The sequence below is a fragment of the Maniola hyperantus genome, chromosome 3, assembly GCF_902806685.2.
Source record: "Maniola hyperantus chromosome 3, iAphHyp1.2, whole genome shotgun sequence".
NCBI classification, from domain to species: domain Eukaryota; kingdom Metazoa; phylum Arthropoda; class Insecta; order Lepidoptera; family Nymphalidae; genus Maniola; species Maniola hyperantus.
Genome location: NC_048538.1, coordinates 1,451,344 through 1,523,432, shown reverse-complemented (window position 1 = coordinate 1,523,432; position 72,089 = coordinate 1,451,344). Strand labels below are relative to the sequence as shown.

The 72,089-nt window shown below is 38.6% G+C and overlaps 2 protein-coding genes across 2 annotated transcripts; one reads left to right on the top strand and one right to left on the bottom strand.

Moving 5' to 3' along the window:
* Positions 1-17,843: 17,843 nt before the first annotated feature.
* Positions 17,844-19,390, bottom strand: LOC138404752 (uncharacterized). The gene is made up of 2 exons (XM_069509674.1): positions 19,120-19,390; positions 17,844-19,004 (listed from the first exon to the last, which is right to left on the bottom strand). The coding sequence occupies exons 1-2, from the start codon at positions 19,373-19,375 to the stop codon at positions 18,784-18,786; spliced, it is 477 nt and encodes a 158-aa protein (XP_069365775.1). The 5' UTR covers positions 19,376-19,390; the 3' UTR covers positions 17,844-18,783.
* Positions 19,391-43,663: 24,273 nt separating this feature from the next.
* On the top strand, positions 43,664-44,771 carry LOC117996244 (uncharacterized). The gene has a single exon (XM_034984285.2). The coding sequence runs from the start codon at positions 43,709-43,711 to the stop codon at positions 44,474-44,476; it is 768 nt and encodes a 255-aa protein (XP_034840176.1). The 5' UTR covers positions 43,664-43,708; the 3' UTR covers positions 44,477-44,771.
* Positions 44,772-72,089: the final 27,318 nt, after the last annotated feature.

Sequence of the window (72,089 nt, the reverse complement as noted above, 5' to 3'; positions counted from 1 at the left end):
TGACGTATGGACCGGAAACGTGGATGCTGACAGTTGGCCTTGTCCACAAACTAAAAGTAATTCAGCGTGCTATGGAACTATGGGTATCACTCTCAGGGATAAAATCCGGAGCGAGGATATTCGCAGAAGAACAAAAGCGACCGACATAGCTCAAAGGATTAGCAAGCTGAAGTGGCAATGGGCAGGTCATGTCTGTCGCAGAACCGACGGCCGATGCGGCAGACGTATTCTGGAGTGGAGACCACGTACCGGTAAGCGCAGTGTGAGACGACCTCCAGCCCGCTGGACCGATGACCTGAAGAAGGTGGTGGGGAGCGGGTGGACGAGGAAGGCGGAGGACCGTGTTTATTGGCTGATGGATTGGATTGGTTAGTTGGGTTCTTTTAAACGATGCTCCAATCATTACCCATATTATAAATGCGAAAGTATGTTTGTTTGTTGGTTTGTCCTTCAATCACGTCACATCGGAGAAACTAATCGACGTAATCTTTTGTATGGGTACCTACCTATAGTTAAAGACCTGAAGAGTAACACAGGTTACATTAATTCCCAGAAAATCAAAGAGAGAGATTTTTAAAGCATCTAAATCCACGCGGACGAAGTCATGGGCATTAGCTAGTTATAGTTAAAATAATCATAAGATACACTCAGATTTTCCGTATTACAGTTCCGTATGTCGCGTAAAAATATGTTCTCTGGCCTCGAACGTATGCGGACTTGTCCATAAAAATCACTTTGATTGCAGGATCGTACGATAACACATGACGTGATATTTTTTCATGGCACTTGAAAATTATTACCTATTTAACATATTTTTGTATATATATATGTATTATACCTACTAGCTTATGCTCACGACTTCATCCGCGTGAACTACACAGATTTCAAACCCCTATTTCACCCTCTTAGAGGTTGAATTTTCAAAAATTCTTTCTTAACGGATGCCTACTTCATAATAGCTATCTCCATGCCAAATTTTAGCCAGATCCGTCCAGTAGTTTCAGCTGTGCGTTGATAGATCAGTCAGTCACCTTTTCCTTTTATATATTTAGATTTTGTAAAGCATTTCTCAGTTTGTTTCCCTGGTTGTATATCGGATAAAGGCATCCGCAGTCGCAATTAGACGTGACTTGGCGACTATAATCGTTAATGTTTAGCACCGGCCACATATTCTGTACCTTTGTGCAAATGCACCCTCCTTCAGCGTATGTGCGAGACCAATCCCAGAGCTTCGTTTTAATAACAGTTACGTTTGATGGAAGTACGCCTTTTTGTATCTTTTTTAGGGTTCCGTACCTCAAAAGGAAAAAGGAACCCTTATGGGATCACTTTATTGTCTGTCTGTACGTCTGAAAACGTACGTACGGAAAACCTATCGGATACTTCCCGTTGAATTAAAACCTGGAATCATGAAATTTGTTTGGTAGCAATGTCTTATAGCACAAGTAAAGTAAATATCCGAAAGCGGTGAATTTGTGGTTATATAACAAACAAAAATCTAAATATATAAAAGGAATTCGTGACTGACTGATCTATCAACGCACAGCTCAAACTACTGGACGGATCGGGCTGAAATTTGACATGCAGATAGCTATTATAACGTAGGCATCCGCTAAGAAAGGTTTTTGAAAATTTAACCCCTAGGGGGATGAAATACGAGTTTGAAATTTGTGTAGTCCACTAGGACGAAGTCGCGAGCATAAGCTAGTAATAAATATTAGGGTACACACCAAATAATTAGTTTACTCAAGAAATCACATCAAGATGGCGCTGCTTGTCATTAACTTGCAGTGTTGTACAGCTGTTGGAGCGATAATTTTTTAAGTATACTGGTTTGAAATTTCTTGTACGATGTTACGGAATCGTTCACGTGGGACTCCGACTCGCGCTTGGTCGGTATTTTTTTGGATTTGTAGCGAGTTTTCTATTTTGCACGTAACAGCGATGGATTCAAAGTTTTACGAGGACGTTCGTAGATTTAACTTTTACTGTTTTACAGCTGTTGTTTTAGTTTATATCTAGTTTCTGCTATGGTTTTAACCGTTTTTGCCTACAATATCGAGTAAGTACTTAAGTCTATTCCTCTCTTATTCACTGTTTATTATATATATATATATATATATATATATAAATTAGTACACCCCTTCCGCTTTCTTTCATTTTTATAAAATCCTCTACCCTAAGGTTGCCTGGAAGAGGTCGCTATTTTAGCGATAAGGCCACTTATTGTACATGCTATCTTTGTTATATTTCTAGTGTTTTGGTTTTGGTGTACAATAAAGCATATTTTACTTTTACTTACTTTAATTACTTTTACAATATACCTATTATTTTCAAAGATTTCGCACACAAACTTCAAATGTAAATACCAGATGTAGAGGTTTACTTTTGTAATGTTAATGTTATACTAGGTGATGCCCGCGACTTCCTCCGAGTGAAATTAGGCTTTTTAAAAATCCCGTGGGAACTCTTTGATTTTCCGGGATAAAAAGGCTATGTCACTCTCCAGGTTTTTATCTATATCCATGCAAAAAATCACGTCAATCCGTTGCACCGTTGCGACGTGATTGAAGGACAAACCAACAAACCAATAAAACAACAAACCAACAAAAAACACACTTTCGCATTTATAATATGGGTACTGATGTCCACCACAGGTTCGGAAAGAAGATTCCACTGAGAAAATTCTAATGTAGATGCAAAACTAATTAAAACAAATGATCTCGTTCCCGTGCTATATAAATATGATAAGGCGTACATTGATATAGTCATTAGCCGAGGCACATATCGACGCGCTGATTTCTCCAGGGCGTCTCTACGCTTTGATGAAGCCCGACGCCCGCCACTTTTATTAAGACGAAGCTACGGAACAAGCGTTCTACATATTTGTGTATATGAAGCGAAGCTTCTAAGCAAACGTTTGCATAATGCAGGAAATAATATTTAATGGCAAAAAGTAAAACAAACAAAATCAAACAAATGAATGAATGAATGAGTGATTTATGTACAAGATGTGTACAGTTTGGCATCGGGTCGGGTGTCCCACATAGCTGTCACCTATCATTTGTGTTTTGTGGTGCAATAAAGAAAATACATACCTGCATACATAGCACAGCAGGCTGCGAAGCTGAAGTGGCAATGGGCAGGGCACATATTTCTAAAAGTCAATATACGTTGGGGTCCCAAGGTGCTCGAATGGCGACCTCGCGCCGGAAAGCGCAGCGTTGGAAAATCCCCACTCGGTAGAAAAACGCAGAGAGACACTGGATTCAGGTGGTGCATAATTGTTTCTATCTGGACTATATCTAGTTATTTTTGGACAACAGAACCTTTATAAATTTACCCAAATAACAATTATTAGGTATATTTGATTCGACTTTGTTTCGTAAATAAAAGAATAAAGCGATTTGCACGCCCTTTTAGGAGCCACAATCTCAACCTTTTCAATGTGCCTATTCAAACGAAGGTTTGCACTTAGCTTCATTCTGCACAAAAATATATTTAAAAAGATCACGAAAATCCAAAATATCTTCTTTTTAAAATAATGTCGACTCTGGGAATAACATCGAGAGGTAAAAGATCAGCAGCTGACAGCTGTACATCTGGATCAACAGACATACCTACATGATCATTTTGTTGAATTATAACCGTAGAGTGTTTCAATTTTATTGGTGTTGCGTAGTTTTGGTGCGTATTACGTGCTTCGGTGATCGCTTTCTTTGCGTGTGTAGTAGCGGAAGGGCGGATGGTGCATAGAGCATGCTGCAAGGTGCACTATACAGATTTATCTGGTTTAGCTGCTGAGTACTAAGTCACCCATTCAATTTTTTAGCGTTCTACGGGTTTATTGGATTACCTATGACAAAACTAGCTTTTGCCCACGACTTCGTCTTTGAATTTGTAGTCTATATATATATATATATATATATATATATATATATATATATATATATATATGTTTTTTTTTTTTTTTTAAATATTAGCCATATTAAATGACTAATTTTAATTCCCCTTTCCTCTCCAATTAAGCGTCAGGCTTGTGCTAGGAGTAGGTACGACAATAGTGCAACGGGCGGGATTTGAACCGTCGACCTTTCGGTTTTCAGTTCTCTTCTATACCGGTTGAGCTATTGAGGCTCTAAATATCTCTATCTATGTGAATTCTTATAGATAAAGTAGCTCTCTAATGGTGAAAAATTTATTGGAATCAACCGATGGAATGAAACCGATTTTTCGTCTTTTTAATTTCTTATATATAATATTCAAAGTCCTAACTGACTGACTGACTGACATATATCAATGCACAGCCTACACCGCTAGTCCTAGAGACATGAAATTTTGAGGGTATGTTCTTTGTAAAGAGTAGGTATTCATCAAAAAAGGATTTTTCGAAATTCTACACCTAAGTGGGTTAAATTGGGGATGGAACTTTGCATGAAATTTCTTAATTTTTAGAAGTGACATCGATGAAATTTGGTATTTAAGCTTTCTATTACAAATAAAAAATACATATTTCACGATTTTTGAAAATTCTACTACCAAGGGGGTTAAATAGGGGATAAAAGTTTGTATCAAGTCCGTCTGTTAAGAATTAAAGCTAGTGGACGATCAGGGTTTGTGAAATGCAGTCACTTACCGGATCCGGAAACGCGTTCCGATGATGGGGGCCCCCAAGATGCGCTGGTAAGGATTCAGGGTTGATGCTCTGGTCCAAGTTTTTTGAATTTCGCGTCTATAATACGATTTTGTCGGCGATAGCCGTTAGAGGCTCGGTTTTTGCGTGTCACGCTTGGACGATCTAAGTGTCACGCGTTCTCGCGGAGCGTTCGCGGTATGTGTCAACTTCGACTGACAGCTGTAGTGTTGCCGTTTTTGTAAGCGGCCACGTAGGTAAACCCCGACCGATTGTAATAAAAATAAGTCTACGAATTTGGAAAAGACGCTGGTTTGTGCTATGATTATAAATACATCAAAAGTACGGAACACCGTCATTTTTCAAGTTATTTGCCTACGACGCGGCATTGACTCCGAGTGGCCTATTTGCGAAACGTTCGTGGACCTCTAGCATCAGTTAGATGTTTTATTTGCAACATATCGTGAAATTTTACAAAATAAAGGTTTTTAAAAAAAACGCGTTTTTTTGGTGGTTTAATATCAGTCTTCGTTTTTGCCAGCGTTCTGGTTACACCCTGCATGTACTAAGTAGTAGCAAACCTAAATATTACAATAACCGTAGGCCGTTCCAGCAATAACGCGTATCTATCACCCGTTTATCCGCAATCACAATAAATAACGGATAATGTTCGGGTAAATATTCATATATTAACAGGTAAGCGTCAACTTGGCTTGAATTATAACATCTACCCGGCGTTTAGGCCAACCGACGCTATTATCATTAATTTAAAATATTATTTACAGGCATAAGCCTTATTTGGAGAGGACAAGGGAATCTTGGATAGGACGATAACAGGCCCACTATCCATCCTTAATAATTTACGATTATAACCCAACCAAAATAAGTATTTTAACCAACCAAAGTAAATAGGTACATAGGTATAAGGTGAATAGGTAAAGTAAGTATTTTATTTTTTATTTTTATTTAATAGGAAGCCAACGGTATACAAAGAAAACTAATTATGACGACTTATATAAACTTAGGACTATCAATGTATACTCACTTACAGGTTAACTCAACATGCTTAACTAGAACTTCTAAATAGTATAGCTTAAAGTAAGACATTCTTTGCGTACCTAAAATCTATAACAATTAAATTAATTACCTACTTAATAAGTTAAAAGTACAATAATTCTTACAACTAACAATAAAAACTACAATTAAGACCAACAATAGTACCCTACAATTTCAAAATGAATCTTTAAATATTCCACAGTAGGATTACTATAGAATATTTAAAGATGTATGTATTTTTTTTCACAATTTATTATACCAATCTGTACTTAGCCAGCGTGGTGGACTATAGTCAAACCCTTCTCATTCTGAGAGGAGGCTGGTGCTCAGTAGTGAGCCGGTGATGGGTTGTTGATGATTATGCCTTACCTATACAAAATACGAAACGACCTATACGAAACGATGGCAATCGGGGTATGAGTCAGGGGTTTCCCGTACACCCGCACGTCACCCGAATGCCATCTCAATTACTATAAGTATTCCTTTGAAGTATTTTCCCACAGAGAAACTTACGGAAAGTCAGTTGGTTGTAAACAAAATCCTCAATCATATGAGACGATAAACAAAATTCACCCACCTGGCAGACCAATAAATAGCGGACAAGAAAAGCAAAACGTATGCGCACCATCGGCGGTAAAGCCCCGTACAAATCTGGGCAGCGGATAGCCGCCTGATCGACAAATCCAGCAGATTACGCGCTGATACAGGGGCCATGTTTATGAGACAACCGGACTGCGCCGGACGCCGGACTATACTACCCTGATCTAGGGCTGACACAAGAGTTTTAAAGAAACAATATCGGCGTAGCCAGGCAATACCCAGAGAACTAATAATAGTTCTCTGTGTAGTGGACAGTTGACTGATCGACAAGTCCAGCAGATTACGCGCTGATACAGGGGCCATGTTTATGAGACAACCGGACTGCGCCGGACGCCGGACTACTACCCTGATCTAGGGCTGACACAAGAGTTTTAAAGAAACAATATCGGCGTAGCCAGGCAATACTCAGAGAACTAATAATAGTAATTCTCTGTGTAGCGGACAGTTGACTGATCGACAAATCCAGCAGATTACGCGCTGATACAGGGGCCATGTTTATGAGACAACCGGACTGCGCCGGACGCCGGAATACTACTCTGATCTAGGGCTGACACAAGAGTTTTAAAGAAACAATATCGGCGTAGTCAGGCAATACCCAGAGAACTAATAATAGTTCTCTGTGTAGTGGACAGTTGACTGATCGACAAGTCCAGCAGATTACGCGCTGATACAGGGGCCATGTTTAGGAGACAACCGGACTGCGCCGGACGCCGGACTACTACCCTGATCTAGGGCTGACACAAGAGTTTTAAAGAAACAATATCGTCGTAGCCAGGCAATACCCAGAGAACTAATAATAGTTCTCTGTGTAGCAGACAGTTGACTGATCGACAAATCCAGCGCAGATTACGCGCTGATACAGGGGCCATGTTTATGACACAACCGGACTGCGCCGGACGCCGGACTACTACCCTGATCTAGGGCTGACACAAGAGTTTTAAAGAAACAATATCGGCGTAGCCAGGCAATACCCAGAGAACTAATAATAGTTCTCTGTGTAGCGGACAGTTGACTGATCGACAAGTCCAGCAGATTACGCGCTGATACAGGGGCCATGTTTATGAGACAACCGGACTGCGCCGGACGCCGGACTACTACCCTGATCTAGGGCTGACACAAGAGTTTTAAAGAAACAATATCGGCGTAGCCAGGCAATACCCAGAGAACTAATAATAGTTCTCTGTGTAGCGGACAGTTGACTGATCGACAAGTCCAGCAGATTACGCGCTGATACAGGGGCCATGTTTATGAGACAACCGGACTGCGCCGGACGCCGGACTACTACCCTGATCTAGGGCTGACACAAGAGTTTTAAAGAAACAATATCGGCGTAGCCAGGCAATACCCAGAGAACTAATAATAGTTCTCTGTGTAGCGGACAGTTGACTGATCGACAAGTCCAGCAGATTACGCGCTGATACAGGGGCCATGTTTATGAGACAACCGGACTGCGCCGGACGCCGGACTACTACCCTGCTCTAGGGCTGCTAGACAAGACACTATACTGTAGCCGCGGAAAGAAGTTATGAAATTGGACAGCCCTCTCTGGAGGTGCTGGAGTGGTGCGCACATAGGCGCAAAGAGACTTCCTCGGGCGTTATAAATAGGATTAGTTTTAATAGTAGTAGAATTAGTTGTTAAGTTAAGTTTAAGCTAGTAATAAGTAGGTACTAACATAGGTTAAGGAATTGTTTCTGTACTAACACACAATTATGGGTGTACTTATGCCTGAAATAAAAGTTTATTTATTTATTTATTTTTATATCGCTCTCTCTGTTACGTAATACCATACAATTGATAGAGACAAAAATCTTAGTTGGCGTTAGCCATTTTAATTCGCTTTCGATTCTTGGTTGGTGACAGGAACTATGTTTATGAGACAACTAACCTGCGCGGACACCGGAGCTCTGCTCCTGCTCTAGGGCTGCCATCAGTGGTGCTAAGATTGACTTTAGGCGTCATATTATAGAAACACCGAATGCCGGACTCCTATCCATCCACCAACCTATCCATCCTTTTCCCAGACTTAGATTATAAAAAATGGCAATATTAGTTGAGATTAGCATGTTGTAATTACAGCAAAACAATTGCTAAAAGCAATATTAACTGATTTTTATTGCTATACTTATTAGCACTTTACATCTATTATCTGAATGTGTTCTAGAGTTCCATCATTCTCATGTCGATCCTCGAATAATAATCACTATACCTACCCAATACACATATTATGCATTATCTTACAATTATTATTAAATTAACATTTTCTTAAGCTCATAATGTATATTTTGTCATGTACAGAAACATAAGGAAGAATATATTATATGAAATCTTGAGAAAGAAACAAATTCTCAAACCGTACGCTTTGCCAGAGACGTCAATAAAGTTAAATTAAAATAAAATTTCCGCAGACTTTCTTTCCCAGCACAGCGAAATCCCGAAACTAGACAATATTAGTGTAACAAATACGAATCTAAATCTCGACCAACTGAGAACAGCACTAGATAACCGTACGGATAACAAAATGGTAAACAGAATGCGCAAAGTTTAAAAACGGAACAAACCGAATCGAACACGGTAATAAAATAAAATAAAAATGCAAATCGCATATAGTTGGCAGCCCTGGGCGATACGGAGATAGAGGGAAGGTAGCGGAATAATATTTCGGCTTACAAAACGAGTCCAAGTTTTAATAGTGTACCGTCATGTTTATGTTATGGGCCGAATCGAAGAGCAGGACGGCCGCTCTGATATAGGGGCCGGGCGTTAAAAGGTTTCAGTTTCTTTGTACGAGTACATTTCTGCTGGGACGTAGTATATGAGTCTATTTGAAGCTTCAGTAACTTATGGTATAAAGTGCGGCATTCAATTCGAAAGAATAACGGGTTCAAACTCAAACCCCATGGACTGGTTTTTAGGGTTCCGTACCTCAAAAGGAAAAACGGAACCCTTATAGGATAACTTTGTTGTCTGTCTGTCAGTCGGTCTGTCAAGAAAGCTATCTGGGACTTTCCGTTGACTTAGAATCATTCATGAAATTTTGCAGGTAGGTAGGGTCTTATAGCAGACATAAGGGTAAAAAATCTGAAAACCGTGAATTTAGAAAAAAATTAAGTGTGGTCATGAACTAATAATTAGTGTTTTCAATGTTCGAAGTAAGATAACTATATTAAGTGGCATATCATATGAAAGGACGTTACCTGTGGATTCTAAAACAGATTTTTAATTTTTTTTATGAATCATAGTTTTTGATTTATCGTGCAAAATTTCGAAACAATGCGACTGTACTACATAACCCTCGGTGCACGAGCCTGACTCGCACTTGGCCGGTTTTTTTTTATAAGAATGTAGTTTCTTTAGTCCTAAAATCTAGACCTTCGAACCGGACAGCATTAGTTCATTTCCTAGTGGTCTGAAACCTTAAGACCCCAATGTCAATCGGACGATAGTCAAGACTTTACAACCAATACCTGTTTTACTTAAGAAAATCCGGCATTCATCTTACTCGTAGCAGTTAGTATTTAGTTGCCAGTGTTCTGGCAGTGTTATGTAACGCAGTCCGCTCAGTCAGTCACAGGTCACACAAGAGACATCTGGAGTAAGCGATACTCGTAAATCGAGCGTCTTAATTTACGTGTGAGGCCATTGTCGAGCTTGGCGGCTTTATTGATGGCGCGTTGTCACCTTGAGATATAGCCGCGTTGTAGTAGCACCAATTAATGACAATTAATTCTTAAGGGGACTCAGTTCGGTGCTTTCTCCATACAAACGTAGGAGGGAAAATACAACAATATTCGATATTGTACGCACAAAACTAAGAATTATATTGATTTATCTCGTCATTATCTAGGTTCAATGATATCTAAAACATTGAAAAAAATATTGATTTAAAAGTTACGAGCCTCAAAAGATTCCTATTTTAACACTAAATTTATGACAACTTTGGGCGTAAATAAATAAGATTAGAGATATGAAAATTGTAAAACAATTTATCATTAGACGTAGTTTATTTATTCATTAGTTGAAATAACTTTACTTTGCAAACATAAATTCAGTAGTTTTTTCTCAAAAATACTTTTCCTAAACCTTTTTCGCGCGCTTGATTTCAGTGATAATCATCGTGCCTCTCAACTTTCTCATACAATGTCAAGTGAAAAGCAAACACGTTACCCACGTGCGCTGCCAATTTCGGTCGAGCGTCCTGCGTCACCTTAAGAACCTATAAAGTAAATTAGGTGCCCTCCTAATTGACTTCATGGGTCCTCACAGTCTTATCGGTTGGAACAGAGGTTGCATAATATGAAAAAAACGAGTGCGAAAACGAAAAGTGCGAGTCAAGACTCGCACACCAAGCGTTCCGTACTACAGTTGTATTTTTTCGACATTTTGCACGATAAATCAAAAGCTATTATGCATAAAAATAAATCAAAATCGGTTTGAGAATGCACAGGTAAAGTCTTTTCATATGGCATCCCACTTGGTACAGTTATCTTACTTTAAAAAATGAGCATACCTACTAATATTTTATCATGAACACATTTTAATATTTTTTTTGTAATGTAACCACAAATTCACGGTTTTCAGATTTACAGGTTTTCTTGATAGACACGACGGACAGACGGACAGACAGACACACTTTCGCATTTATAATAATATTAAATATGGATTAGCTTATCCTAGACTTTTTCCATGTGGATACAGATATTTTAAAAATTGCGTTGCAATTTATCAAAATCCTTTCAAGGTGGTCACTTTATTTTTTGCAACCTTTCTTATCCAGTCTAACTTATCAATTAGGTACCTACCCTATTATACTTACTTAAATTCGTAGGCGATAGACACGAAGACGGAAGGAACTAAATTAATACCTAATCCGTATTACCTACATTTGCAGCGGAGCGATTCAAATCATCAATTCACGTAAACAGGATACAGGCAATCCAGCTGAAGCGTATGCCCTTAAATCAATAGGTCTTTGTGCAGGTATCCTGAGTGCCATCGAGCCTGTTTGATTTAATATAATGGCCATATGCGCACATTAGACGATCAATTGGTCATCAATTGTTGGGTTAATTTGCAGTAAATACACACTAATCCGCCGTGTCGGGGGTAGATTCAGTGGTTTGTAGGGGCACGTCACTAATTTGCTGTGAAAATTGTTCATTACTGAGCAGAGTTGTTGAAATTATTGCTTTTTGGGTTTCATATCCAAAGGGTGTCAACTAGACTCTGTTACTAAGCTTCCACTGTCAGTTCGCCTGTCTGTTCATCTGACTGACAGCGGGCTGTATCTCATGAACCGTAATAGATAGAAAGTTGAAAGTTTCAGTGTATATTTCTAATCTAATGCAGAACGCTCGTAAAACGACGTTTTTTTCGTGGCAAGCAATTGGCGAGGCTTAGCGGTAAAGTAAAGTCGAGTTTAGAAACAGTTCTTGTCTTTAGGCCAATAATGTCTGAATGGTCGCATGTAGCCCTCAAACCTCATTGACAGACAACACGGGCGACATCTTGCGAATGCAGTAATGCTCGTAAATCGAACGTCTTAATTTACGCGGCAGGCTATTGGCGAGGCTTAGCGGCCTTTATTGATAGCCTACTTTTTATTTAAGATACTTTGGAGTAAAGCCTAGAAACAGTTCCTCTAAGTCTTTAGGCCAATAATGTCTGACTGGTCGCATGTAGCCCTCAATCCTCAGTGACAGACAACACGGGCGACATCTTGCGACTGCAGGAACGCTCGTGAATCGAGCGTCTTAATTTACGCGGCAGGCTATTGGCGAGGCTTAGCGACTTTATTGATAGCCTACTGTCTTCATGAGATACTTATGTTAGTACAGTAGGGCGGACTTTAGGATCTTTTCCTTAAGGGGACTCAGTTCGGTGCTTTCTCCATACAAACGTAGGAGGGAAAATACAACAATATTCGATATTGTACGCACAAAACTAAGAATTATATTGATTTATCTCGTCATTATCTAGGTTCAATGATATCTAAAACATTGAAAAAAATATTGATTTAAAAGTTACGAGCCTCAAAAGATTCCTATTTTAGCACTAAATTTATGACAACTTTGGGCGTAAATAAATAAGATTAGAGATATGAAAATTGTAAAACAATTTATCATTAGACGTAGTTTATTTATTCATTAGTTGAAATAACTTTACTTTGCAAACATAAATTCAGTAGTTTTTTCTCAAAAATACTTTTCCTAAACCTTTTTCGCGCGCTTGATTTCAGTGATAATCATCGTGCCTCTCAACTTTCTCATACAATGTCAAGTGAAAAGCAAACACGTTACCCACGTGCGCTGCCAATTTCGGTCGAGCGTCCTGCGTCACCTTAAAGTATTAGTTCATAGGCCAATAATGTCTCACTGGTCGCATGTAGCCCTCAATCCTCAGTGACAGACAACACGGGCGACATCTTGCGACTGCAGTAACGCTCGTAAATCGAGCGTCTTAATTTACGCGGCAGGCTATTGGCGAGGCTTAGCGGCCTTATTGATAGCCTGCTGTCGCCTTGAGATATGGCCGCGCGGTGTGTAGCTTCAATTACTGGCTATCAATTAGTGCGGGACCAAAAATTGGGTGGCAGAAGTTGGAAACCTACACGTATAGTACGCGACAGATCGAGAATGCAATCGAGTATGAGGCGGGTGATTGCCCCACACACCCACATGTCACCCCTGCTCGTCCGTACCGGGCTAGCGCGGGGGCTGTGCTGGTGTGCGGGGTGTTCCCTCCCCGATTTACTAAAAGTAGAAGCTAGAAGCATGAAATACACAATAAATGCCACAGATTAACATCCAGGCTAATATTCATACCCGCCGCAATAGCACAGATAATACCAATAGTAAACCTTGCTGAGATCTCACCTGACTAGGGTTACCACAAAATATATAATTATCAATTTATTTAGGACTGTTTGCTATGAGGAGCACAACTACAACGCATTTGGCATGAACAACGTTAATCAATGTTGGTACCTATAAGTCCCGCAAATTGCTATTGCGCTGGAACCATGCGTCAGTAACATCGAAATGACGTCATTTTGACGTCAGCCGGAATAAAAATATACCATCAGTTCGAAACTTCAGTCGACTTGCAGTAGTGCTGACGTCACTAAAATGGCGGCCACGCGCTTTAGCGATTTGCGGGACTTATACCTAATGTGATGGGTGAATGATAGGTGTGAACATACAGGTAACCAGAGCGCTGGCAAAAAGAAGACAGATGATAGAACTGATGATTACTGATATGATACCACAACAATCGCAAAAAAATATGTAAAAACCCTACAATATTATAAAAGTTTACGATACATTGCAAATAAAACATCTGACTGACGCCGGAGGTCGAACGAACGTTGCGTAAGTAGGCTACTCAGAACCAATGCCGAGTCGTCTGCGGGGCATTGACTAAAGTTTTGCACGCTATACATTACGGGTTTAAAAAACTACAATAATTGTTATTGGTATTAAATTTTGTTTAGATAGTAGATATTATAACAATAACGCTAAGTGTTTGCTAGCGTTCTGGTTACACCCTGTATAAATAAAGATACATAAACAAGCAGTTGAAACTACTAAAAATATAAATTTGTAAAGTTATGAACATTGCATGTACACTTAAACTTATGTTAAGAAATAAAATAACTAACAATAAAATTGTAAAAATTAAGCTGGTTCTCCATAGAAAGTATAAGAAAACAAATTAAAAATTAGTAAATGATAGGTAGGTATTTCTTAAAATTGATCCAAAAAGTAGGTAGTTTAAAGTAGCAACCCTAGGCCTTACGTATGACTGCCTCTAACCGGTTCTAACTGGTTAGAGCCGCCCCGTGCAGCCGGAGACTGGCGTAATCCGGTGCAATCCAGTTCACAAACTTTGTTCTGTCGTGTTTGCATTGCGGTGCACGCGCTGTGCCACTGATCGGATCATCTGACAGCCTTTTGTGCGTGTTTAGAAACTAATTAGGGTTGAGCGATGCATGTGCTACTTGATTCACAGGTGATTAATTTTCGTACCACTACATTGATGACCACTCTTAAATCGTGTAAAATAAACTCAAAACTCAAAACTTTAAGGCTTTGATTTTATAAGGTGATTACTAGCAGTTGCCTGCGCCTTCGCCTTCATATTATAATTTCCCATGGAATCAAGAAATTTTCCCGCTATAAAAGGTCTCACTCGCTCATTTAGAGTTCTTTTGATGAATTTTCGATTTTTTTTTCTTAATTGATACTACGCCATTGAAAGAACCTACATACCTTCCAGCTTACTATAGATCCAAGAGTTTTTCCAAGTTGAGTTCCAAGAGAGAGAGAGTGAGAGTCAGTGAGTAATCAGGACTTTACTTTTGTATATTTATATAGATCCAGATAAGCTGTGATAGCCTAGTGGTTAGGACGTCCGCCTTCTAATCGGAGATCGGGGGTTCGATCCCGGGCACGCACCTCTAACTTTTCAGAGTTATGTGCGTTTTAATTAATTAAATATAAATACTGAAGTGGTAAAACAGACTAAAACCATTGTTCAATTTAAGAATAGGCTAAAGAAATATGTTGCGAACAATATTGTTTAACTAGAACTTGTAATTTGCATAAAATTGAAATAGTTACCTAATAAGTTAGATAAAAAATATTATAATTAGGTATAGACATAGTTAATATAATATTAGTAGTTACTAAAATGTATATATAATTAATCTTAATGTAAGTGAACAGTATGTTCTTTTTGAGAATAAATTCTTTAAACCGAAACCGAAATATCACTTGCTTTAGCGGTGAAGGAAAACATCGTGAGGAAACCTTCATGCCTGAGAGTTCTCTATAATGTTCTCAAAGGTGTGTGATTCTACCAATCCGCACATGGCCAGCGTGGTAGACCATGCCCAAAACCCTTCTCACTCTGAGGGGAGACCATGATGATGGTAGGTCCAGAAACATTTGTAGTGATATTAGTTGTAGACATAAGTAATTCCGTAAAAAGATGTACGAGTTAGGACCAGTGGCGGATTTGTAGTCTTGGCCGCCCTAGGCCCCAGGCCATCTAGTAAATAGGTACCAGCTGCCCCTTTCTTAGCACTCATGATAATAGACTACATACTTAACGATTTTTTTTATTTCCAACTTTTATCATCTTTAACATCAGTGAATTTTTTTCATGATTGGCCGCCCATTATACCTGGCCGCCCAAGGCCCGGGCCTACTGGGCCTTAGGGCAAATCCGCCACTGGTTAGGACATTCGGCGGCAACGAGGCGACAAACTAAACCCGCTGGAGCTAGAAATAAAAGAGGCCGACAATTACCGGGTACCCTTTTAGCGGAATGTCAGCGCGCCTCCATAGAATCGCAAATGTCCCAAATGTGCCCGTAAAGATCCCTCCACGGTTAATGCAGCGTGATACGTGTTAGCTTCTTTTTGGATCACTGCACATGTGCACGCGGCCTTATTTACTTTGTAACCTGAGGTTTGGGCTTATGTTACCTATTTAGAATCACTACCATCAATACCCATATTATAAATTCAAAAGTGTGTTTGTCCTTCGATCACGTCATAACGGAGCAACGGATCCACTTGATTTTTTGCATGGGTATAGTTAAAGAGCTGGAGAGTGACATAGGGTACATTTTCCCGGAAAAATACCCATATTATAAATGCGAATGTGTGTTAGTTTGTTGGTTTATTGGTTTGTTGGTTTGTCCTTCAATAACGTCACAACGCGACGGGGCAACGAATCGACTTGATTTTTTGCATGGGTATAGTTAATTTAATATAATATAATATAAATTTAGGTACAGAAGTAAAATTCAATTTTGAAAAAACACAATTTACTAACACAAAACCAAATACTTTTACAATTATCAAACTTTTAATGATTGGAACAAAATTTAACACGAAAGACACAAAAAGTAAAAGTCAGTAATAAAGAAAAACATAATTCAAACCAGACCACGATGAATACAGCACAAAAATCAGTAGCGAAATGAGCCCAGTGCTCGGGCGCGCTCAGCTTTTATAGCTAAGCTCATTAAGAGAGGTGGCGTGACCTAAGACGGCCTCTCCTGACTGTGCGGCGTCCTCGCCCGCCATCATAGCCAGAAAAGGTCGTGAGATCTTCTCTGCGGAGACTTGCAGCTGGTGCCGCAACGCTGTCGGCGTGCGGTGCGTGAGGGAAGACCGGTGAGGAGCTCGCCGAAAGGAGCGATGACTCTGCCTCTACCGCTGGAGGTGCCGGGGCAGACTCAGGTGCGGAAGGAGGACCAGCACCTGGGCCAACTACGTCATAGTCATCACCTGAAATTAGCTTCGATATAGCACAACTCCATAGCTATAAATGGTAACACAATGGGTAAGCAATTCGAAATGCGACTTAGTATTCGCTAGACAAATAGATAAATCATTTAGTTTTATGGGGTGTCCCTATCACCCAGAGGAGGTGACACCTATCAACCTATGAGACGTCTCAAACCTAGCGCGCGCTTCTTCTCGTCATCTTCAGACCGCCAGACTCGGGGAACGGTCTCACACCGCCAGACTCGGGCAACGGTCTATGAAGCAGGAACTTGAGGTGACCATCATCAGACCACCAGACTCGGGCAACGGTCTATGGAGCAGGAACTTGAGATGACCATCATCAGACCACCAGACTCGGGCAACGGTCTCAGACCACCAGACTCGGGCAATGGTCTATGGAGCAGGAACTTGAGATGACCATCATCAGACCACCGGGCTCGGGCAACAGTCTATGAAAGTGCATCTCAACCAGCCACCGTTGAACTTCCCTTGAGGAGTAAAGCATTACCGTGATTTGTTTAGTCATAGCACAAAAATAGATGTCGTGGATCAGTCCGTAAGTAGATAAGTACGTAAGGGAGCAAGCAAGGCCTTTTTAGTTAGGAGGGTGAGAGTTTTGGGGCTATGATTAACAAAATCACGACTTTCATCTTCACCACCACAAAGTAGTCAACAAGCTGAACTTACATTCGAAGAAGGCACCACACGCATCCGGGCACCACTCTCCTTGCCAGGGCACCATGCCCTCCGCAGCCACCTGAGCGGTCTTGCCATACGACCCACTCAGCAGCTCTAGCTCGTAGCAGCCGTTTCAGGACCTTCTATGGACCTCACATGCCAGAGTCAAACTTCCCCGTTGACTGGGAATACTTGATCACCAACACCGTGCCTCCAGCCTTCAACACGCGAGGTGGACGACGATTCTGGTTAGCATAGGCATCCTGCCGGGACTGATTTCACCTCAGCAGCTTACTTGCCCTGGAGCGTCACGTTTCACGCCATGCCACTCGATCAAGCCGTGCAGTTTCAGCAACCATTGTGTGCTGGTGAGGAACTCTGGAGACCTGCTTGTTTGATATACAAACCAGGCAGTGAGGCTTGACTACGAACTCACGTAGCCCAAGAAACTAGAGGTACTTCAGGGTCAGGTCCAGAGTCTTTTCGACAAAGACTTGCAGCAGACTAAGACGGTATCACAAAAAACACGCTTCCGCTCCTACTGGTGAGTAGCGGTAATAGAGCGTAACACTTTAGTACACATACCGATGATAGTCTAGCTGTCCCACTTACAGATACTCGACGAGCGTGTCCTGATCTGCGACCTGCACCATCTAAACCCAGTTGCTCGGCTTGGTTATGCCGTTGACTTAAAGGGTTGCAGCTAAGATAGTCGCCATAACACATCATCGTGCGCTTTTAGTACTCAAAGGTGAAGATGAAGTCATGGAAATAAATCCACTTACGGGTAACGCGCAGAAGCAGCAGCGCTCGGTGGCTGTGAAAGCGTTGTAGTTGGTCACACCCTTAAACTGAAGACAAACCAAATGGTGGCGGAAGTTGCTTCCAGCACGTAGGAGTACTACCTACTCACTGCACCCTGGGTAAACCTTGCTAAAACAGGCGACCACACGCTTCTTGCCGTCGTTGTGGGTCCACCTCAGCGCCGGGCCATAGCCGATGCTGCTGAAGTCAGTGTGCACCTCTGTTGGCAAATCTGTCAAGACTGCTACCTTGGACTCAGTGGTGAGTCGCCGAGTGATGTCCTGAGATACCTTTTCCTGCTCTGGCCTCAATGAAAAGGAACCTCTTTTTCCGACAGACGTGCAAGGCAGGCTGTCTGGATAGCATACTCCTCAACGTAGCGCCTAAAGTACCCAGCTAGATCTTAGATTGCCAGATTTGTTTGATGTACTCAAGGGGTAAGGACTTTACCTACGTTATGGCCTTGTCTTAAAGACTCGGCCTCGCCTGACCCTAACAAATGAATCTGATCAAAATGGCAAAATCGGAAACAATCGGTAACGGGAATTATCAGATTTTCTAAAAGAGTTGAATCTACCCACGTTACATTATTTACGAACGCACTACAGTGCGTCACTGACTCGCATATTATACGAAACACAAGTCCAAGACGGTATGCGTAGGTAACGTGATTTACTACAACACATACCTATCGAAATCATGGACACTAACTTTAAAAAAGAACATTCTCACCAATCAGCTCGTACAAGGGCTCGGCAGCGTTTATGCAAGCCCCACGGCACGCGCGGCATCGTGCCACAATACCAGTGAGCCGCCATGTTTGCGAGAGGCACCATAGCCCGCAGCGGCGCACGCAGCGCAGTACCACCAGCGCGCCGTCACGCTCGTGCAGAGTGCAGAGAGGCGCGGCAGCGGCGCGGCACGACGCAGCAACTCCAGTGCGCCGTCTCGCTCGCCCAGACCGCAGAAAGGCGCGGCAGGGCGCAGCAAAGCCAGTGCGCCGTCTCGCTCGCCAAGACCGCAGAAAGGCGCGGCAGCGGCGCGGCACGGCGCAGCAAAGCCAGCGCACCGTCAGGCTCGTGCAGAGCGCAGAAAGGCGCGGCAGCGGCGCGGCACGGCGCAGCAACGCCAGCGCGCTGTCTCGCTCGCCAAGGGCGCAGAAAGGCGCGGCAGCGGCGCGGCACGACGCAGCAACTCCAGTGCGCCGTCTCGCTCGTGCAGAGCGCAGAAAGGCGCGGCAGCGGCGCGGCACGGCGCAGCAACGCCAGCGCAGCGTCACGCTCGTGCAGAGCGCAGAAAGGCATGGCAGCGGCGCGGCACGGCGCAGCAACGCCAGCGCATCGTCACGCTCGTGCAGAGCGCAGAAAGGCATGGCAGCGGCGCGGCATGGCGCAGCAAAGCCAGCGCACCGTCAGGCTCGTGCAGAGCGCAGAAAGGCGCGGCAGCGGCGCGGCACGGCGCAGCAACGCCAGCGCACCGTCACGCTCGCCAAGAGCGCAGAAATGCGCGGCAGCGGTGCGGCACGGCGCAGCAACGCCAGCGCGCTGTCTCGCTCGCCAAGGGCGCAGAAAGGCGCGGCAGCGGCGCGGCACGACGCAGCAACTCCAGTGCGTCGTCACGCTCGTGCAGAGCGCAGAAAGGCATGGCAGCGGCGCGGCACAGCGCAGCAACGCCAGCGCAGCGTCACGCTCGTGCAGAGCGCAGAAAGGCACGGCAGCGGCGCGGCACGGCGCAGCAACGCCAGCGCAGCGTCACGCTCGTGCAGAGCGCAGAAAGGCACGGCAGCGGCGCGGCACGGCGCAGCAATGCCAGCGCAGCGTCACGCTCGTGCAGAGTGCAAAAAGGCATGGCAGCGACGCGGCACGGCGCAGCAACGCCAGCGCACCGTCACGCTCGTGCAAAGTTCCAAAGCCCGCAGCCAAGCGTGCAGCATTGCGTCGGAACATTCGAGAAAAGAAAGATAAATGTGAGCACTATGTTCGAATCATGTTCGAATATAACTATTTCCCAGTTGGTTTATTACATCTGTCCTTATTACGACAGGTCTACCTATTCATACAACGATCTAACACCACATGAAGATTGATTTCTAATCTTATGTCGGGAAGCTCAATTTTTTTTTTTCTCATGGCAAAAATAATTGTTGAGCAAAAACTCATCTACCTACATTACGGTTACTCTTTTTATAAAAATAACACTGAACTGCATCAAAACCGATGTTTAGGTACACTTTGTGATCCTAATTTTCACACAGAAAACAGCGTGATTGGAAAGTACTATGACTAAGACTACGCTTTCTAGTCTTAAACTGCAAATTTAAATTGCGGGTATCTTGGTGAGATACTTCATGAAGTGACTAATGGACCGACATAGATGTTCTTAATCTCAATATCGACCTCTCGTGGGCACAGCGGAATAAATTCCGTTTTAAAATTGATCTAAGACTGATCATAACAAAAACCTTTTGTACAAGTTCCACTTTACGAAACTACCTCCCGGCTATGCCATCGGTTGAGGTTACGACATGATCAAGTTTTTTACACCATGCATCAACATAATTAAAAATCGAGACCAAAAATAAAGACATGGTTGGATCTCACCTGGTTAATTCCACTACGTTCCACTAATTGTACGACACCGACTTAGCACGCCTTTGTTCATTATTCAATTTACGTGAATTACTTTTATACTTAAATCGATTAGCAGATTTAGACGATGGCATTATTAATTCACAAAAACACGTAGGGTAGACGTGAAAACTTTTAGACAAAAAATCAATTTGGACAAGAACACTTGAACTAGATTCGTTCACGTGACCAATACGTGCTTAGCCATAAAGCCAAAGGTATAGGTACCTACTTGATTCTAAAGATTTAATTGCAGTAACTTCATCTTGTTCGGAACAAGGTGCAGAAACGGGAGTGTTGCATTCTGTTTGAACGGTCACAGTGTTACCGAGACGATTAATATTACACTCGCGTTTAGTTACTACAGAGGTTAAACTATTTTCGACAAGTCTCGACACGTTTTTCTCGATCGCGGAGTATTGATTCATTATTGAGTGCAACGTTTGGATAAAAACACGACTAAGTGCGTGATCTCGCGACCTACATCTAGGCCCTGCTGTTTCACATCCACGTGGTCTGCTTCGAGAACTTCGAGTTTGATCACGGCACATCACGGCTACGATCGCGGTTACGATACCCGCGATCCGACATTGTACAAGAAAAACAACAAAAATTTAAAGGTTAGAATTTTGTTCCAATTTAAGCAAACTGATTGTCAGTGACTAGATTTTAACTATAGTGGGCTATTGAATAGGAATCCCACTTCTGAATTTAGGTACAGAAGTAAAATTCAATTTTGAAAAAACACAATTTACTAACACAAAACCAAATACTTTTACAATTATCAAACTTTTAATGATTGGAACAAAATTTAACACGAAAGACACAAAAAGTAAAAGTCAGTAATAAAGAAAAACATAATTCAAACCAGACCACGATGAATACAGCACAAAAATCAGTAGCGAAATGAGCCCAGTGCTCGGGCGCGCTCAGCTTTTATAGCTAAGCTCATTAAGAGAGGTGGCGTGACCTAAGAATAATATTTTACTTTTTTCCCGGAAAAATCAAAGGGTTCCCACGGGATTTTTGAAAACCTAAATCCACGTGAACGAAGTCGCGAGCATTAGCTAATAGTTTATATGGGATAGTTTACATTTTTTTAAAAAATTATCCTCTCTTTAAAGTACCCTTGAATACTTAAAATGCCCACTTTTTAGGTTTCTGTACACGAAAGGTGCCGATGGGACCCTGTTACCTACTAAGTCTCCGCCATCTGTCCGTCTGACTGTCAGTGTCAGCGGACTGTATCTCATGAACCCTAATATAAGTATGTACCTAGTTGAAATTTTCTCGGAGTGAGTATTTCTATTACCGCTATAACAATTGATTAAAAAAAAATAGAAATGGCTGCCATTTAATAAAAAAAAGTACATAATCTGGTAAGTACGGAATCCTTCGTGTGCCAGCCCGACTCGCACTGGACCGTTTTTTTTCCTATATACCTATACATAAACTCAAATTCGTATAAAATTAATATAAATAACAATAAAATTAAACCCAACTAAGCATATTATACATATTATTAGGAAATTAAATAAATACACTCGAGGTAACCTAAGTCTAGAACTTTATGTAAATCGCGCTAAGCTAGCTGGAACCGATTCACAGCCGGCGTAAACCAGTTTAAGGCGGTTTGAGCCGGAGGGAAGTTTGTTTTGTTACTCGCTGAGGGTGGGTTCACGTACTGAGTGTAATTGAAGAGATTCCCGCTCAAGTTCTGACTGCACTTTATTGATACGAAAGTATTAAAATAATTAAAGAAATACTAATATAAATAGTTTCATGTAAATGTATATTTCACGCTTTTTGAAAATTCTACTGCCAGGGGAGTGAAATAAGGGATGAAAGTTTGTTCGAAATTCCGTCATTTTTCAAGTTATTTCCATGATAATTGATATTTGGATTTTCAGTTACAAAAAAAAAATACGTAGGTGGATTTTTGAAAATTCTACCCCCCACGCCGATTTTCAAAATTCCACCCAAGCGAAGCCGGGGCAGGTCAGCTAGTCTAAATATATAATAAGAAAAGCTGACTGACTGACTGACTGATCTATCAACGCACAACTCAAACTACTAGACGGATTGCGTTGAAATTTGGCATGCAGATAGCTATTATAACGTAAACATCCGCTAAGAAAGGATTTTGAAAATTTAATCTCTTATTATAAAAGAAAGCAGTAAACTGAATAAATTGACCCGTTAAAATAAAACCTCTTAAAAATAAACAGTTTTCCTCGCCAAAATTTTCCCTTTTCCTCCACAATGCCATCGTTGTGATTGGTGGAAACCCCAAAAACGGCGAGTGTTGTATTTTTTGTGAGGTGGACGTCGTAATCCGCCGTCACTGCCGCTCTGGGCTGACGTCGTGTCAAGGATTATTCGTCTGATAAGCGGTGACGCGGCAGAATGGTACAAATGTACCTTTAAATTACAATTTTCATCCGAATGCCGGACGCCAAAAAGGAAACGTGTAGGTCTGTAGGTACTGTCTGTGTCATACGAAAAGTTCTATCCTTTATTTGTTTTAATATTTAATTTTTACCATGAGTTTATTAAAAATTAGCAATGCCCGCGACTTCGTCCGCGTGGATTTAGGTTTTTTAAAAATTCCGTGGGAACTCTTTAATTTTCTGGGATAAAAAGTAGCCTATGTCCTTCCCCGGGATGTAAGCTAACTCTGTACCACATTTCATCTAAATCGGTTGAACTGTTGGGCCATGAAAAGCTTGCAGACAGACAGACAGACACACTTTCGCATTTATAATATTAGCTCAGAATAGACTCTATACAAATAAAAAAACTTTTGTATAATTTAGTCTAATCTTGTAGTCTAAAAAAGTAATAGGTACTAAAATTAGGCTATTATCTATATAAAGAAAAAGGTAAAGCTGACTGACTGACTGACCTTTTCTTCTTTTTATTCTATACAAGTTCTACTATACGGATCGGAAGTATTTGATCGGATTATCTGACAGCCTTTTGTGCGTATATTTCAAAAACTAATTTAGTTTGAGCGATATAATATGTGTTATTAATTTCACAGGTGATTAATTTTCGTAGAACACTGAAACAACTTTCAAGTTTTGATTTTATAAGGTAACTAGCTTATACTCGCGACTTCGTCCGCGTGAACTACACAAATTTCAAACCTCTATTTCACCCCCTTAGGGATTGAATTTTCAAAAATCCTTTTTAGCAGATGCCTACGTCATTATAGCTATCTGCATGTCAAATTTCAGTCCAATCCGTACGTTTGAGCTGTGCGTTGATAGATAAGTCAGTGAGTCAGTCAGTCAGTCAGTCAGTCAGTCAGTCAGTAATTTTTTCCTTTTATATATTTAGATTCTTAGCCACTTAGTGAGTACAGTACGCGGCCAAATGTGATGAACATCGATCGTTAGAAGGAGATAGCATATTTGTAGAGCACTGTCTCGGTCGTTGAAACCGACAAAACGTCATGTGGGTATGAGGGACAGAGACAACGCTCTAAAAACCTGAACTGTCATTCTAAAGGCCGATGTTCATCACTTTCGGTCGCGTACTGTACATTCAAATAGCCAGTCACCTTTCCCAAAACAAATTTGATTTGCAGAAACGGCCTCAAATTAATCTAACGCCTAACACACTAACAACGGAGTAGGATGACCATTCTTCATTAGTACAAAGGAACTCTGCTTTTGTCTCGCGACCATTCATTTGTGATTGTTCACTATACGAGGGACCCATCCTTATTCCGGTTAGTTTCGAGTTACTAATGTTTTTAGATCGCCAACTAGCGATACTATGTCTATAATTCCTTTTTGTATTGATACTAATGGATATAGGTAGTTATTAAAACTTGAGAATTCGCTTTATCCAAAATCGACTCAAAATCACTATATGACTATGGTTATTATGGATCTGACATAGTCATATTATAGTGATTAAAAGATCCCAAAAAATTCAGAATAAAAAAACAAAACAAAACATATGGCATGGCAGTCAGTGGGGAGAGCTGACAGAAGTGAAAACATAAAACTATGAAATAATAGCATTTTTTTGGATTTTCAAATTATTATAAGTAGTAACCAAAATTAAAATTTCATGATTTGTCAATTAAAACCATTACCTACCATTAGTTTACTTTTATTTTTTTGATCTATCGGCACTCCGAGCACTATTATTTTAACATGTCGGTGACGCATCCTTGAAGTTTTTACCCATCTCAAAATCGCCCAACGCGCCTAAAGAAGTTTTCACTTCAAAAATAAGCGATTTAATGGACTAGATAAATAAAGTTAATAATATAATAAGATATAAAATATGTACTAAATAATAATAATAAGGTGATATTCTGTTAGTAATGACAAAGGTACAGAAAAATGGAACGATTTATATTAATTTATCAATAAAAAACTGAACGTTTTCTGAAAATAACTCTATATCTATATATGTAGTAAATACCTACCTACACACCGCCAAAAGTAATAATATTTCAATATTGTTTTGAAATTTTCATACAACTTTTGTATGAAAATGTCAAAACAGTATTGAAACATTATTTACTACTATAAGCGATAGTAGTAGGGCTCCTGGTTATTTAATCGAATAGGCATATTGTTAAAAACAGGAATTTTATGCAATAGGTAACTCAAACATCCCGAACTTCCATTATAACCCCAAAGTCAGTACAAATAAATCACTTTAAACACCACTCGCAGGCAAGTAGAAACAAATGGACCCACATCAGAGTAAGCCGCCTGTCGCCGTGATCCCTGTCAACAAATCCACAATACAGCCTGACTCCACGTCACCCGCGCAACAATCCAATGATTAATGTACTAATGGTTCGCAATACACTATTGGATTCGATTTGTGTAAGTGGCTTGCATTAACTTCTTAATGTATAAAACTTAAAAAATATCCTACCACGTCCGTTATAGACTTTGAAACCATCCAACCCAAACCGGTTTAATTAGAAAGGCAACAATGCGAAGTGTTTTTAAAAGCGTAGTAGCGCAGCCGGGTATCCGCTAATCACAGTTACTGCTGAGTTGGTTGTGGGCTCTTCTCAGACCTGGGCGCGGTTGGAACCCTCGTAGCTTTAGTTTTAAGTTCGCGTAATAATTATCACCACTACATCTTACAAATACAACAACACTATCAAAAAGAGTAATTTATTTGAATTATTTGAATTTTGAATTTTACAAATAAATCACTTTAAACACCACTCGCAGGCAAGTACAGACAAATGGACCCACATCAGAGTAAGCCGCCTGTCGCCGTGATCCCTGTCAACAAATCCACAATACAGCAGACTCCACGTCACCCGCGCAACAATCCAATGATTAATGTACTAATGGTTCGCAATACACTATTGGATTCGATTTGTGTAAGTGGTTTGCATTATCTACTTTAATACATAAAACGCAAAAAAAATATTTCTACCTACATCCGTTGTAGACTTACCATCCAACTTAAAAATCGGTTTCATTAGAAAGGCAATAATGCGAAGTGTTTTTAAAAGCGTAGTAGCACACGCCGGGTATCCGCTAGTTACAAATAAATCACTTTAAACACCACTCGCAGGCAAGTAGAAACAAATGGACCCACATCAGAGTAAGCCGCCTGTCGCCGTGATCCCTGTCAACAAATCCACAATACAGCCTGACTCCACGTCACCCGCGCAACAATCCAATGATTAATGTACTAAATGGTTCACACTACACTATTGGATTCGATTAGTGGCTTGCATTATTAATTAAGGCCCAAGACACGGGTCTGCCCGCGAAATTCAAATTTAATTTGGTTTTTCACAATTTGTAAACGAATGCGACAAAGTAGACTTATGGCATTCATTCGCCCTTAGCAATATCATCTTCACAGGTTTATATAAAAATCTTTACTTAAAAATCTTTACTTAGAGCCTGAATAGCTCAACTGGTAAAGGAGTGGACTGAAACCGAAAGGTCGACGGTTCAGACCCCGCCCGTTGCACTATTGTCGTACCTACTCCTAGCACAAGCTTCACGCTTAGTTGGAGAGGAAAGGGGAATATTAGTCATTTAACATGGCTAATATTCTTTAAAAAAAAAAAAAAGTGTCCAGTTTAAGAAATTATTCAAAATAATGACTAATTTGTGGGTAGCTCACGTCAAACTCATTATTTTGACTAATTTCTTAAACTGGACACTTTCAAGTAAAGATTTTTATATAGGCTTGTGAAGATGATATTGCCTAGGGGCGAAGCCTACTTTGTCGTATTCGTTTACAAATTGCGAAAAACCAAATTAATTTTGAATTTCGCGGGCAGACCGTGTCTTCGAGTTTCTTGCTGGTTCTTCTCGGTAGGAACGGCATTCCGAACCAGTGGTAAATTAAAACTACCTGACTATTCATAAGCACTTTTAAAAAGTTTACATGAATAAAAAAACATTCTATTCTATTCTATTCTATTCCACCTTAACACGTTAAAGTAAACTGTTTGGACCCTAGGTGCTGCCACATTCTAAAATCTAATAATAGGGTCTTGGACTGTAGTAAAAAAATGAAATGATTTTTTGTATAGCGGCAGTTTATGGGGTTAGAATTCATTATTAAAGAGAATAATAATTAAAAAAAAAACATGAAGCCACGCTGTAAATAAGGTGAATCATGACGCCACAGTCCACAAACGAAAATGTTTGTCGTTTACGCCTTGTGACGTCATTAATCGCTTTTGGTACCTACATCATGACGTTAATAACTAATTATTTTAAAAATAAATAAAAAATCATGATGTTTAGGGTTCCGTACCTCAAAAGGAAAAACGGAACCCTTATAGGAACACTTTGTTGTCTGTCAGGCTGTCTGTCAAGAAACCTACAGGGTACTTCCCGTTGACCTAGAATCATGAAATTTGGCAGGTACCTAGGTAAGTCTTATAGCAGACATTAGGGGAAAAATCAGAAATCGTGAATTTGTGGTTAAATCACACAAAAAAAATTAAATTGTGGCTATGAATTAATAAATAGTATTTTCAATATTTGAAGTTAGGTAAGTTCTATATCAAGTGGGGTATCGTATGAAAGGGCTTCACCTCTGGATTCTAAAACAAATTTTTATTTATTTTTATGCATCATAGTTCTTGAATTATCGTGCAAAATGTTGATAAAGTACGACTGTAGTAAGGAACCTGACTCGCACTTGGCCGGTTTTTTAAATTATTCTCTTTAATAATGAATACCCTATACAGTCCGCTTCTTAACCGTTGAGCTATTGAGGCTCTTCGCTTCAGGGTGACGCATGTGGTCTACACCTTCTGTCTTGTCTAATTCGCGGCTGTGTTCACATCGCTTTGTTGTCAGCATAAATTGATAGGCTCTGTCATAAAGTTAGCTGGAAGAGACTAATATTATTAGAACAACTAATTTTGTTCCTCTACCCTTTGGAAAACCTTCTACTATCGTACCGCAAGGCATTGCCAAGGTCTACACCTGTACATAGTCGAAATTCCACGGAGACGTACGAAGCGATTTGTCTCCTCATTTCTAATCCGAACCGCTAAGATTTGGAACAACCTTCCAGTATCAGTTTTTCCCTCCAATTTATAATATGGGTACCTTCAAGTCGAGAGTGAATAGGCATCTTCTAGGCAAGTGCGCTCCATCTTAGGCTGCATCATCACTTGCCACCAGGTCTGATTGCAGCCAAGCGCTAGTATATAAATTAAAAAAAAAAACGTAACTGGTTGACCCTATGAAAATCTTTAGAGATAATATAGACAGAGATAATAATATACACATTTCATTTTTATTTCATTTTCATTTCATTTCATTTCATTTCAACTCCTCATTTTTTATTATTATTATAGCCTTTTTTGTTCCTTAATAATGGTGCTTACACTTATTAACACACACTTTTATTTATGTCTATAGTTTGTTATTATTTATATGTATTATTTGATTTAATGTTAAGTAACTATATATATATAGAACTCCTCATTAGAGTTCAATAACTCGCCATCAATGAAATTTAGTTTTTGAATAAGTAGACTTTTGAACTAAGTATGTGTTGACATCTATATTGGAAAACATACGTTTCGATCACTACCCATGTTTTAAATGCGAATTGCGAAAGTGTATTTGTTTGTTAGTTTGTCCTTCAATCACACCGTAACGGAGCAACTGATCGGCTTAGTATTTTGCATGAATTATAGTTAAAGATCTGATATATAAGCTACTTTTTAAGAGGTCAGAGGAAATCAAAGAGGTCCCATCCCATGGGATTTTAAGAACTTAAATCAACGCGGATGAAGTCATGGGCATCAGCTAGTCAGCTAGTAAGTCATAAGATGGACAAGAATGTTAGTACATCTAAATATATAAAGGAAAATGTGATTGACTGACTGACTGACTGATCTATCAACACACAGCTCAAACTACTGGACGGATCGGGCTGAAATTTGGCATAGCTATTATGACGTAAACATCCGCTAAAAAATGATTTTTGAAAATTCAACTCCTAAGGGGGTGATATAGGGGTTTGAAATTTGTGTAGTCCACGCGGACGAAGTCGCGAGCTTAAGCTAGTTGTGAATAAAGAAGTTTTGAGCATCTTTAAAACCTGAATACGTTAAAAAATGGAGGGCTAAACTTTAACGCAAAATAGTTTAAATATTCCAAGACACATCTAGTCGTAGACAGTAAGTAGAAAGTACATCTGTAACGGGGCAGGTGATGCCCGGTAAGCAACGTTAAGCGAATTAATTTGTGGGCGGGCGGCGACATCGAGCGATTGAGCACCTGATTGTTGCTTGTTCCTGAAAATGGAGGGATTTGTCAAACCTTCAGGGTGCCCCTTTCCAGTAGAAGCTCGATGACAAAGGTCGTAGATCAGTAATTGACATGACATTCAAAATAGAAGGCATTTTTCTTTTACGCAAAAAATCCTTAATCTAAGCCATAAATAGATATACATCGATGTATATAGACCTCCCTTTTGCAGTGGTAAGTATTGTAGTCTTATCAGTAGTGTAGTCTCGGGAACAATAGGGTATTGGACTCCATGTAGTAATAAAATGAAGTGATATTTTGTATAGTGGTAGTTTTTTTTTTTTGTTTTTTTAAAAGAATATTAGCCATGTTAAATGACTAATATTCCCCTTTCCTCTCCAACTAAGCGTCAGTTTCATTCACTAAGTTTATGGGGCTAGAATTCATTATTAAAGAAACCGAAGGGCATTGATCTTCAGGCACTAAGAGATTTTTGACGAGAAGATATTTCGTTCCATTAGGTGTGATTGTGGTCAAGCGTTTGCCTATAATGAATTTAAAAAAAATTTCAAAGCTTCCCAAACGCTGGCCAACCGGTTGGATTCGACGTTCGATCTCTTTCTCTGAATTGGTTCTGCCTAGCTGTACCAACCATTGCTAGGGTTGTAGGCGTATTCATCATCATCATCATGATCAACCCATCACCGGCTCACTACAGAGCGCGGGTCACCTCTCAGAGTGAGAAGGGTTTTGGCCATAGTCTACCACGCAGGCCATGTGCGGATTGGTAGACTTCACACACCTTTGAGAACATTATGGAGAACGATGTTGTCACGATGTTTTCCTTCACCGTTAAAGCAAGTGATATTTAATTAATTAAAACGCACATAACTCCGAAAAGTTAGAGGTGCGTGCCCGGGATCGAACCCCCGACCTCCGATTAGAAGGCGGACGTCCTAACCACTAGGCTATCACAGCTTAGGCGTATTACTGTGCTTTAATTAATGTGGAATTTTTCCCGGAAAAAGACACGTGACCTGTACGCATGTGCGGTGTCCACGCCGACTGCCGTACCGCTATCTCCAGTGTCGCGATATGCGGTATCGCGCGACGAACGATGCACCTGGGACTGTATTAGCGCTGACATGTTTATGTGCTCCTGCTCCACAACACGAGAGCGACACACTTTAATGAGTGTGTTATGAGTCGGAAATATACCTATAATATCATAAAAATATAGTTATTTGTTATGCAAGGCTGCAAACTTGTTATTTTCTCGCGAGAGTTTGTATTGAATTCCGAGCCAGCGAAGGATTCAGCAGCGAGTGGTTCAACCTTAGAATCGTGAGCGTAGCGAGGAATTCTAAGGCTCGAGCGCAAATAAATTTGCATCCGTGCGAAACACACAACTTTTCATCTCACTATAGCGACGAAAACGCAGATGCTTAATACAAAAGGCGCCATCCAGTACCGTGGCGGTTTCATTAAAAAGTTTATATATTAATAGGGCACAACCAAAAGTCGGACAGTGTTTCCGAGCGAGTGAGATGAAAAATATTTTTCATGTCACTCGCTCGGAAAGATCCGTTTGCCCTTGGAAATTTGAGTGGAAAGTGGTAATTTTGCTCGCTAGCGCGCAACTACTAAACAACTAATAAAACAATTATAATTTTAGTTCGGTCTGATGTTATTAATTGATTATTAGAACAAAACAAGTACACTGTAATATATTCGTGTGCGGAACACAGAGCGGTTGGCAGTAAATATCGCACGTTTTAATTTATGAACAAACTTGTGCAAGATGCACTCCGGACCAAGTTTCGATACAGCGGGACCATAAATTGATAAGCGGACACTTGATATATTGGTATTAGATGTTAATAGTGTCGCGCTCACCCCTTGTGTTGAAACACTAGGCGATAGACGCGGCTTCGTCTGTCAAATCCATACTAATACATTCTAGGGCTTCTGGTAGAAATCTCTTAAAGAGATATGGTGTCCTTGTGCATGTCCTTTTCGTGTTTGTTTCAGTTTTTAGGGTTCCGTACCTCAAAAGGAAAAACGGAACCCTTATAGGATCACTTTGTTGTCTGTCTGTCTGTCAAGAAACCTACAGGGTACTTCCCGTTGACCTAGATCTTATAGCTGACATTTGGGGAAAAATCTGAAAACCGTGAATTTAGGGTTAGATCACACAAAAAAATTCAATTGTGGTCATGAACTAATAATTAGTATTTTCAACTTTCGAAATGAGTGACTATACCAAGTGGGGTATCATATGAAAGGTCTTCACCTGTACATTCTAAAACAGATTTTTATTTATTATTATGCATCATAGTTTTTGAATTATCGTGCAAAATGTCGAAAAAATACGACTGTAGCACGGAACCCTCATTGCGCGAGCCTGACTCGCACTTGGCCGGTTTTTAAGTTTTGGTACTCAACGTGTCGTGTTCTCGAGCCGCCAGGGCTGAGGCGCACGAACCGTGTGCCCGTATGTCTGCTGTGTTTTTAAGGTCCATCTGTTTGGACTATATTTTATCGTATCGAAAAATCGAGGACCATTATTAGCATGTATACTGTTATCACCTGCGTCACTTGTCACATAAAGCTGTTCCCCGCATTACCTCCAGATTGTGATGTCAATTTGCGCCCTGTGATGAAATAAATGGTGCCACTATGCAACGGTGAAGGTAGATTTGTGTGGAAGCAACTTCTCTAAATTAGCCTGTATACTGTTATCACCTGAACGCCTAACATGCGCACCGCGAGAAAATTTTGTCTACGCATTTACTCGTCTTATTTGTATGAAAAAACACGAGATAATGCGTAGACAAAATTTTCTCGCGGTGCGCATGTTAGACCAACTGGTCACTTGTCTTGTTCCCCGCATTACCTCCAGATTGTGGTGTCAATTTGGTGTCAATAAGGTACCCCGGAAAAACGCCAAAAGCAAGTACCGAATGGGCGCCCTCTCGCGTTTTGGCCCATATAACCGAGAGGTTGGTGGGGCCATGGGATGTGGAAGGCTGTCCCTGGTTCATGAGATACAGCCCGTTTACAGACAGACAGACGGGCGGATAGCAAAGGCTGGTATTGTGATAACCAGCGAAACATGAATAAAAATGAGATTCCTAGGAAGTCTCTTCCACACTTGCCTGCCTGGTCATCGCTATCAAAAAATCGTAATTGATTTTTTCACGGGCGATGCGTCAAGCGCGAACGCAAATGGCTTACGTCGGCCATATTGAATTAGTACGTGGACGAGATTCGCGCGGACAGCGGCTGCTTGGAGAAGTCAAGTTAAAGAAAAAAAAAACTCAAAGGGTGTCCTGGGACACCCAAAAGAAGCAATGCTTTTCTTATAAAATACGCAGCCCAGCCAATGAAGTGCGTTCATTGTCATATTCGTGACGTTTCACTATTTACGATAAATAGTTTAGGTAGATTAGTTTCATCACTCCATGTCCCCCTATTAACGTTAAGTGGCGTCCTTTGGAAAAATATTCAACCAACTTCCAAAAAGGAGGTGGTTCTCAATTCGTTCCGTTTTTTAGGACTTAGGTAAGTACTTACCTAAACTTACACTTGAATACTATGCTAATATTTTGAATATGGCTTCAAACATTATTTTCGCTGTCTTTGAAGAACATTAATTTTTTTATCATGACTTTTGTATTTAATCAATAATCATGCACTTATTAAAACTCTAACAATGGACATTTTTCTATTTATTAAAAACGAGTAGGCGCGTCGCCTGATGTTAAGTGATTACCACCGCCCATGAACATTTGCAGTTCCAGAAGAGGACATAATATTTGGAGGAGGAGGTGGATATAATATAAAACCTCAATCAAAATTACTCAATACGATTACTAACGATACACCTCCAAGGTAAGTCGATAACATAATTAAACGGCATAAGCACCATTTATAAAGTGTTGATTAAGTAAGAAAAAAAATGTTGGACTATACTCAGAAAATTACTTAAACTATCAAACAAAATTTCTAACTATTAGTTATTATTTAGTTAGTTAACCATAAAAACAGCTTAGTGCTCTTTGCAATGTGTCACTACTTAGAAAATTGTACAATCAGCGGAGTACATTTCATAAAATTCACAAAATTTCTCAAAATATACTGAAATAACTATATAAAAAAACGTTCGGGCGCCATTTGTAAGGGTGGTAAATTGGGCGGAATAGAAATATACCCGGATACGGAATAATCTACCACCTTACAAAGATTAGAGGAAAAAAAAAAAATAATTTTAATTTACTTTACTTGATCTATCTACCTAGTAAAGAATAGAAGCTAGCCGTCGACTCCCTTGTAATGCATATGAGGTGTTATAAATGAAATTTGCTAGATGTTAGGCAAAATTGTTTTTAATGTAACTTTTACCGGGGTCGCTTAATACAGAATGATGGCTAATAATGCTTAGTTATTCTAGCTTAATGCCAAGACTTAATTTAGATACATTAGAATGACTTAGGTAGATAGTACATAAGATCTATGTTTTAAATTTAAGATGCCATTGGCATGGAATAGACAATGACACAGTAAAATTCATAAAATTGTTTCAAAATAAAAGCTCAGTAGTAAAGACAGGGTTCTTACTGTACACATACACTAAGAAGGTTCACTAAACTGTTGCAGGATACAAACATTTGCTTACTTGTAGGTGCGAAGACTGCAAGCTATTCTGTTGGGGATATAGTGTGGAAAAAGACCTATCCACAAAGCGACGCTACAAATTTTTTCGCAGCTAAGCTGGCACCTAAGTATGAAAAGTGCAGGGTTGTCAAGGTTTTGTCACCTTTGGTTTATGAACTAGTTAGAGTAGCTGACAACCACCCAATAGGCACTTGGCATATTAAGGATATTAAGAAGTAGATATTTGCCATTACTTAGTTTGGTCTAAACTGTTTGAATATTTAAGTTATCAATATTCAATTAGGAATTTGTATGAGTGTAGTGATGTTCTGAATTAACAGTTACATTACCATGGTTCAGTTGAGGATGAATGTAGTGGATGTATGTAGGGATGAATATGTGATGATTGGAATGCTTGTGGTAGACCAACCGGTAGAGAAAGTAAAAATGCAAATATCGTACTTTGGGGATAACGAAAAGGGGGGGTTTTGTGTTTTGTTTTCGTTTTCCTTCTAGATAATGGATCATTTCTGTTATTTTTCCGATTCTGTTCCGAGATCTATTTTCTAGGAGAGTTATTTCGTTTTTTTTTTCTCATATTCCGATTTTGATTCGGTTTTATTTTTCCGAATGGGATAGAGAACGGTTGCCATATCAGATGGACCCGTTCACAACCAGATTTTCCGTATTTGTTGAGTAACAAATATTAAGATGGTAGTTTAAAAGAGTGAACCACCGTAGGCCTAGACGCATTCTGTCAGTCAGCTGAAGAATGATGCCAAGATGGTTTCCACTCAAGTGTCTTAGACACCATGAAGTTTTTTTGTATATATTCTTTTTAGAAGTTAGGGTTGTGTAGTTAAGTATAATGTATAAAACCTTACACTGTTTTCAGTATATTTATTTTGTTAGACAATTTTCCTTGTTAGTAGTAGATGTGCGTTCACGCGTAACTTCTGTGTTTTTTTGTTTGTTTGTTTCAGGCAAATTGTTAGTAGTTGTTGGATGACGCTGAGGGCAGCGTGGTTCAACCTGTTGAACCTTTTCGTAGGAGGGGAAGTATTGTGACGTTGTAAATTTTGAACTACTAATTAGCGTTTCGCTTTTAATTAAAATCTATTTTGTTCAAAGTATGTTGGTGCCACCTAGCATCAAGGTGCAGAACTACGCGTGGGTCGATGTTCAGAGTTCATTCGAGCCACAATAGATGGCGTTTGCTTCGTTGTCAATTGTCGTAAAAATAAAACAAAATAATTAAATAAAACCATAATATCATTTGTTTATTGTTAAGTCATTAACAAAACGGTTCTTATAATATATCCTTAGGTTCCGCAAATATTCAAAAATGAATTGGCTTCATGATCAAACTAACTGAGAGCGGCCACACTCGGGTTGCGTCTGGCAACACCGATAGGTGAGATTTAGAATTTTCCTGGAGTCAACATGTGAAGACGAATTTTTTTCGTTCCAGGAAAATCTCATTCTTTTTCGCCCATGGCTTCGCCTGGGAAAATACAATAGTTATAAATTTTAGTCATCCTAACGTATTTCGATGTTTCATCAGTTATGGTGAGTGAAAAATCAAGTAATGTGGATTCGACAAAATGGCGGTTTGGTTAGAGAAAATCCTAATTTTATGATTTCTTTCAGTTCCAGTTATTTTAACTTCCCAAATAAATGAGGATAATGGGTTGTGGGTGGACTTCTGAAAACCATTGGTGGCCAGGAGTTCAATAGGTGAGTTGTGTTTGATCGGGAAAATTCCACGTGTCGAAATTTTCACACAGCACAAATTATAATCTTGTTTTTCTTTGTTACAGGGTTTACGTTTACGTTTTACGTTTAGCTTCAGTTTTCCGTTTTAGTTTTCCGTTTGCGTTTTCGGTTTTCGTATTTATTTCTTTTGCACATTCACGTTGACAACTTAATTGCTATGGATAAGACTTGGTGAAAATCTTTGTAAGGAAACATTTCGGTTGTGAAGAATCAAGTTAAATTGAGTTTTGGATCTTGGCCGATGCCGTCCAGCTACCTTGCAGTCTTCGCACCTACAAGTAAGCAAATGTTTGTATCCTGCAACAGTTTAGTGAACCTTCTTAGTGTATGTGTACAGTAAGAACCCTGTCTTTACTACTGAGCTTTTATTTTGAAACAATTTTATGAATTTTACTGTGTCATTGTCTATTCCATGCCAATGGCATCTTAAATTTAAAACATAGATCTTATGTACTATCTACCTAAGTCATTCTAATGTATCTAAATTAAGTCTTGGCATTAAGCTAGAATAACTAAGCATTATTAGCCATCATTCTGTATTAAGCGACCCCGGTAAAAGTTACATTAAAAACAATTTTGCCTAACATCTAGCAAATTTCATTTATAACACCTCATATGCATTACAAGGGAGTCGACGGCTAGCTTCTATTCTTTACTAGGTAGATAGATCAAGTAAAGTAAATTAAAATTATTTTTTTTTTCCTCTAATCTTTGTAAGGTGGTAGATTATTCCGTATCCGGGTATATTTCTATTCCGCCCAATTTACCACCCTTACAACAATGAATCTTGATTTGAACCAAAAAATAGTACTTACTTTATTATAAGAAAATAAGGAGTTCTAACATACTAATAGGCACACTGTTATAATTATATAGTCCGTACAAAATGACTCCTCACGCGCCACATTTTAACTCTATGGGTCAACTGCCAAGTCAAAGGACGGTTTTAACCTTTATAACAAGGACTAAAATCGTACTTTTGACATGAAATTTGACACAAAAAGTTAAAAAGGACGAGTTAAATTTTACGCGTTATATTTTTTTTGATGGAGTGATGTTTGAAAAAAAAAATCTACTCTAAAATCAAAGTAATGGTTTTCGACTCCATTCTTTCTTTGTGCTAACGTTGTTCACTCATAAAATTAATTAAAAAACACTTCAGTCCGGTGATTTTGTCCAAATTGATTGAGAGCGGGCCCGTGGGCCGTGACGTCACTAATGGACACTGTTTCGTTTTTTAAGGAAACTTTTCCGAAAAGTGACAGGAAACACTTTATTTTTTAGGTATTAACCTATTCATTTTTTTATTATCATCAACATTGATATATCACTGACTTACTACTGAGCACGGTTCTCTTCTCAAAAGCAGAAGTATTTGACCATAGTCCACCAAGCTGGCCATAGTGAGGATTGGCAGACTTCACACACACTTTTGAGAATATTATAGAGAACACTCAGGGATGAAGGATTCCTCACAGGTGCATCTACCTAATACTTAAGTGGGCTCAGTTCGGTGCTTTCTTCATACAAACGTAGGAGGGTAATTACAACATTATTTGATATTGTATGCTCAAAACAAAGTATTATATCGGTTTGTCTTGCCATTATCTAGGTTTATTGATATATTAAACATTGAAAAAAATATTGATTTTAAAGTTACGAGCCCCAAAAGATTCCAATTTTAACACTAAATTTATGACAACTTTGGGTGTAAATGAATAAGATTAGGGGTATGAAAATTCTAAAACAATTTAACATTAGACATAGTTTATTTATTCATTAGTAGAAATATCTTTATATTGCAAACATACATTTAGTATTTTTTTCTCAAAAATACTTTTCCTAAACCCTTGATTTCAGTGAAAATCATCGTGCCTCTCACCTTTCTCATACAATGTCAAGTGAAAAGCAAACAGGTTAGGTCGAGCGTACTGCGTCACCTTAATTGCTTGAAACGCACACGATAACTCCGAAAAGTTACAGGTGACAAGATTATGCCCGCGTGAAAAATCTGTCTTAGAATTTAAAAGTAAAGCCCTTTCATATGATACCCCACATGGTATAGTTATCTTACTTTGAAAGTTGAAAAAACTGATTTGTTTATGAACACATTTTAATTTTTTTCCACCACAACCACAAACCACAAATATAACCACAAATTCATGGTTTTCTGATTTTTTCCCTTATGTCTGCTATAAGAACTACCTACCTACCAAATTTCATAAGTCTAGGTCAAGGCGGAGTACCCTGTACGTTTTTTGACAGCCACGACAGACAGACAGACAGCGAAGTGATCCTATAAGGGTTCTTTTTTTATTTTGAGTTATGAAACCCTAAAACCGCGGAGTGCTATTAAATTAGAGGGTGGAAATTGAAGATAGGGATGAAAAAGCATCCCTTGTGGTGTCTTTAATATATCTCGTAAACAACGCAAAATTTCGCTATATCTAAATATATAAAAAGATTTTATATATTTAGATATAGCGTGACTGACTGATCTATGAACGCACAGCTCAAACTACTGGACGGATCCGGCTGAAATTTGGCGTGCAGATAGCTATTATGATGTAGCCATCCGCTAAGAAAGAATTTTTGAAAATTCAATTCAACATGTAGTCCCGTTGTCCCCGTTAGCCGTATCCCCGTTAACGGGGACATCGGGATTTATATATAATAAATAAAATTATTAAAAACTTATCCCGTTGTCCCCGTTATCAATTCCCCTTCAACGGGGACTGCGGTAAATGAATAAAATTGTTAAAAACTCTTTCCGTTGTTTCCATACTCTGCACCCCCTTGACAGTATCCGAGAGTCGACATTATTATTTAACATAGAGATAGATTATTTAATTAAACTAAGAAGGTTCCATATACACAGTTTTTTCACTGTAATGAAATTGTTTATTACAAGAGCCTCAATAGCTCAACCGGTAAAGGAGTGGACTGAAAACCGAAAGGTCGACGGTTCAAACCCCGCCCGTTGCAGTATTGTGGTACCTACTCCTAGCACAAGCCTGACGCTTAGTTGGAGAGGAAAGGGGAATATTACTCATTTAATATGGCTAATATTCTTTTTTAGCGTTTAAATAATCTTAATCTAATATTAGCGTTTAAATAATCTTAATCTTATAAAGCTAATATTCTTAATTGAAAAAAAAAAACATAATCATGAAGGTGTTTAGCAAGTGGTTGAAATGGGGGGTGGAAGATATAATATGAAAGTCCTATGTTTTTGAAGTTAGAGACGTGAAAATCGACATTCAGGTTATTAAGTTTAAATATCAACCCCTAAGGCGGAGAAATAGGGGTTTGAATTTTGTGTAGTGTAATGAGCTAGGAAAATTAAGATAAGATAAGATAAGCAAAGAAAATTAATATTAGGTACATTTCAATTTAGTCCACGCGGACGAAGTCTTACGCGACTAATGCGGCTAGTACTAAATAACTACTCAGCATATCAACGGATATATCATCTCGATAACCACTTAAAGAAAAACCGAAAACGGGGCCAACAGTCCGTAACACAGTAAACCAATAAAACAGGAGTATAAATAAAAATAACTGCCCCGATATAAATAAGAAGCCTCCACTGTACAGTCTGTATTTCACTGGCTCAGCCGCGTCACCCGTTGAGTTATGGCGTCACACGACATAAAATATACAACAAAAACTGTTGTTCCTCCAACAGTTTTGTCCCATATTAAGAATGAGCGTAAACAGAACTCGGATTTGGAATAGGGCCGGATAGGGTTGTGGAGTCGAACCGTTGTCAAACTTTTTTAAATACTGACCAATCAATTTCCTTTGTGTTTTGTCCATCTGAGTAACATTGGCACAAAAAAATGTTAGGACAAATCGCTGGCTTGCTAGAATATCGACGTAGCTTACAATTGTGTCAAATTGAACTAATTATGCCAGACGATCATAAATCTTTGATATTTTTATAGTGAATAGAGATGCAACGCCGATTTTGCGCCAAAATTTGTTAGAAAGAGGAAGCGTCATTATTCATTTGACACTAAACACTCTAGCGTGAATCACAAATACAGACTCATTTCATGCATTGTCGATTCTTATAATATATACCAACGTATTTAGAGTCTGGTTGCAAAAATAACTGCCCCGATATAAATAAGAAGCCTCGACTGTAAATACGACTGTATTTCACTGACTCAGTCGTGTCACCCTTTGAGTTATGGCCGTCCAGTAGTTTAAGCTATGCTTTGATAGATTAGTCAGTCAGTCAGCTTTTCCTTTTATATATTTAGACTAGCTCATGCTCGCGACTTCGTCATTTCACACAAAAATTTCAAACCCCTATTTCACCCCATTAGGGGTTGAATTCCTTGAAAAATCCTTTCTTAGCGGATGTCTACGCTATCTTGCATGCCAATTTGAGCCCGATCCATCCAGTAGTTTGAGCTGTGCGTTGATAGATCAGTCAGTCAGTCAGTCGCCTTTTCCTTTTATGTATTTAGATTTAGACTGCTACATACCTACTAGTTTTCAGGTCTATATATAAAAATGAATCGCTAAATGTGTTGCTGATCGCAAATTCCGAGAACAGCTGAACCGATTTCGCTAATTCTTTTTTTTATGATATTTCTTGAAGTACGAGGATGGTTCTTACGGAGAGAAAATTTAAAAAAATTTGAATCGATTGTTAGGCGGAACGAAGTTCGCCAGGGCAGCTAGTTTAGTTAATACTAATGGATCGTAATGCAGCGTCTCCACGGGTGCCGCTGTCCGGCACGCGTCTCCCGATTCAAGCCCAGTCCGCGGGGCAATTCGTTATTTTTATTGTTTTTTGTTATTATCATCCTGTCCCCCGGATTACTGTGTATGATACACGGCCGGCACTGGATGCGTTTAATTGCCAGACGCTTTGCCGAGCGATAAATAATAAGATTAAGGTACATAGTATTTGGATGTTTATGAGAGAACGTAAGTTTTTCTCTAGTTTATGCAATGCAATTTCTTTTTTTTCTTGTTTCTTCATTCAAATTCAAATTCAAATTCAAATTTCTTTATTGCGAATCTGGGTAAACAGTGGAGATGTTACAAAACAAAAAGGTACAGCCAAATTCTGCCTATTAGCATGCAATATGATATTCCTAACAAACGTGTACATAGTTTTGATAAAATTTGCCAAATTTAATACTTAGTCACAAAAGAATAAAAAAACAAGATAGTACTTATGTCTTACAAAATATGTCAAAAGGTAACCAAATACACACTAAAGGAAAAAATGTCATCTTAGATATTCGTCAACACTATAAAAACATATTCACTATTCATTCAGATACAAGTTAGCCATTGACTGCAATCTCACCTAGTGGTAAGTGATGATGGATGTAATCTAAAATGGATGCAGGCTAACCTGGAAGGGGTATACCTAGCAGTTTTTATTGAACCCTTTGGTTTCTATACGGCATCGTACCGGAACATCTAAATCGCTAATCGGCGGTAGGATGGTAACTAGCCACGGCCGAAGCCTCCCACCAGTCCAGACCAGAAATTTGGAAATTGTTAAATTCCAAACCCCTGCCGGGAATCGAACACGGGACCTCCCACTAACAAGACCACAGCGCTTACCACTGCGCTAGGGAGGTCGTCGGTTTTTGTTTTTATTTAGTGCGTTTATATAATTTTCTTGGTTAAGTGCCACTGTAAATATACCATGACCTTGTACATCTTATCGAGACACGTGTATGGCAAGAAACGAGATGGAAATTGGCAAAGCATAAAAAAAAAGCCTACCTCTAATTTTTTTTTTTTTGTATATATATACATTTTTTTTAATTTTTTTTTTTTTACTTTCGTTCATTTTTTTCAAATTCTTAGTACCTTTTTTTTTTTTTTGTTTTTTGGTCAATATTGCTTATAAGGTATATCTAGCTCTAATAATTCAGAGGTCATCCCAAACGCGGGCAAAGGCCTCCCCCTTTTTCTTCCAGGTATCCCTGGCAAAGCATAAGTACAGTAGAAATATTGTACAACGCGAAGCGTCGAGATGGCAATCGGGGTATGCCCCGAACACCCGCACGTCACCCGCGCTATCCTGCTCCGGGTTAGCCCGGGTGCGGGTCTCGAGTGTTGCTCCGCTGCGACGTGATTGAAGGACAAACCGTTCAGAGCCTCAATAGCTCAACTGGTATAGGAGTGGACTGAAAACTGAAAGGTCGACGGTTCAAACCCCGCCCGTTGCATTATTGTCGTACCCGGTGGCGTGCAGGTCATAGAGGCATAAATGCACTGCTTACCCCAGTTGTAATAGCTCAATGCATATTTTTCATTATAACCTGCAAGTGAACAGGCTCAGTACTTAACTAGTGCCTACCCTGGCTTCAAACCCTGTGCCCGCCACTGGTCGTACCTACTCCTAGCACAAGCCTGACGCTTAATTGGAGAGGAAAGGGGAATATTAGTCATTTAACATGGCTAATATTCTTTAAAAAAAAAAACAATAAACCAACAAACACGTTGTCGAATTTATAATATAGGTAGTGATTGCCTATTTGCCTGTCTCGTCCTATCCAGACAAGAGCGAAGATCTAGCTTTAAAATATACAAAACGATAACAATAATATATTGTAACAATGCTGCCTCGCTAAAAGCGGAGGTGGGTCTGTAATTAAATCAGTATTTCACTCTAACGACCAACAAATACTATCATAAATACGTTTTAACTAAACACGTTGCTTTGATTGTTATGTTCAATTATGTGAATGAATATTATTCTATTATGAGTCATAAATTAAAACTATTAATTGATCTATAAAATACCTATAAGCGTAAGCTGTGATAGCCTAGCCTAGGACGTCCGCCTTCTTTCGGAGGTCGGGGTTTCGATCCCGGGCACGCACCTCTAACTTTTCGGAGTTATTTGCGTTTTAATTAATTAAATATCACTTGCTTTAACGGTAACATCGTGAGGAAACCTGCATGCCTGAGAGTTTTCCATAATATTCTCTAAGGTGTGTGAAGTCTACCAATCCGCACATGGCCAGCGTGGTAGACTATGGCCAAAATCCTTCTCACTCTGAGAGGAGATCCGTGCTCTGTAGTGAGCCAGCGATGGATTGATCATGATGATGATGATAACATACCTATATTGTGTTAATTGCTTTTGCTAATTAAAGTTTCTCAGTAGATAATAATTATTCAAAATAATAATAATATTAAAATTAATTTGCCAAAGTGCAGGTACAATTTTAGGGTGCCTAAAGGATCACTTTGTTGTCTGTCTGTCCGTCTTGTCTGTCAAGAAAACCTATAGGGCACTTTTCTTTGACCTAGAATCACGAAATTTGGTAGGTAGGCCGGTCTTATAGCACAAGTAAAGGAATAAATCCGAAAACTGTGTATTTGCGGTTACTTACATTAAAAAAAATGTATTACTGAATAAAATTTTTACTTTTAATTATTCATCCAAACTATACGAAAACCCAAAAAATAACTTGTTAGTGATTAGATTATGATATTTCTAAAATCAAAATACAATATTACGCCACTAATTATAGTTATTAACGAGCTACGAATATCTATCCCTAATATATTTCAATTAGTCAATTATAATAACTACCTACTACATAAAATTGTACTTCTAATAACTTATTGTTAATACGCACAAATCCCTAGTTTACTGGTTATAATAATTACTTAAATATACTAACCCATTATTTAGAAAAACAGAAAAATAACCAGCTTTGAAAACGCACTAGTAAACAACTTCATTAAGAAAGATGTGGGTTAATTTAAATACGTGACATATTGCAGTGATCTTCAGTTAGCCGGTTGCCTTTGCCGAAAGAGTTACGTTTCACAAAAACATTGTAAATTAACCATGAGTTCAATATTCGACGCAGATACTATTCTTTACGAAAATGACCAGTGGAGAAAACTCGAAGAAGAATGGAAAACAATAGATTTGATCGATATTGAAGAAGAAACACCGACTTTAAAGCCAGTTTTCAGCACGCTCGACTTGAACGGGACCACTTTTTTCGATTCGTCATTCCTTTTCAAAAAGGTAAGAAGGAAGGTCGGACGTCAAATATCCAAAATATCGTCAGCATCCATCGAATATGAAGATTTTATAAGTAACATTCGAGATGATTCGAGAAACGATACGTCCAAACAGTTTTATTTCGTCAACGGTCAACTAACTTCAGCTGCGTCTATCGAAGAGTTGTGTGACAAAATAGATGATATTTTTAAATCTATAGACGAAATGTCGATAGCTACGAGTACTGTACGAAATAAGAGAAATTCTAAGAAGAGAATATATCCAGATTTAGTTCAGTGTAGTATATCAGCAACGGATTTGTCATTCGATGATACAGCGTCGCAGAAAGAAGTAACTTGTTCAAGTGAGATTGATAGACATATAGAAGAAGCTTTTGAGGAAGCTTTAGAGCAGTTTAACTCCACTATGGATACTTTAGAAGGTGATAAGTCTCATTTGGAGTCGGTAACTACGTTAGTTCGGAAGTTTAGTTCTGTTATGAGTAGTCCGATGATTAAATGTAATCCAAGAAGGCAAAGAGAGTGTTGTGATAAGTTCAAGGAATTAACCGATTTTTGGAAAAATCGGGCATTCGAGGGTCAGTGATAACAATAATTAGTGCCTACGTATAATATTATAATCATAATTTTAATCAAAACAATATGTGATACAATATTTACTTGAAGTGAGGTAGGTAGGTAGTTATGGCTTTGTTAGAATATGTAGGTATATAATTTTTTTATTAGTTAAAATTGTTGTTTTTAGAAAAAGTTTGTAGTAGCAATTAAGATGTAGATAAGACAAATTTTCCGATAGCCAAAATAAACTTAGTGACGTATAAATTTTGGTATTTTGACAGACCACAAAAACTGTTAAAATGACAAAATTACTCAGTTAAATACATGTTTAATATTATTATTTGGTGGTTGAAAAATCAGGCCTTAAAAGAATTGGTTTTGTTTTTAATTTAAGTTTTTAAGTAAAATTACAAAATGTTATGTATAGTAAAATTATGTTTTGGTGACGTCTTACATTGTGTACTAGAAAAAGTTCTACTAGTAAGTATTTAGTAATAGTTATAATTTAAATTTTGTATTGATTTATGAGAACAATAAATATACGTTGCTTTAATTAAAATTGCCTACGTATTTTTATTTCTCCAAATAAAAATAGCGATGTTAACTACCTTGTGATATTTCTAATGTTATCTATTTTAGAATTGAATCCCATGTGAGTAAAATTTAATATCAATAACACTTAAAACAACTATGTCACAGTTCTGTAAGTATGACAAACACAGCTATTACTTAATTACCTGAACAGGGAACAACAAATAGAAATTCATGGTTCATTAGCGAAGCACGGCTTCGTACTGCTCGTCCGGCGCAAGTTGCACGCTAAATCATGGACGGTGCCTGCGGACCCTACGCTGGAAACACACGGGCTCATATTACGAGCGGTACTGCTACGACAAACAAAGACCTGCCTAAGAAACTCATGGTTCATTAGCGAAGCATGGCTTCGTACTGTTCGTCCGGCGCAATTCGCATGCTAAAATATCATGGACAGTGTCTGTAATGTGGACTGAGGACCTTGTATTGAAAACACTTGAAAACTGTGGATTTGGTAGATAAAGACGTTTTATTGAAAATTAGAAAAAACTCGGTGACTAATTAAGAGCAGAGCTGCAGGTACAGTAAGGTTGAGTCATAACTTTTGTAAAATTCATGGTTTGTTAACAAACCACGGCTTCTTAGTTAAGTTACCAGCTTAGAGCCTTGTTTAGGTATGCAGTAACATCAACATTACAGTTCGCAATATTTTTTTAATTTTTCACGCATTGACCATAAGCAGAAACTTATTTGTGGTGTTCATGAGAGTTAAACAGTTTTTAAATTTATGAGGCTGATATTACAACACCTGAAGGCATATTCTGTTAATTCAGTCTGTTTATGAGCTAGCCTTAAATATACAAACTTCTTGGTTGACTGAGATGGCTCGTAGGTAGAATACTGGTTGTGAAGGGTAACAACGATGTTGAATTACTTGATTTTTACGTCAACTGTCACTCTCTCACAATAAGCGATCTCAGCGAAACGATATACCTAGTACCTATACCAAGCTTATGCAGTAACATCAACGTTACAGCTCGCAATACAAGCTCGTATGATTTCAATATTTCGCGCACTGACCGTAAGCAGAAACTTATTCGTGTTGTTCATGAGAGTTGGACAGTTTGTCAATTTATGAGGCCGGCACTACAGCGCGGGAGTGAAGGCAGATTCCGTTAATTGAGTTACCGGCTTATGAGCCAGCCACTAAAGATACGAGCACCTACCTACTTTAGCTACTGAGTAAGCTACTCTTATGTAGCTTAGTCTGGTCCCCTAGTAGCTTTGATATAACTTACCTACTGATATTTTGAGCTTTTAGAAATTGAACACTATGTACTTACCTCATCATCCGCATGATCAACCCATTACGACCCACTACTGAGCACGGGCCATAGTCTGCCACGCTGGTCCAATGCAGATTGGCAAAATGTGACTAGTATGTGGCAGATTGTGACTATGTACTTTTACCTTAGGTAAAGACAAAGTATAAAATTTAACTACATGTACTAATAGTAGTAAAATTTTACTACATGTAATACGCATTTACTCGGAGTCATTCACTACAAAAAGCAACCTCTTTGTGCACTTCCGGTTGAAATAAGATGTTTCGAATCTCTGAAAGTCTTCAAAAACCGTGACAAAAACTATCTGTAACTGTAAGATTTTTTTGTTAATTCTGAAAAATCAAAAAAATTCCACGGGATTTTTAAAACTAACAAAGTCGCGGGCAACAGCGAGAAAAAAAAATAAAAAACTAATATCTAACTAAGTAGGTATCTTATTTTTGATGTTTGTGATCCTTTGCATTCAACCAAATCTAGGAATTTAAGAGAAGCTATATTTTATAGCTATAGCTGTAGGACCAATTTCATATCAACCCGAAACGTAGATAATAACACTGTCCAAAAATTATCTCCCGAACTAAGCCATAAAACTAGGACGCCATCATCAAAAAGTGTCGCACAGAGAGGCATAAATCAGCACACACGCGCGCCGCCGCTGATTATATTCGCAGCGGAGCTATAATGGCGCCGCGGCATAATGAGCGGCACGATGCGCTGTTTGATTTAATGACCAATCAATACACTGGGTGGTGATTTTTCACCATTTTAACGCTTACTGTTAAATTTTGAATATGTAATTTCGATGTATTCAAGTAATTTATATATATAATAACTTGTATACTATATAATAACTTGCCGAAAGACATTTTTAACGAAAAATCTTTTCCAAAATTTAAAGAAAATTTAAAAAAAATATTGTCAAACACTATAGTTTTAAAATATATAGGTATAAGTTTTATTATTGTATAAACTCTTTCTTCTATATTTATGTTTAAAATTGTTCTCATGTAAGTGAACTTTTGTTCTTTTTTTTTTTTTGAGAAAAATCCTTCTTCTTTAACTTTTACTTTTTCTAAAGTCTTTAAACCTAATTTAGATAATTCAGTAGATAATTAATTTGAGACTAAAGATACTTTTATATAAGATAAACATTGTATTTACTGAATCTTACGATAAACATAAAAAATTACTAAAACTTACAAAAATGATAGACAAGGCTAGAAACAGTACCTACTGTTATTTTAAGGATTTATCAATTTAATATGAACAAAGATAATTGTAGTTATTTAAAATATCGCCCAAACTAAGCCATCATCAAAAAGTGTCGCACAGAGAGGCATAAATCAGCACACACGCGCGCCGCCGCTGATTATATTCGCAGCGGAGCTATAGTGGCGCTGCTGCATAATGAGCAGCACGATGCGCTGTTTGATTTAATGACCAGTCAATAATCTGGACGGTGATTTTTTACCAAATGAACGCATATTTGAGCTAAATAACGCTTATTGTTGAATACTAGATATGCAGTTTTAACGTATTAAAATGAACTAATTACAAAGCAGGAAGTCCTCTAGTTGGGGTCCCAAGGTGCTGGTATGGCGACGTCGCACCGGAAGACGCAGTGTTGGAAGACCCGCCCCCCACTAGGTGGATGGACGACATCAGACGAGTCGCAGGGAGCCGCTGGATTCAGGCGGCGCAAGACCGTGGCGTGTGGAAGTCCCTACAAGAGACCTATGTCCAGCGGTGGACGTCTATCGCTTGGTGATGATGATGATGATGAAGTCCTCTAAGTCCGAGATTGTGTCTAAAAAGATGTATTTCAAAGAACTTATTATTCTTTTAGAGAATTATGCCTACATATACCCGACTCATTCAGACCAAACATCACCGAAACCGAAAACCCGAAGCCATGAAGCCCAAATGATGCCCTAATCTGAGCTATAAAAGCACGCAATAATCAAAAACTGCCGCACAGAGGCGCGTAAATCAGCGCGGCACAACGACACAACTGATTGATGATTATATTCGCAGCGAAGCGATAATGGCGCCGCCACGTAATGAGTGCCGCGAATAGCGAGCTTTGATTCAGTGACGAGCGGTTATACCAATTATTGCTGCAGGTCTGTTTTTACTGGCAAATTGACTGTCGTTATATTATCAAAGCAAAGATTATCTAGCTTATACCGACATAATAATAATCTATTTCTGTTTATAAAATCGTTTTGTTACTGAGTGATGTGGTAATATTATAAGCTCGCTTCTTCTCCCGAATGCAAATCATATATAGCGCGAAATAGTGTGGATAGTAGTTCACAGTCTTTTTGCATCGCGATTAGCTCGCGAACGAATAGCGAACAATAAGTAGTATAAGTAAGAGAATGTAACTAAGTTTAATCAAAACAATTTTCGAGTAAGAACTAGAGCCTGTAGCTGTAAAGCCCTAATCTGAGCCATAAAAGCAGGCAATAATCAAAAACTGCCGCACAGAGGCGCGTAAATCAGCGCGGCACAACGACACAACTGATTATATTCGCAGCGAAGCGATAATGGCGCCGCCACGTAATGAGCGCCGCGAATAGCGAGCTTTGATTTAGTGACGAGCTGTGATACCAATTATTGCTACTGGATGCCTGTTTTGACTAGTGAAATAACTACGTCATTCATAAATCCTTTATTCAGTGGGAATTCACAAAAATCCGACGGAAGACCGGATCGTCCTTGTCAACATTATGAGGGGAAAAAAATCAGCTTTCTAGGACCGAGGGCAGCAGTGAAGAATTGATAGCCACGACCACTCTGTCAAGAGTGAAAAGAAGAAGAAGAAGAAGAAGAAGCTCCGAGGGTTTGGGCTAAACACTAATTAGTTAGTGAGTACGCCAGGACTTTCCAGTGAGCTTGGCGATTCGCTAGCTCAGTGTCTAACACTAAATGATAGCCACCGAGGTTGGTTGGTTCTACATTGCGGCTTTACTGGGTAATATTAAAATATTTTCTTGTAGAAAACCTTCAACAGATTAAAAATGAGCTCGGTGGCTATCATTCAGTGTTAGAAACTGAGTTAGCGAATATCACCACAGTTGGCGCTAACCAATTCAACGAGGGGAAAAATAATGTTATTTGCTCAAAAGTTAGGTAATTTGAATTTGAAATTTTAACTGCCATAGTTTTTTGCCATAACTATTGCATTTTAAGAGATTTTATCAAGTGTACAATGAGACCGATGTGAAGCTTTAATGTAGGCAAACTAAGCATATTAGGTCCATACGAGTATAAGTATGTGGACTTATTCAGCAGGTAACAAGTATAGTGCGGACCGCAACAACCACAATTCAGACTGCACCTAACTAAACAGCGACTGCCGAGCAAAAGCCTATGTACCCACTTACCTGTTATTAATTATAACAATTTGAGTGTTCTGCACTAGGAAGAACAAGATAAATTTGAAAAATAAAACCCGACTATACAATCGTCTTAATAAACGCTGAAATATTATAGGAATACTGGGTTTCTGTCGCTTGGCATAAGTCCCGCAAATTACTATTGCGCTGGAACCATGTCTCATTAACATCGAAATATACCATCAGCTCGAAACTTCAGTCTAGTGCTGACGTCACTAGAATGGCGGCCACGCGTATTAGCAATTTGCGGGATTTATAACCAATTCAATGAGGGGAAAAAATATACTTAATATTATTTGCCCAAAATTTAGTTAGCACTTAACAATTTAAGAGATTTTATCAAGTGTACAATGAGACCGATGTGAAGCCTAGTAGGCAAACTAAGCATATTAGGTCCATACGAGTATAAGTATGTGGACTTATTCAGCAGGTAACAAGTGTAGTGCGGACCGCAACAACCACAATTCAGACTGCACCTAACTAAACAGCGACTGCCGAGCAAAAGCTTATGTACCTACTTACCTGTTATAACAATTTTAGTGTTCCTGATATAATATATGGAACAATGCAACAACTGCTCGCTCGGACTATCCGTTTATTACTGAAGAATAAAGATTTACCTACATGAAACGTATAATAAAGAATAAAGAATTAATTATAATACACATCCGTTCTTCTTCCATCTTTCAAATGAGTTCAGTGGCTATCATCAAGTGACACTCTGTGACAGATGTGCTATGATTTAGACACTGAGTTAGCGAATCACCCCGCAGACATAAGATAAGATAAGACATAAGATTAGGCATAAGACGAATAAACTAGTTTTCTTTCTTTCTTCTTTCTTTCAGACCAGGCCAGAAATTTAGGAATTATAAATTTCAAACCCCTGCCAGGAATCGAACCCGGGACCTCCCACTAATAAGACCACAGTGCTTACCACTGCACCACTAGTAACCGACGCCTAAATAACTTGTTTTTGTTAAATAAAGATATTTTATTTTATTTATTTTATTTTTATTTTATTAGGGACATAGGCTACGTTTTATAATAACAAAATCGAGTATTAGTATATAGATCAGTCAAACCACGCGGGTGAAGCCATAAACAATAGCTAATGTTTTCAGAAATTCGTTATTTCGAATGCATTTAAATCCGATGCAAATGTTACAAGCGTTAGTTATGACAATATGACAACCCATCATTTGGAACAGCGCGATTCCATAAAACATTACCAAGTACTTGAATGACGGACAATGCGGGCGTTTATTTCCAAAATTAATGTAAATGTGGACGTAAACCTCTCCCACTGACGCTGGTCCGATTTGGTGTCGTTTAGAGCGATTTACTCGCAACAATGCTACGGATAAATTATTCCACTTATGGCCAGAAAATTGGGTGCAGTGTCATCGTATTATGGCCGAGTTATTGTCTGTTGGCTTGTGAATACAATAATTTTAAAGTAAGAAGTGTATAATTTAGATAAGTTGGTATATTAGTTTTCTTAATTTACTTACAGTTAGATTACAACATGGGATTATTCAAGGGGCAGACCAACAAATTCCTGAAAGGCCGGCAACGCATCGGCAGTTCCTCTGGTGCTGCATTTAACATCACTTAACATCAGGTGACTCGCCTGCTCGTTTGCTCGCTATTTTTATTTAAAAAAAAAAACTTAAATTGTTAACAAGTATCTTATCCCTAAAATGAGTCCAAAATGGTGAAGTTGAAGTACTTGAGCTTTTCACCATTTTGCTCAGTTTTGTATCTTGTCCTAACGATATCCAGGGCTTAGGTCTATGGTCTTATATATGGTATATATGGTCTTATATATTATGGTATATATGGTCGTATATCTTAGGTCTAACTGCGCCTCTTTAGTTTTTCACAGTTTTTGTTCGTGTGTCACCTAAGATAATTATTATTAAGATAATTATGTCGCGAAGTCTTCACTCCAGCCATCCAAGCTCGCTCCAGAAACCGAGTAGATCACTCAGGTTGCCAAGGGCAGGTACATATGTGTGATATTCTTCTTCTCAATCGTTCACTCTTATCAGAGAGGTCGTGGCTATGAATTCTTCGCTGCTGCTCGTGCGATGTCCCTCCAGCGAATTCTGTTGTTGGCATTATGTGCACACACGGAGACAGGCGTGTTTGTTGCAGAGTTGTATGTGGGATATTGGCCAAACGTATTTAATCTTCATTCTAAAAACTGTATAAATTATAAAATGTGATTAATAAAATGTTCATTAAACCGATCCATATGAATCACAGGGCATTACGTGGCGCGTCCTTTTGAACATTATCCCTAAATCATATTTAGTGCAGTCATTATCGCGATATTGACTGCGATGATGATAAATAATCATCGCCGCGCGAAATTCTAATTTAACCTTCTATTTTATAATGGCCATTTATTATAACGGTGGCCCGTTACGATGTGATCTAAAACCCTCTATGGAAATGCCTCTGTTTGAAATATTTTGTGTGCGGGAAAATTTGCATTGTATTTGCATGATCATAATATTATATCTTAATGGATCAAATAAATTTTTAGGGATTTATTTTACAGTTTAAGATTTTAGTTTATTGATTTTTCGTCCCACAATCATTAGGAGTTCTTTCTATGCAAAAATGTATTTATTTACTCGTAGGTACTCAGTGTAATTTTAGGATTGCCTGTAATTTTTTGTAGGTACATAGTAAATCTCAACTGTCTACTATATTTTTGTACGGCGACATGGCTAATGTGCTGGACTATGTTTATTAGATTTAACACCTTATGTACCTACACACATTATGCAAATAAAAAATTGTATTGTTGTATTGCATTGTATGAATTATGTCTTAATTTTAAAATTTAATTCAACAAAAAATTTTGATTTGAGATGACATTTACCTAAAAAATCTATTAACTAAGTATTAAAAAATTGGTCAAGTACGAGTCAGACTTGCACACAAAGGGTTCCGTACCATCGTTCAAGCAATACTTAAAACTTTTTAATTTTTAAATTTTTTTATGAACAAAAATATGAGAACAAGGCACTTTGGGAAGGCGTGGGTAAGCCAAACGACATCAAAATAGGTAATCTAATCTATCTAATGTGCAAAAGCATTGCAAAAGTGTAATGAATAACTAAATTCGTAAGTAGATCATTAAGTAGCACATATCATGCGCTACGAAGTTTTTTAAAGAAAATTAGGTAAATTGAAAAAATACTGAAACATAAACATGAAGTCACCAGTAAAACACAAGACTCAAATATGCACCGACTAACAAACCTCAATCGTATATCATCTACAGGTTGGTGGGCAACGCACACAAAACTCGCCAGCGTTGTCGGGCGATTGTCGAGCGATATCGGCGCAATAAAGTGTGTCGCAATACGGACGCTTGTCCACACGCGGCCGCGGCCGTAACTCGGCCCCGTGCGGTTGTGCGCCTACTGCCAATCTATATGGAGCTGATATTCACGCCATGGTATTTTATTTATTTGCAAACTGACCCGTGGAATATCTGAAAATTCTTTCTTAGTAGGGATCAAAGATATAGAGACAATTTGCATACAACATTTCAAGTTTATAGGCGTAGTGGCATGAGCTGTATCGATATCCTAGACATTGAGTTTCTCCTTTCATCTGATTTAAAATTTTGACAGGTTTATGTATAGAAATAAGTATGTCCCGTTTTAACTCTGTCTTAAGCCTGAGCAAAATCAAAGTACGCCTTGTAGATTCTAGCCTTATCAGGGTTCACCTACGTGTAGGGCAACGCACACAAAACTCTGCGCCGTTGTCGGGCGATTGTCGAGCGATATCGGCGCAATAAAGAGCGTCGCAATACGGACGCTTGTCCACACGCGGCCGCGGCCGTAACTCGGCCCCGTGCGGTTTGTGCGCCCACTGCCAATATATATCGAGCTGATATTCACGTCACGTTATTTTATTTATTTGCGAACTGACCCGTGGAAATCTTGTATAGGCATCGTTCTCGCAATGTGATATCGTACCACAAGTATTGTGAAACGGCCCGTTGATATGCTAGACATTCAGTTTCTCCTTTCATGTGTTTTACAGCTTTGACAGATTTATATATTTATGTCTGTCTCGTTTTAACTCTGCTTAAGTCTGAGTAAAGTCAAAGTACCTACCTTACCTAGCGTTATAAATTCAGCCTTTGTATCAGGGTTCACCTACAGGTTGGTAGAGAACCCACACAAAACTCTGCGCCGTTGTCGGGCGATTGTCGAGCGATATCGGCGCAATAAAGTGTGTCGCAATACGGACGCTTGTGCACACGCGGCCGCGGCCGTAACTCGGCGCCGTGCGGTTTGTGCGCCCACTGCCACTCTATATCGAGCTGATATTCTTAACAAATAGGGTCTTGGCCTGTAGAAATAAAATGACGTAATTTTTTGTATAGCGGCAATTCATGGGGCTAGAATTAATTATTAAAGAGAATAATTAAAAAAAGTATTTTTAATTTAATTTATTTAATTTAATTTATTTTATTTTGTAGAGACAAACAGTTACATGCATGTATGTATGAGTACGATTTTTATTTATTTTTAAAACAATTCATTATTAACGTCACACTGCACCAAAGGCGATTAATGACGTCACAAGGCGTAAACGGCAAATATTTTTCAATTTTTTAACATATTATTATGAAATATTTTCCCGCAGAAATTACTCTATTTTATATTGAAAAATTGAAAAATGGTCGTTAACGGATTGTGACGTCATTATTCACCTTCCGTACAGCGTGACGTTCATGTATAAAATTTGTATGGTGCCATAACGCCCTGAGGAAGGGCTTGACCAGTGCCGTGCATTACTTTTTCAACTGTTTCAAGATTCGGGATGGACATAAGTAAATAATAAGCAAGAAAGTGCAATAACGCTACAAATATCAAGTTATATAGGTACGTTTTTGTATTTATGAAAATATGCACAGCACGTGCGTATCCGATGTCCATTAATGATTCATTAAGTCAAGTTGAAATTAAGTACACCAACTCAATAATCTTTTGTGCTATTTTGTAAATATTATATGTTAGAACTTAATTTTCAGTTTTGAATTGTTTTAATCTATACAAAGAGATCTACGTTACAAGAAAATACATTTTAATTTGGGCAGGTAGCAGCAAATAAAAAGGCATAGTATCTTATAATTAGGCGCTGTTTTTGTTTTTGTTTTTGTTTTTGCTGAAAGAATAAGTAACAACAATGCCTTGGAAAACAATATGAATGAAAACATTTTTCGGAGTTAAAATTAAACATTTAAGTTTTTGGTAAAATCTAAGTAGTGAAAGTCCCATTGTTGTGAATTTCTTTTTAATTTTCATTGTGGCGATGTTGATAAGGATAGTGTTTTTAATTTGTGTTATATAAATGAAAAGAATGAAAATATTCATTATCATGATCAACCCATCTCTCAGAATGAAAAGGGTTTAGGATAGTCTAACACGCTGGCCAAGTGCGGATTGGCCTTCGAGAACGTTATGGGGAACTCTCAGGCATGCAGGTTTCTTCACGATGTTGTTCACATAACTCCAAAAAGTTAGAAATATTATGTGCCCTAGGTAGAACCCCCAACCTCCCGAGGAGACGGATATCTTGATCACTAGGCTATTACAGCTTTACGAAAATATTGTACCTACTTATAGTATAAAAAGCCAAGGAACTTGCAATAAGAATTTGGCACAGGTATTAATATTTCTTTTATACCCTTTCCTAAGCTGTGATAGCGCAGTGGTTAGGACGTTCGCCTTCTTATCGGAGGTTGGGGGTTCGATCCCGGGCACGCAACTCTAGCTTTTCGGAGTTATGTGCGTTTTAAGTAATTAAATATCACTGGATTCAACGGTGAATGAAAACATCGTGAGGAAACCTGCATGCCTAAGAGTTCTCCATAATGTTCTCAAAGGTGTGTAAAGACTATGGCCAAAACCCTTCTCTCTGAGAGGAGACCCGTGCTCTGTAGTGAGCCGGCGATGGTTTGATCATGATGATGATGACGATGCCCTTTCCTATCGATTTAAAAAAATAGTGTTAATTTTTCAAAGTGTATAACCACTCCATATATTTCTGGTCAAACCAGCCAATTAAAACAAGGCAAGTCTTGGTCGGCCATCTTAAATCTGCAGGCGTGTATTGGCAATATCTGGCGCACCTATTGCACGCGCACCCTGTACATCGTGGATTTAGCACCCAATGTGAACACCCTGTTTGCATACTTGAAACCCGTTACATGTACTTACACGGCTTGTGTCATTTTGTACGAATGCTCCACTTGTTCTTGTGTTCTGAATTTTCAATTATTGGCCCGATTCTCTAGTCTCTCTCTAAACTAAATTTAGAGTATCTGCATCCTTTTCTTTTTACTAATGCTAAAAAAGAAACGGAACATGACTTTCACATTTAAAGACTAAATTTTAGTGCACAATACAAATTTAAACAGTAGGTTCGCGAGTGCGTGCTAAAATCACGGGTTTTACCATCTAAAAATTTAATTTAGAAATGTCAAACTGCTTCTGTCCTTTTCATATTACAATAGTAAGAAGAGGGTGCGAATACTCTAAAATTAGGTTGTGCTTAGAATCGGTGCCATTGGGGCCGATTCTCTTGTATACAATCTCTAAACTAAACTAAATTAACAGGTCTAAATTTAGTGCCATCCTTTTTCGCAAGCAACATTATGAAAGGGATAGCAATAGATTTAGACGAGCCATTTTAGTTTAGTTTAGAGATTGTGTACAATGGAATTAGCCACATTGTTTAGCCAATATTCAGTATTAGCTGATGCCAGCGACTTCGTCCGCGTGGAATTAGGTTTTTAAAAATCCCGTTGGAACTCTTTGATTTTCCGGGATAAAAAGTAGCTTTTGTGTTAATCCAGGGTATAATCTATCTCCATTCCAAATTTCATCCAAATCCGTTCAGCCGTTTTTGCGTGATTGAGTAACAAACATCTAAACATCTAAACATCTAAACATCCAAACATCCAAACATCCACACTTTCACATTTATAATATTAGTAGGATGGATGGGGTTGTTCTTGTGACAAAACATTTGATGGCTAAAATCTAGTCGTATTTTTCTAATACCTCGAAAAATAATTAAGTAATGGGTCATAAAGACAATTATTAAAAACTAGCTGATGCCCGCGGCTTCGCCCGCCTGGATTTATGTTTTCAAAAATCCCGTGGGGAACTTTTGATTTTCCAAAACAAAAAATAGCCTATCCATAGTAGCCCGTCCCCGAGATGCAAAATATCTCTGTACCAAATTTCATAAAAACATTTAAGCAGGATTCTTTAAAAATCCCGTGGCATCACCACGTTTTAACAAATATGCAATTCCTTACAGCATCAGGGCTTAGGAGTTAGGTCCTCAAGTTCAAAAAGTCTTTACTTGGTAGGTACCTCCACTATCAATTTACTAGCTTATGCTCGCGACTTCGTCCGCGTGGACTACATAAATTTCAAACCCCTATTTCACTCCTTAGAGGTTGAATATTCAAAAATCCTTACTTAGCGGATGCCTACGTCATAATAGCTATCTGCATGCCAAATTTCAGCCCGATCCGTCCAGTAGTTTGAGCTGTGCGTTGATAGATCAATCAGTCAGTCAGTCAGTCACCTTTTCCTTTTATATATTAAGATAACCGGCACTTTCTAAATTCCATCATTTTTAAGATGACCCGAAGATTAGCCCGTTCAAACAGATAGACAGACGGACAAATTTTTTTCAAACGTGTGATTCAGTTATGGTACAGTTCAAATGATTATGTGAGCTTAATTTGAGGTAGTTATTTATATATTACAGACATACACTTCAAAATTATTTATTAGTATAGATTAAATGACGCCCTCGACTTTTCTCGCGTGGATTTTCTTTAAAATCATGCGGGAACTCTTTAATTTTCATCAGACTTGCTTCATGATACGTTGAATGAAACAGAATAGGATTTCTTTTGCCTGTAGACTGTTCTAGCTGGTTAATTCTTATTTAAACATACTAATAACATAGAATAAGCACACCCCACCCCCGCCCTGTGCCACTTTATTCTAATTACTGATAATTATCGTTACCGAGTGAATTGGATGCAGTTTTAATTCGCCATTTTGCGCCCGGGGCTAACGAGCGTAACGATGGCTTTTTGATAATGTCGTTAATATGGCCGCTTTCAATTGTTATTGCAGGTGGGCAGACTGATTGGCGATTGGTAGGGAATAAGATATTACGGATGATTCGGATATAACAGAGTGAACTAGTGTTCTCGCACTTATAATAAACTAGCTGCCCTGGCGAACTTCATTCCGCCTAACAGTCTATTAATTTTTATTAAATTTTTCTCTCCTTAAGAACCATCCTCGTACTTCAAGGAATATTATAAAAAAAGAATGATTGTAACCTAAGAGCTGGTGCTTATTTTGCTCAACGGTTGAGCCTTGCCGTTCAGCGAGGTAATAGCGCCAGTGTTTTGGGCACAATGCCCATAAATGACCATTTGGACGGCGTACATTTTTTTGTAAATATAAAATTTTGAGTGATAAGTTTTTTCTGTATATGTATATACTATATTAGTTTTCTTTTGTATTAAAAAAGAATTAGCGAAATCGGTTCAGCTGTTCTCGAGCTTTGCGATGAGCATCACATTTAGTGATTCATTTTTATTTTATAGATTATCTCTGACGGAAGTCACGTGATCTGTTGCGTCAACATCTTGAGTCGAATGTATAAATACGGGTGTTTGATGGTTTTTAAAGCCAGTCTCGTTCAGACGCAGACTCAACCGACTATTAAATGCTTTTTGTGTTTAGGTCGTCATTTTGATTGAGTGGTTGTAATACTTGGATTAGTAGGTATTTATTGTGCCCTAATCAAGTTAATATTGTAGTGGTGTAATTTCGTGGCGAAATCAAAGATACCTAGTCGTTTTATAGCCTACCTAGCGTCAAATATACTTAGGTAACATTGGACGCCTGTCGGTGAGGGTGAACCTTCGAAGTTTCGTTACAGGTTTCTATTCTGTGATGTAATTTTATATTATGTGATGTTACGGACATTATCTGCTTGTAATCATACATATAATGGATTACCTACATAGAAACACTTTTGCTGTATTTTTTAACAATTTTAATGACTTCTTTTGTAGTTTTCTAAAGTATTTAAAACACTGTAAGTAACGAAAACAAAAAAAACGCGTTAAATCTTTCGAACGTTCCCGGGCGGGACAGATTTTGAAAAAAGCACCTGAGTGACAACCGAATGTCGAGATAGTGACGGTCTGAACAAACAAAAATACAAAAACATCCTTTTACAACCCTAACACAAAGCAGCAAAGTTTACTTTCAAACAAATCAGCTGCAATAAAAAAATTGTACAGGATACACAATACAATTTTTTCATGTGCACTTTTATACTCCGTATAACGTTCACATACAGTTTAATATTGCCATTTTTACATGCAATTTATACGTGGTTAGGAATTTTCAGAGCAACTTATTAGTGCAGTTGGAATAAATCTAAGCGTATAGCAGTAAAGTTGATAATGCTGTGTTTTAAGTGAAATGTAATTTTGTTAGTGAGTTGCCGGTAGTCAGACATGTTTTGCTTGACATTACATGGTGTCAGTAGCGAACAATGTGTTATGTTTTACGATACAATCAAGTGAGTTCAGGAATTTCGACATTTTCATACAAGATGGGAAATAAAGCATTCAAAAATGGCTTGTTAATAAAATTAGATACTTAATTAGAGATTTGAGATATTAATTGATTTGATTTTAATAATTTCTTGTATTAAAACGAGGTTTGGTAGATAAAATAATAGGTATATACTTAACATTCGTATAACTCTCGAAGATACAAAAACTATTTTAAAAATCATTAAAAATAGGGCAAACAAAGAAAATTTAAAACTACCCTACAAACTCAACTCTTCACTTTATTCAGAACTACATACTTTTACAAGTTCTTTTGACTTGAGAATTTATATATTGTTCTATTTTACAGAGGTGTTGATTAAAAACGATGATATTATTTAATTTCTAAATTTCTGGTCTGGTCTGGTGGGAGGCTTCGGCCGTGGCTAGATACCACCCTACCGGCAAAGCCGTGCCGCCAAGCGATTTAGCGTTCCGGTACGATGCCGTGTAGAAACCAAAGGGGTATGGGTTTAATAAAAAATGCCATACCCCTTCCAGGGTAACCCGCTATCATCTTAGACTGCATCATCACTTACCACCAGGTGAGATTGCAGTCAAGGGCTAACTTGAATCTGAATTAAAAAAAAATATATATATATTAAATGTAAAAAAGTACAAGTACCTACTATTAGAATGAAAACCACTTTGATATACTTTAGAAGGTTTTCATTCACTGTTCACATAGTAATTATTATTTACATCAACACAAGAGCAAACACCTCTTTATACGCGCCATTTCAGAGTGCCGTTTTCCATAGATTTGCTATTCCGCAGAGCACACCATAGATAATACAATCACCTAGTTCTTATCCGTCTAACACTACGTTACATACGCGTCTAAAGTGAAGACTTGTGCGTTTTGTATCTACTGTCTTACTTATCAATAATGTATTTTATATACTACTTATGATAATATAAACATAACATACTTAGTCTGTTAAATATTTAAGCTAATTTAAAAGCCAATGGTTCGATACGAGAGCTCCAAACGCGCCGATTGAAAACTACGCCGAATACAACAACAAAAAAACCGGCCAAGTACGAGTCAGGCTCGCGCAATGAGGGTTTTCCGTACTACAGTCGTATTTTTTCGTCATTTTGCAGGATAATTCAAAAACTATGATACATAAAAATAAATAAATTAGAATGCACAGGTAAAGACCTTTCATAAATGATACCCCACTTGATATAGTTATCTTACTTAGAAAATTGAAAATACTAATTATTAATTCATGACAATAATTTAATTTTTTTTGTGTGATGTAACCACAAATTCACGGTTTTCAGATTTTTCCCCAAATGTCAGCTATAAGATCTACCTACCTGTCAAATTTCATGATTCTAGGTCAACGGGAAGTACCCTGTAGGTTTCTTGACAGACAGACAGACAGACAACAAAGTGAACCTAAAAAAGTAGAACCCTAAAAAAACTAAAACTTGGAATACACAAAGAGCATCGATAGTAAAACTATCACATTAAAACAACTTTACTGTTCAACGATTTCCGAATCGCCGCCATATTGTAGTGTCCGCCATTTTATCGCCGCAGCGCGCGATATACGACGGAATTAAAAATACATAAACATGTGACGTTTTACGATAATTACACGTGCACTTTACATTGGTAGGTTTATAATGGCCGACATAAATAGGGTGGAGTGTTTCGGCTGTTTTAATTTTGAATTTAAAATGCTACTAACCTCATTAACGCTTTTTATTGTCGCTCGTAGAGATACATTTTAAACGATTTTATTGTATCGCTTTAAAGTTGGATTTGGAATAAAATAAAACTGATAATCCATACTAATATTATAAATGCAAAAGTGTGTCTGTATATCCGTCTGCTAGCTTTTCACGGCCCAACCGTTCCACTGATTTTAATGAAATTTGGTACAGAGTTACCTTACATCCCGGGAAACGACATAGACTAGTTTTTATTCCGGAAAATTAAAGAGTTCCCACGGGATGTTTAAAAATCTAAATCCGCGCGAAGTCGCGGGCATCAGCAAGTAAGTAATATCCCGATTCGATCCGGGGCACACACGGGGCACGTTTTTATTGAAGGAGAGCAGAGTGGAGACGTGTGTTGTCGGTCGACCAATCTGACTATTCAGAGATGAGGCGCTAAGTAAAACTCTCAACAACCTGACAACAACCTGATTTGTCCATTAAACACGTCTCAGCTCCGCTTCGCTTCAATGGAAACGCACCCTAAAGGCAATTAAATATCACCGTTAAACGGTGAAGGAAAACATCGTGCATGTCCGAAAGTTCTCCATAATGTTCTCGAAAGTGTATGAAGTCTACCAATCCGCACTTTTTTTTATTTTATTACCAACATAAAGAATGTTTAACAAATCCAATTTAGACAGCAAAAAACCACGAAAGTTTAAAAAGTGTGTCATTCCGTCTACTTGGCCAGCGTTGTGGAATATAGTCCTAAACCTTTCTCATTCCAAGAGGAAACCTGAGCTCAAATAATGGGCCGGCGATGGGTTAATCATGATTATGATGATGATGATGATAATCTATACTAATATTATAAAGAGGTAAAGTTTGTAAGTTTGATTGTAGGAAGTAATCTCTGGAACTACTGAAGTGACATAGGCTATATTTTTTTTCAAAAGGTCCTACCCAATAATAAGCTACCCGAAGATAATAAGCTATCCGTGCGAAGCCGGGGCGGGTCACTAGTACTTTAGTTCCTCGGTAGAAAGGATTGATTTATCCTTACCATTGAGCTATCGCCTATCGTGGATAGGTAGGTACAATGAAGACCAAAATTATTTGTTTAAACATTTAATTTCAATACAAATTAATTAATTAAGCTTTCAAATAGTTCATTACCGAAACTAATGTCTAGTATTATTTTAATCAGTACATATTATATGGGTGTTTGTTTGTCAATTACAGAATATCCCTTAAACGATGTCATTTGAATCGTGCAAATATAATAAATATTATTAATAATATTAGCGCTTAGTCAAATATGTTATGTTACTGCTAAATGAATGATTCAGATATTTTACGAAAAGTGAGATAATTTAGTTGCATTTATCTACCACTGATGTAGAATACTCTTTTTGCCGAGAAGAACCATAAAAATATTTTGCGGACGGTCTCCACTAGGTATCTCAGTAAGAATCATACAGAAATTTGACTTGAACGAAGCCGGGCCTGAATTGCTGGATGCGGATTGTCTGCCAATCCGCACTTGGCCAGCGTGGTGGACTATGGGTGACTTCTCATTGTGAGAAGAAATCTGTGTTCAGTAGTGGGCCGGTGATGGGTTGATAATGACATAATGGTCTTGGTCTGTAGTAATAAAATGACGTGATTTTTTGCATAGCAGTGGTTTATGCGGCTAGAATTCATTATTTAAAAATATCTAGATTTTTATTTATTTTCAAAATAATTACCTAGTTATTAATGTCACGCTGTACCGAAAGTGATTAACTAGGTCTCAAGGCGTAAACGACAAATATTTTTAAAATTTTTAACGTGAAAAAGATTTTTGCGCAGAAATGACTTTATTTTTATGTTAAAAATTGAAAAACATTTGTGGTTTATGGATTGTGACGTCATTAATCTCCTTCCTTACAGGGTGACGTTCCTGATAAAAATAAATAAAAATGATGTTTTTTTTTAAATTATTCTCTTTAATAATTAATTCTAGCCCCATACAAAAATCACATCGTTTTATTACTACAGTTCAAGACCCTATTGCAATGTCCGCATTGCTGGATGCGAAACTTGGCTTTTTACAATTTGTCAAATATCATACAAAAGCAGTAACATACATATAAAATAGGGTTCTGTTGGCGGTCGTTAAATTAAATAAGTGAGTCGTTAAGTTTAGCTAATTACGCGAATGGACAGACAAATCTGATAAACATTGTTATTTATGCGTTTTACGAGCGCACTGGCTTGCGACCGCGGCTTCACGTGCGGGGAATGTACGCGTGAAATATAATTACTGTTAATAGAATTTAGAACATAATATATTTTCAATTGTTTGCGTTTAGTTCTAAATCTACGCAAATGAATTTGAAATTCATTCCATATATTTTTTTTTTTTTTTTAAGAGTAGGTATTAGCCATATTAAATGACTAATATTCCCCTTTCCTCTCCAATTAAGCGTCAGGCTTGTGCTAGGAGTAGGTACGACAATAGTGCAACGGGCGGGGTTTGAACCGTCGACGCGCGACGTTTCGGTTTTCAGTCCACTCCTATACCGGTTGAGCTATTGAGGCTCAAATTATACATTTAAATACATACCTACCATACCGACATGGGGGGTAAGGGGCTGCACTAACATCTTAACACCCCAAATGTCAACCTCACCTGCACGCGGTGCCCCCTGCGAATCAGCGAACGAGGATATGACGACCGAAGAATGGCGGGATAACCAGTCCAAATGGCTTGGCTTTAAATAACACAGACCAGAGACGGGCAACAGCGTCACTGGTGCGAAATGGCCTACAGCCCTGCGCTGACCAACCCGCCTGCCCAGCGTGGTCAGTATGGGCATTACTTCTAATGAGCAGCGCCAACAGACAAAGGCCCCCAGTTCCCGGCAGCCCTGCTATTGCCGATTACGGTAAGGTGGTGGGGAGCGGGTGGATGAGGAAGGCTGAGGACCGTGTTTGGTGGCGTGCTCTTGGAAAGGCCTATGTCCAGCAGTGGACGCAAACAGGCTGATGGATTGGATTGGATACCGACATGACATAGCTCATCCGTAGGAGAACTACTCCTACAGATCTCCATCGCCCGCTGAGTGACTCTGAGCTTTCTAATGAGGCCTATAGTTAGCGACCATGTCTCGAATCCATATGGTCATCACTGGGAACAAGCACTGTTCGAAGACTTTGGTCTTCAAACACTGAGGAATTTTGTACAAGAAGACGTCATCTCGAAGCTTCCTGCTGCCCAGCCGAGTTGAATTCGGCGGCTGATCTCTTCCTCGAAATTGGACCTACCTAACTGGATTGTGTGTCCTAGGTATTATTCGTCTACAATTTCGAGTGCAGCGCTCCTGTTCCGAAGCGCTGATTTGATCACGTATGAGAAACTCCAAGCATAGCTCTCTCCATCGCCCGCTGAGTCATCAGCATTATTTTGGTAAAGCTACTTTAATTTTAGCATCTAAAACTTACCAAAATTTACTTTTTTTTTAAATTTAGATACAAGTTAGACCTTGACTGCAATCTCACCTGATGGTAAGTGACGATGCAGTCTAAGGTGGGAGCGGGCTAACCTGGAAGGAGTATGGCAGTTTTTATTAAACCCATACACCTTTGGTTTCTACACGGCATCGTACCGAAACGCTAAATCGCTTGGCGGCACGGGTTTGCCGGTAGGGTGGTAACTAGCCACGGCCGAGGCCTCCCACCAGACCAGCCAAGAAATTTAGAAATTATAAAATTCCAAATCCCTGCCAGGAATCGAACCCGGGACCTTCCTCTAATAAGACCACAGCGATGACAGACTTGCTACAGCTCATTTCTGCAATTTAAAAAAAAGAATATTAGCTATGTTTACCCTGACTGACACTCCCCTTTCCCCTCTAACTAAGCGTATATAGCTTGGAGAAGTTACGACAATAGTGCAACGGGTGGGGTTTGAACCACGAACCTTTCGGATTTCAGTCCGCTCCCTTACCCGTTGAGCTATTGCAGCTTCTTGCTAGTGGACACTTGGCCGAAGTCTAGATAATAGGTACGCATGCAAACAGGCACCAATAAAACTATCCACAATAACCGATGCCGGGCCGATGCAATAAACTAGAAGCGTGCGCGCCGCAGATACGTACGTGTGATCCCCTCGTCAGGGTCGTAAACTAGACATTGTACCCCATCACTACCCATCCACCCATCCGTCCGTATGGACTGATTGGGCCTCAATAGCTCAACGGGTAAAGGAGTGGACTGAAAACCTAAAGGTCGACGGTTCAAACCGCGCCCGTTGCACTATTGTCGTACCTACGTCCTACACCTAGCACAAGCCTGACGCTTAGTTGGAGAGGAAAGGGGAATATTAGTCATTTAACATGGCTAATATTCTTTTTTAAACAAAAAAAATGATTTAGTCAATTAGCTTAGTGGTTAAATCGATGGCCTCCAATTTGGGAGGTCGGAGGTTCGATCCCGTGCACGCACCTCTAACTTTTCGGAGCTATGTGCGTTATAAGAAATTAAGAGTATCACTTTAACGGTGAATGTAATCAAATGAAATAATTTGTTTCCAAAAATATTTAAGTACTGATCACTTGGTTTAATGGTGAAGGAACACATCAACAAGAAATCGGATAAGTGACACGATTTTCCCGGCGAGACCTTTTGGAGTTAGGTTTTTCACTCGTATCGTGAGTATGCGTCAGTTAACAGTAACAAGAGCGTATAGGCTTTTTGACAAGCCTACTTGCCAAAAAATATCGAGATATCGATATTATTTGTTCGATATATCGATATTTTTTGGACCGAAAAACAAAATTAATTAGGTTTTTACCTACTTTTTATTTTTACCATATAGTTTCATAAAAATATCGATGGTTGATCGAATTAGGCTCAAAAAGGCTAGAACCCAGAAACATTACCGTGCCAGAGTCGTAAAAATAAAACTATCGAAATCATGTCTTTAAAATTATTATTATCTATGACCTACGAATTTCTACTTAAAAATTTGAAATTGAACCAATATATCGATATATTGATATCGATATTCTTCAAAATATCGATTTCGATATATATCGATATTTTTTTGCACTTCCGACATCCTTAAACTGAGTGCATCTCTCACGCATTTCAGCGAGAAGCTAATCAAGCTACTGGTTTACCTATTAAGCAAACTATGGAAAACTAAAGTATACATTCGTTTGTTCGTTTCACTTTTTGCCATTAAATAAGTCTTTCCAAACGTCCGTTACGATACGTTGTTTCAAAAAGTTATAAAGAGCCTTGGGTAAGTCGCATTCAACTCTCCATGATATCAAAACTTTTAACGTGATCTTCCTTAGATTTGAATTGAATACAAACCAAGTCGTGTCGAATAACTTCTCATAATACGTAGCACAAACTTCGTAGCAGCGTAGCGATTCGTAGCCGCGTAGCTTCGTAGCTCATAACGGGGGCGGGATAGATATAAAATTTAATTTGTCTACTTGCGAGAAACGAGAAAACACGACAAATTAGTAATAAACACGGACAAATAACGCGAGGAGTTTGATAGTACATTCAAATCTAGCTACACATTAACTGTAATGGGGAGGTCTGCGCCTCTGAGATGATGAAGAAAGGACAAACAGGATATTCCATTCTATTAAACATAATATCTCTTTTTAGGGTTCCGTAGCCAAATGGCATAAAACGGAACCCTTATGGATCCGTCATGTCTGTCTGTCTGTCCATCCGTATGTCACAGCCACTTTTTTCCGAAACTATAAGAACTATACTGTTGAAACTTGGTAAGTAGTAGATGTATTCTGTGAACCGCATTAAGATTTTCACACAAAAATAGAAAAAAAAAAAACAATAAATTTTGGGGGTTCCCCATACTTAGAACTGAAACCCAAAAATTTTTTTTTCATCAAGCCCATACGTGTGGGGTATCTATGGATAGGTCTTCAAAAATGATATTGAGGTTTCTAATATAATTTTTTTTCTAAACTGAATAGTTTGCGCGTGAGACACTTCCAAAATGGTACAAGGTGCCCCCCCATACTACTAAAATAAGAGAATGATAAAACTAAATAATTTATGATGTACATTAATTACCCTGCAAACTTCTACCGAAAGTTGGTTTGAACGAGATCTTAGTAAGTAGATTTATCGTGCAAAATGTCGATAAAATACGATTGTAGTACGGAACCCTCAGTGCGCGAGTCTGATTCGCACTTGGCCGGTTTTTTTTAGTAATGCAGCGATTGCCGAGCAAGTGAGACAAAAAAAATTTAACGCATATCCATATTAAGTCTGTCCAACTCACCACAGCATACCAACAAATTCTCGGCTCATTTGTTTTTTATTCAGCCACTGTAATCGAAAGTATAAATCGAGTTTAACTGCAGGAGGCGGCAGGAGGCGACGGGAGGCGGCCGATAGCGAGTCCGTAATAAGAGAATAAACTTAGCCTCTACTTAATCCGCTACATGAAATATCAGTTAGGCCTTTCTTTTATCTTAGAACAGTATGGGCCGTTTTTTTTTCTCTTCTCGCGTGGCTCCCTCAATTTTGAGGATCGTGGCTCCCTCGAGATCACCTTCTTGACGATGTTGCGCCATTTTTCTCTATTAGAGGCTATACGGAAGGCATTGCTGAAGGATGGACGTTTAGAAACCAAAGGTGTATGGGTTTAATAAAACCGGCCAAGTGCGAGTCAAGCTCGAACAATGAGGATCGCACAGTCGTACAGTCCTACAGTCGTATTTTTTCGACATTTTGCACGATAATTCAAAAACTATGATGCATAAAAATAAATAAAAATCTGTTTTAGAATGTACAGGTGAAGACCTTTCGTATGATACCCCACTTGATATAGTCACTCACTTCGAAAGTTGAAAATACTAATTATTAGTTCATGACCACAATTTAATTTTTTTTGTGTGATCTAACCCTAAATTCGCGGTTTTCAGATTTTTCCCCAAATGTCAGCTATAAGATCTACCTACCTGCCAAATTTCATGATTCTAGGTCAACGGGAAGTACCCTGTAGGTTTCTTGACAGACAGACAGACAGACAGACAGACAGACAATAAAGTGATCCTATAAGGGTTCCGTTTTTCCTTTTGAGGTACGGAACCCTAAAAAACTGCCATACTCCTTCCAGGTTAGCCCACTCCCACCTTAGACTGCATCGTCACTTGCCATCAGGTGAGGTTGCAGACAAGGGCTAACTTGTATCTGAATAAAAAAAAAATTAAAAAAAATTAGTCGACCACTTCTCGTATCTGAATGATTGCGATATGACTTTGTAGCAATAAATCGTTTTCATGCGTTTAATTATAAAGTGTGTTATCAAAACGTAATATTTCAATCAAACACAAACTTCCCCTCATTCGAAAACGCAAAATTATAATTTAATCAAAATTTTCCGCCATTAATTCCGAAGTTGCTGCCAATTTTTAAAATATATCGACGGAGCGGCGAAGTTGGCTAACTAAAAATAAATACAGTCATTCAGTACTTTCCAAGAAAATCCTCTTAAGCTGAAGAAAGTTAAAAAATAATTAATGCTTTCGTAAATATTCATACCTCGGCCGGAGTTAACCCTCTGGTGCTTGTGGGTACGGGTACATATTTCATTTATAATCGTGACGTTTATAGACTTTGTTGGTAGGAGAGACTGTTCTTTATTTTAAGTTTTAACCTTATTAAGTTTTGTTTTTAATATCGATAAGAATGTTATGTTATTGTTATTAACCACAGAGAATCTAACCTCAAGAGGATGCATATACAGGGTTTTGAATGAAAACAAAATCGTAAAATTGATTTAAAAGTCACGTAATCCAGACAATGTGTGGAATGAGGGTACCGAACGGGCGTGGGCTGACTTTTATGCTAATCAACTGCCTAAGCTTGGCGATCGGGGGTGTCTGGCTATTAGGCGTCTATAGTTATTAACAAACATAAGCATAGTTTAACCCAGGTTTCTTATACAGAAATATAATGTTATGTTAGTTAATTAGTTCAGGTTCATAAGATTTTTTTCCGAATCTCCGAATTTTCGAAAGTACCTAATTGCACGCATCGCTAGAGCGAGCAGCTAGTGAAATCCACGCTCCTTTATCATTAACATAATCTTAGATTATGTGATATGCTTTTTTCAAGAGCATACCTACTTTTAATGGATTTTTTAAACTTGTGTAAAGGCAAGTCTCGGGCAATCAGTACCCTTATATAAATGCGAAAGTGTATTTGTTTGTTGGTTTATTGGTTTGTTGGTTTGTCCTTCAATCACGTCACAACGGTGCAACGGATTGACGTAATTTTTTGTATGGGTATAGATAAAGACCCGGTGAGTGACATAGGCTACTTTTATCCCAGAAAATCAAAGAGTTCCCACGGGATTTTTAAAATACCTAATTCCACGCGGACGAAGTCGCGGGCATCAGCTAGTTTTATTATACTTAAAAGATTTTGAAAAGTCGTCGCGTGTATGTTTCTACTACTCGCCCGTATGTTTACAAAACTGAAGGGTTTGTCGAAACGGCTCCGATTTAATTTAAGTCGCGGCCCGTTATCGCCGGTGCCCCATTGTTTTTCTTCTCGAAATTTTACGGTCAATTTGACGTGATTTCGCTTTTTTCACGATTAATTTGAATTTAATTAGTTTGGCGCATTCTTTAGGTAGGTAGGCTGTATTTTATACTAATACCTAGTAGCATTGGCGTGCAAAGGGTTCGATGTTATTTATTTAATTAGGTAGATACTTACCTTTTTTCTGGTCATAATGAAGCTAGAGTACTTATTGAGCTTTTTCTACTAGTATAAGCAGTGCTTTTATGCACCCATGACTTGCGAGTCATGGATATAATCAAAATACATCGGTCGGTATTGGGTAGGAACATTTTTAACTGGCTAAAATGTAATGTACACCTACTTAAATATGTGTTTTTTTAGGGTTCCGTACCTCAAAAAGGAAAAACGGAACCCTTATAGGATCACTTTGTTGTCTGTCTGCCTGTCGGTCTGTCAAGAAACCTAGAGGGTACTTCCGGTTGACTTAGAATCACGTTTGGCAGGTAGGAAGGTCTTATGGCAGACATAAGGGGAAAAATCTGAAAACCGTGAATTTGGGGTTACATCACACAAAATATTAAATTGTGGTCATACACTAATAATAATTAGTATTTTCAATTTTCGAAGTAAGATAACTATGTCAAGTGGGGTATCACTTGTACATTCTAAAACACATTTTTATTTATTTTTATGTGTCATAGTTTTTGAATTATCGTGCAAAATGTCGAAAAAATACGACTGTAGTACGGAACCCTCATTGCGCGAGCCTGACTCGCACTTGGCCGGTTTTTTTTTTCGTGGAAACGCGTATCTACTTTGACTAATTTTATGAACCACCCTATTTTTTCCAACTCCTTTGGCGGTTTTCCCACTGAAACTGGTGTTCATGGGCGGTGGTAATCACTTAACATCAGGTGACCTGACTGCTCGTTTGCTCGCATTTGCATTAAAAAATTTCAAGCAAAGACTGATAACTTTAGCGTTTCAACTATCGTGAGTAATTTCCATTATACATGTCTCACGCCCGGCTTTACTCACGTGTTTAGTCGACGTTAGCCCGACTAGTGTAGACTGTGGCAGTCCCTGTAAATAAGGACCCCGAATGGGTTCGAAACTAGTAGAGCTAACGTCGACTAAGCACTTGAGCAAAGCCGGGTGTGAGACATGTATAAAAGACTAGTTCATACTTCGACAGTTTCAAGAACTTATTACAGACATTTTTTTTTTTTTATAATTTTTATAGTGTTTGATCTACACTTGAAGGAAATTTCTAAATAATTTTATATTTGATGTGTATTTAACATTATTTAGAAATTTCCTTCAAGTGTAGGTGAAACACTGTAAAAATTATAACAATATAGTAAAAAGCAAGTATGTCATTTCTCGTTCAAAGAGCTGCATTGTGATATGGGCCTTTGAAAGTAGTTTCGATAACTGCAAAAAGATGTCGCTACAAGATGGCAGAAACAGTCGCTTCAGTACTGAGTGAGCATACACATTACAAATTTCGTCACTGGCAGTAAGCGGGCTGTAGCTTAGTGGTTAGAGAGTCGGGCGCGATCCCAGGAGACGCGGGTTCGATTCCTGCCGGGTCGCAATTTTTGATGTGTATTTAAAATTATTACAGACATTAGAACCGTCTCGTTCTACAATAGCACCCGTACACCCGTACACCCGTACACCCGTACACCCGTACAGCCATAATAAACCCGGATCCAGTGGATATATGGCCGCGATAAAAACGTATCCATCCCGATATGCAGCACTAAATCACCACTTAATAGTCGAGGAGCTCGTAAATATGTCAACACACGCCAATATCTTGGGATATACAGGGAGATTTTTCCCTTCGAACAGTCTGTCAGGCTTTGCGAGACTTTTTTCTCGAGCAATTATTTGATTGGTATTACTGATACGGACGAGTACATTCTGAGAGTTTATGTAGATACATACATATACGAATAGATACCGTGGCAGATATTGTCCCAGAAAATACATCAATATTTTTTTTATTTTTTTATTTTTTTATTATGGAACACAAACAGCTTTTACATTTTTACTTAGCTACTTATTTCTAGTTTGTACATATGCCTATGTGTTCACTCATTTACATTATATCTATTGAATTTTGTGCGGGAGTTAGGTTAGTAGTTACATTAAATTAAATTATAATGAGTTAGTTTGTTATGAAGTGGTTACAAACAAAGTAGGTATATAATTCTAATCATGCTAAACCCACATATAATTATTCAAAATTTTTTTATTTCAGCTAAAAATTTACCAAATTTGTGTTGAAAATGATCTAATTGTACATATTTCTTATTATATATATCGCATGTCCTCACTAAAAATCTATTATGGCCATAGTTCGTGTTAATACGTGGAAGACTAAAGGTTTTTACATTCCGTCTG

What these genes read in the sequence shown, in the direction of transcription:
- LOC138404752 (XM_069509674.1), bottom strand. Translation starts at nt 19,375, where the DNA reads ATGCCTTTCTGCGCTCTGCACGAGCGTGACGCTGCGCTGGCGTTGCTG. An exon ending in TGCGCTGGCTTTGCTGCGCC is followed by an intron (nt 19,005 to 19,119) that starts GTGCCGCGCCGC and finishes GGCGCACTGGAG; the next exon opens with TTGCTGCGTCGTGCCGCGCC.
- LOC117996244 (XM_034984285.2), top strand. Translation starts at nt 43,709, where the DNA reads ATGAGTTCAATATTCGACGCAGATACTATTCTTTACGAAAATGACCAG.